Source organism: Impatiens glandulifera, chromosome 6, assembly GCF_907164915.1.
Source record: "Impatiens glandulifera chromosome 6, dImpGla2.1, whole genome shotgun sequence".
NCBI classification, from domain to species: Eukaryota; Viridiplantae; Streptophyta; class Magnoliopsida; order Ericales; family Balsaminaceae; genus Impatiens; species Impatiens glandulifera.
The window spans coordinates 22,008,596-22,072,392 of record NC_061867.1 but is presented as its reverse complement, the minus strand read 5'-3'; the positions used below and the strand labels follow the sequence as shown (position 1 = coordinate 22,072,392).

Below are 63,797 nucleotides of genomic sequence, written 5' to 3'. Positions count from 1 at the left end.
GAAATTTGACTCCTTCATGGAAGTAAATGGGTACAGTAAGACTACTTCTGATCATTGTGTTTTCATCAAAAGATACGGTGTTGATGATTATGTTATTCTTCTGCTCTATGTTGATGATATACTAATTGTTGGACAAAATATTGTGAAAATTGAGAAACTCAAAAGGGAGTTGAACAAGTCTTTTGCGATGAAGGATTTGGGTTCAGTGAATCAGATCCTAGGCATGGAAATCACAAGAGACAGAAAGAACATAATACTTTGGCTATCACAGGAGAAGTACATTGAGAAGGTACTTGGGAGGTTTGCAATGAAAAATGCAAAACCGGTTTCAGTTCCACTTGTAGGTCATTTCAAGTTGAGTTCTAAACAATGTCCTACAAGTGAGAAAGAGAAAGATGATATGAAGAATATACTTTACGCCTCCGCAGTTAGTAGTCTTATGTATTCCATGGTATGAACCAGACCGGATATAGTACACGCGGTTGGTGTTGTTAGTCGGTACCTCTCCAATCCGGGAGAAGAACACTAGTTGGCTGTTAAGTGGATTCTCAGATATCTTCGAGGCTCTTCGAAAGCACGTTTATGCTTCGGAAGTGATACTCCTATTTTGGAAGGTTTTACAGATTCTGATATGGCGGGTGATGTTGATTCAAGAAAATCTGTATCAGTTTTTTTGGTTACCTTTGCAGGCTGTTTCGTGGCAGTTAAGGTTACAAAAGTGTGTTGTTTTGTCTACTACAGAAGCTGAGTATATTGCAGCTACTGAGGCATGTAAAAAAGTGCTATGGATTAAGAAGTTCCTACAAGAGTTGGGTCAAAAGCAAGAGAAATTCACTTTATTTTGCGACAATCAAAGTGTCATTCATCTCTCAAAGAATTCAGCTTTTCATTCGAGATCCAAACACATCGACGTGAGATATCATTGGATACATGATGTGCTTGAGGCAAAAGAGATGAATTTGGAGAAGATTCATACAAGTGAGAATGGTGCCGATATGTTTACGAAGTCATTGCCTAAAGACAAGTTTGAAAATTGTCGGGAGAGAGCGGGTTTATTGGAGCCCGCGAAGTTGCGCTGACGGGGAGATTTGTTGGGTCAACTCATTTGGAAGTTGGGCCTGACAAATTAATAAAGTCCATTGGGGTATATTTAATCAAAAGAAAAAAAACAACAGATAGTTTTTGCTCTCTCTCCCTCTTCCAGCAGTTCTTCCTCCATTGAAGCAGCAAGTCATCCATTGAATTGAAGCAGCAAGTTCTTCTTCTAATTTCTTCTCCATTTGGTTAGCCATCTTAGTGATGATGATAATGTATATGAATGACAAGTTAGATGAGGTTAATTGATAATTTTGATTAGATTACCTCTAAGCTTGTATTGAACAACATTGTATACCCATTTGATATAGTGGATGATTTAAGTGGCCGAAGAGTCCCGTGGTTTTACCTAATTTGGGGTTTCCACGTAAAATCTTGGTGCCTTGCTCTCTGTTTCTTTGATTGTTAGATTGTTTGATGCTCAATTGAATTGACTGCCTATTTGATTATACAAAAAGGGAAAAAGAATTGTTAGGCCTTTGTTGTAGCTTGTCTATTTTTGGATTGCTAAATATGTGTTATTATTCGATTTCTACAACATTAAGTAAGGTTGAGAAAAGAAATATTGTTTGTCACGTGATAAGCCATATCATCATTGATGCACATATGTGTTTCTAAAGGGAAATGTACGTCTACTTTCTATTCGACATTTATGCAAAAATGATAGATTGTATTAAATGTAAGGGTTAATGTCAAAACACACAATCAAATGATTATAAACATTCCCACACCCTCTTCCTCACATTTACATTTTATACTCAACTCTTTTTTCAAGGATAAGTGAAGGAATAACGTCAAATACATTACAAAATGACATAAAGGTGAATCTAAACTACACCCGATCTCGAATTTTGTCGTTTGCTTGTACTTGTCTTCTTTTGAGCTTGCTCCGCCTCTTTCATAGCATCGCCCAAATAATTGATCCTCTTCTTGGATACCTTTACTACTTTTGTTTGGCTACATTTTTCGAAGTGTGAGACGTACATCTTGTAGTCGAACTTTCCATCTCTAGTCAAGACATTCATTTCGAAGGGAGGCATCATATTTTGGCCAAATTTCCTAAACAAAGCAAGGTGTAATATGATATAGTGGACTCAAATTCAAAGAGCATGATTAAGGGATTGTCATCCATCATGTGTGCCATCTCTGATATGCGATACCAAGGCATGGTATGTCATATAGGGATGCCATTCTTGATCGTTGGCTTCGGGTTTGTCAAGTTCAACATATCTCCTCGGGTTATGGTGTTGAACCTGAAATATATTGGTAAAGGAAGAATCATCTTGAGATTATCGAGATCAACCATATGTTGAGGACCAATTGTGCACCTCTCATTGACATAGCATTGAGTTGATTAGGCTCGTTTAAGCCCAAAAGTGTCTCAGCTAGTATAAGCCCAGATGGGTCTTTGCTTCCCTCTTCCATGTGGTACGCCGTCTCAAGTATTTTGGATGATGGTTATCCGTTGGATGGAGCTAAAAAGAAGTGGGCTAAAAGGATCGTAATTATCATGAGGTTCAACTTTGCTAACCTAGGTATAACTCCGTCTTGAACCACCAATGCGTGCCATTTCTTGAAATTGATGACACTTATCTTGACCAAGTTATCCGATGTAGTATTTGTGTAATCAAAATCCTCCTAGAGAACCTTCCTCAACGAAATGGATTCCGTTAATGGCTTAAGGTGTAAGATTTTGATCTCCTAATCATAAAAATTGCTTGGTATTCCTTCAAAGTGGGATATATTAGTCTTTCCCCAATGTGAAAGGTTCTCGTAACAAGATTCCACATTTTGTACAGGTGACTCATCAGCCTCTCATTGACCTTAGCTCCAATAAACTTAAGTGTTCTTGTCTAACCTAAATATCCCAAAGTTAAGAGGGTGATTGTCATAATCCGCAATCAAAATGGCCAACTCTCATTCGTCTAACATAGTCATACCTACAAAATAATCATGGGAGGATCTTACTCTATTTAAGAGGTTTAATGAATGTTCCTTTATAGTTAGGAAAGACTAAATATGGAGTAATCAATTATGTCTACTCTAATTATGCGGTAATCTTGACAAAATATGATCTCTCATAGGTTTTGTTGTACATTAGTGATTGTGCGATTAGTGGAAGGATATTGTTACCTAATCGCATATTAAAAAATCATAATAAATATGCACTCTTTATAAGAGTGAGGCTAATAAACTATATATATCTTTATGGGTATCTTTTGAGTTTGGAATGTGGTGATAGAGTGGTTTTTTCGGGGATATTTGTAGTCTATTTTCCTCACGGATAACGGTACTCGTGTTTGGGGCATTACACGTGGTATTAGAGCCAACCCGATAGTAGAAATAAAGTGTCATGGGGAAATACCTCTTGAATCCCGTAAGAACAAAGTGACACCTGTGTCACTTCTAGAGTCCTAACTGGGGTGAATAAGACTATGAATGAAATTGTGACGAGGACGTCACATGAATAAGTTGAGGAGATTGTGTTGTCATAAATAAAAAAAATCACAGTAATATGAACTCTTTATAAGAGTAAGACTAATAAATTATAAATATATTAATGAGTACATTTTGAGTTTGAGATGTGATAGCCTAGTGATTTTTTTGGAGGTATTTGTAGTGTATTTCCTCACAAGTAACGATACTCGGGTTCAGGGGTTACGGTTAATTTATATAGAACAATCACATTGTCTATTACAAAAGTAGAATGCATGACTATTACAAAAATTTGTAAAGAAACTATTTGGTTTAAAAGAATATTCAAGAAACTCAAAAAGAATTGGCATATTATGATAACTTTTTGATAGTTAAAGTTTTATGAAAAAATTAGTTTCATGAAAGAATTAATCACGTTGATGTGCAATATTATTATTATTTTTGTTGTAAGTGATGCAATTGTTCATAATATTTTTGCAACCAATATTGTACTCTTGATATCAATGTTTATATGATAATTGAAACGCTTCTCATTCCAAAATTTGAGCATTTATCGAACTTAGTTGATAGTTGTTGTGTAGTAAGCCATTAGGATTTTTAGAAGAGTTGGAGACGATTATGCTTGTTGTCGATATTTTTGAAATTCCGTTTTATTTTGTGATACTCGATCAGTGTTAATGTGGAAATGTTAGTCATTGTGATACATATCAATTTTGATCGGGGTCCATGCCCAGAAAAAAACTTAGATTTTAGGCTATGTTTAATCATATGACATTTTAAATATATAATCTTAATTAGGTTTCCTTAATATCATAATTCTTTAATCTCACATTTTAATATATTTTTAAAAGAATTGTGAGTGTTTTCTCCACTATCGTCGTTTTCTCCTATCTTAAATTTCACGTATATTTTATGTTATTTTTATATTTTTATTTATTATTTATTATTTATTATTATTGCATATGCACTTATAAATAGTAATATAGAACTCTATTTTATAACAACTTACATAGTTGAATACATCAACATCAATCGACACATATTTTATTAAATTACAATCTCTCATATATAAATTTGGATAATTCACATCAATCAAAGGAAATCGGAATTGGCTCGATGAGGAGCATGGTGATACGATCCTTGTTTTTCCCTTTAACATTATGTCCATGTCCATGTCCATCTCCATATTGATATATGTAATGAGCTGCTCTCGCAATGTTTGTTGTTATACCCACGTACTTCTTCCCAAAAAGGGCAATCAGGCCTTACACGAGTTGTGTTTATCTTCTTCCATGCCTCTATAACGAGCACTTTAATATATTGTTGAGTTGATTCTTTTGATGCACCAGTTTCATGCATATAAATTTGCACCGATTTGAGAATATCTTCTCGTTTCAATTCATTCTACAAACCAAAAATTAAAATCATAAAATAATCAAAGAAATATATATTAATTTGAACACTTAGATATCATTGTTTGATACCAGCTTCAACTTTATTATATATTGCAATACATTCATAAACTATTCATTTATATTAATGTAGAGTGACTTGCCTTTGAAGTTCCCAAATCATTTACCAGGCGAGAGACCATACAAGGCCATTTGATGATATCATGATAGTTTTTAACTGCTTCCAAACCCTCCTTAGTGATCAGATTAGAAGTAGAAATACAAAGAAAATATCCATGAACAACCATCATAGGAGTTGCACCAGACATCCATGCATGGTTTAAGTACTCAACAAGAGAAGGCACATACCCTCCATAAAACCACCTGGCTTCTTTCATATAACACCCACATAAATCCGTCCATGGCATTTAATACAAAATAAGAAGAAATATATGTACACAAATATAATGAGCTATGTCATTTAATTAATCTATTGAGTATACAAAAATATTATGTCCAATTGCACTTTTCTTTTTAAAAAATGAAACCATTTCATTGATGTCCAATTGCAATTATGAATCCAAAAACATGAATAACAACCTTAATTGTAGAAGTTGGGAAGAAAGGAATGTACCGCTTTGATGAGATAACGAAGGGCATTGACTCCAAAACACTTAAGAGCCTCGTAGCCTAATTCATTGACAGAATTGACATTGCCAAGGAAACATATTTTCATATAGTCTGGTAGGGTTTCGACAAGATTCACGTCCCACCTTCCAATTATAGTAACCCATAAATAACTTAGAGAACCAAGTTTTCAAATAGATAATATTTCATTAGGTCATATAATGATTATGTTACTATAGTAATAATATTGAATATGACTTCTTAAATTGAAATAATATTTGTCTATCAAAACAACAATTAGCTAAGTTAGCACATACCTACAAGTGTGCAAAATTTCAAGTTGTCTCAACTCCTTTGATCTTGAGTGTTGAGTGTTTTTCTTTCCCTCTTAATTAATAATTTTCACTTTTATCATATTTTTATTAACTTATGACACGTTTATGCGATTTTCGCGTTTACTATAGATGAATGAAAACAAATCTCACTTATTCAAAAATAACTAATATATCTAAGAATAAAATTGAGGACAAAAATTTAACCTGAAAAATGCATATGTTAACAGCTCAAGTTCATCCAAAGTGCCATAGACATCATAAATATCATCAATGGATGTGGCAAGTTGGTTCACCCTTATGGACATCCTTCTTTAGTATTGAGATTCAGGTCTTGGATCGTACACCTCTGCCAAGGACCATAAGTAACATTCCACCAATCGGTCCCTAAGGAAGGGCATTTTTTTGCCCCATCCCAAGTTCTCCCACCATCTACAATATACATGTATTTAATTGATGAGTTTTAACATTGGAAAGAAGTGCTTATGAATTTTGACATAAAATAATATGAATAATGAATGACATATGCTAGGATTTCATTGTCTATGATGCGTGGATGAGAAGGTCACTAACTCAATTGGTTAAATAAGATTATAAGGACTCTTAACCACCTCGAAACATGTTTAAGGTCTTCTTGATGTATAGCTTGCACCATGTTGAAATCCAACTTAGCAAAATTGAGGAGAGTTAGATTCACATCTTCTTTCTTTCCATATGCATCTATGAACCATCTTGCCTCGAATCTTTGCATCGCCCAATGGAGAAGAACCTCGAGAGCGTGATTAACGAGCATCACCAAATATGGATTCTTTATTTTCTTCAAGTTTTCTTCTAAGTGTTTTTGTAGAAAAGTCTCTTGCCTCATCCAATATACTCTCTTCCTCAACGGCGAGAAACGAGGCCTCATACAAGGACAACAACCCCATAGTATCATTAGACAATGACTTCTGAAAATTCCCATTTTTGTCTATAAATTTGTCAAAAACATTTGCCAAAGATGACATAGTTAGTCCACTCAATACACTTTTAACTGTCATGAGAAGTTTGGTACTAGTAATGATTAGAATAAATTCGTGCCTTATAAATGATTCCGAAATAAAATAAGACTTAAGATATTCATTACCCTCTTTAATGATCATATCTTGAGATAGATCAAAATGTATATTAATATTATTTCTCTTGTTTTCATTCTGAGAGGCCTTTTGTTTTAGTTTAGAATTAAAACAAAATGGAATAGGAAAGTCTTGTTTAAAACCGAAAGGTTACAAGTAATCAAGAACTCTTTGACCCCTCTTTCCACTTACATGTTCTCCTTGCTTCAAGTCCCAAATAGGTTAAATTTGTCAGTCATGAAACCCCCATATGGTGAGTTGGGCTACGATTAAGTACACCATTGATAATGGATATCCAGGATGGTTGACTTTACAACTTTTAAGAAACCGGGTTATAAAAGCTCTAATTTATGACTTTACATATATATATATATATATATATATATATATATGAGTTTTGTGCTCTGCCAATGAGCTAACCGCGTTTTTAAAATAAAATAAATAGATGAACCTAAGTAGTCTAGAGTTGGAGCTGAATTAGGTATGTTGAGAAATTGAGAAGTAATTTCTGAATATGATTTTGTTTATATTTATTAATATTGTAATTATGAGATATAAGGAGTTTCAAAATATTTTTTTAATATATAGAGAGAATGGAGTGATAGGGGAGAGAATTTGAGGAAGGAAATGGGGGAGGGAATGATGTGTCACTACATCACTGGTTGGAAAAAGGATAAAAGGTGAGAGAGTGAAGAGAAAGAAATTTTGTTATTTTTTTACTAATCAAATTACAATTGCGCCACATCATTCCTTTCCTCATTTCCTCCCTTTTCCCAATCATTTCTCATATTCATATATATATATATATATATATATATATATATATATATATATATATATATATATATATATATATATATATATATATATATATATATATATATATATATATATATATATATATATATTTTTTTAAATTAAACATTTAAAGTAATTTTTATTTAATATACGTACACATAACAAAAGAAAAAAAAACAATACTATTTGTCATATTGAAATGTATATATATTTTTTTTCTAAAATATTGTTATTGTCATTATCATTAAGATTGAAATCCACATATATTATAAAATAAATATTATGTAGATATATAATTTTGATTAAATATGTTAGACAAATATAATATTAAAAATATTAACTTTTAATAAATGAAATAAATATTTGCAAATTAGTATATTAAATTTTATGAAACTAAAAAATAAAATAAAAATCAATTAATATTCTTATATTAAAAAATATATTCTGATTATTATAACAATTATAAAATAAGTTATATGACCAATTAGATAAAAACAAAAAGATATTACATAATCTCAAAATCAAACAAATATAGGACTAATAAAAGACGTATTTTTGTCTGAAATGAGCTGGTTCCTAAGCAATTATTGTTGGTGGGTTCACGTTTCTGTCTTTATATGGGATAATTTCCATCATCTAAATTGTTATTTGGTCATCATTCTATATATCCTAAATGACAAATATGATGAATACTAAATATATACAATTTATATTAAAAAGAGTATGTTGATACTTACCTGAAGAAACATAAAAATCATGTTCTCTAAAGAGCCTGAATCTGATAGATGCACCATTTAAATTCACAACATCTTCGTTTAACCAATCTGTATTATTGTATATGTTATCCAAACAAGTCTTTATTTCTTCCTCAAAGTGATAAGACACTCCAAGTCTCTTGATTGCATCAATGAGCTACAATTTCTGTAATGGGGTCTCCAGCTTTGCTAGCATCATTGTTTTCACCCCTTCTTTCAACTTTGACTTCTTATTCTCACAGCCCTCTCCCTATAACATGTATATTCCAATCCATTACTATATATATGCATGATGAACTCACATAAAATAAAATAAATAAACAAGACATGAAAAGAATATATGTGTTCTCTTAATTAATAGGTTACCACATAGATGCTTTTAAGGGACTGTATGTATTCATATTCCCAAATGGTTGGACCATAGTTAGCACACCGTCTCACCACATTGCTGCAGCTGAGTCTAAGTCGGCTCGTTGAAACTTTTATTTGCGATGAAAGTCGTGGTGTGCAGCTTATCCACAACTTCTCAGTAGCATGATAGATGTTGTGTGGAGAGACAAGACAACCCATTGAAGATATATATGCTCTTGATTTGCACTCAGCACAAAGACATGAGTTTCTTTGTGTTGCCCCTTACTTATTAGGTTGCTCTATTAATAAAGAAATAAATCCTCCAATTGAAAAATTTATATATTTTAATATATAAAATAATTATATAGGCCAATAGGGACCTTGTTAAACATACTTTTTTTGGTACACAAATTTTCACTTCATGTGATTTTGTTGTTGGAATTTTTAGGGTCACTTGTATAATAAATAATTGTACATATGTCATATTTAATATAAGCCAAAATAATGTGATCTAATGTGAAATTAAGTTTATGGCTTATGGGTGTATTTATCATGAATATAAAGTGAGGATACCTAAGTGACATTTCTAATTTTATGAAGGGGCTAAATTAGAAATTGTCAAACTATAATAACTAACTTATTGTTGGTTATATGTAACGGTAATGGTCCCCATTTGAAGTAACTTCGATTCTCCTTTGCGTCCCCATCAACAGATAGAGAAATCCATTGACTTACTCATCAAATGGAAGAACCATTCCATATAAGGAAAGTTTAAGGAAAGAATCATTCAATCCATGCAAAGTTTAAAGAAAGAGAAGATTCACTATTAATGCGATTAATTAAGGTACGCTTCCGCCGCATTCAGATTTTAATTTCTCACACATTAAATTAGGATCTAATCAGGATAATTCTAACATTTGTTACTTTATACAAATATATATTTTAATAGAATTGTTTGTGCGATTCGAAATTGATTGACCCCACCATGTATTACCATTCTCTCGAATTCCGACTGGGATGAGAAACGAAAATTGTAAGCTCGACTAGTGCACTTTTAGAAAAATATTTTTAGTCGATTACTTTGCTAAGTCTCGTGGATTACCTTCATATCGAATCTCGTAAAACTAAAAGAGAGATCGAATCTCTCTAGAGTTGTTAATAGCCAATTGTACACTATACTTTGGGTTGAGGTTTTCGATGATCACGTCCACTTGCTTTTGCTCAGTATGGAGATAATCGATGCTTGACGCAATGTCGATACATCTAGTGGCATACATGGTGAAATTCTCGTGTTCGCCTTGCTTAACATATTTCAAGTCCTGTTTTGTGTTTTCTAAGCTCTAGTGCATGCTAAATCTACATATGAATTCCTCAACTAAGTTATCTACTATTTTAAATTGAGCCACATTGTTTATCAAGTACCATCTGAGGGCAACATCATCGAGATATCATGGAAAGATCTGGAGTAAAGTTACAGTTCCTAACTTCGAATGGATCATGGATGAGAGATAACCAATGATGAAGAATGACTGATCACTCTTCCAAATATACTTCTTAAGCTTAAGCAATGTAAAATCATTTGGGATTGTGGCCTTTTCAGCGGCTTCTAACCCTACTCTCCAATCACTATATGTCTTGACATTCTTTCCTTTCATTAATTTGTCGAACTCGACTTTCATCTTCACCTGTGCAGCCTCAGGCTGAATACAATTTTCTTTTTGTGGTGTGTTTGTTGAACCAACACATCTCTCCCTATAAATCAAATTTTCTTTTCCTTAAGGTTGTCCCCTTTTCCTCTTTCCCTATTTCAGTTCTTGTACCTGAGCCTATTCTTTATTTGACAAACGTTCACCATCTAAATTAGAATCGTCATAGTACGTGACTTCCTCAATGACGGGTTCGACATTAAGTATAGGTGGATTAGAAAAAGTTATGAATTTGGAGTTCGTATCGGTTTTGGTTCGTTCATAGATGTACTTGATTAGAAAAGGTGAACCCATAATTATGAGAATCTCATATGAGTGGAGGCCGAGTAGATCCTTTGACTGTAACACATTCGAACATGTCTGTTTCAAGTGCCCGAAAATGATTGAAGAAGAAAGGAAGAAGAAGATCGAGCAAGAGATAGAAAAGAAACAGAAAGAAGAACATGAAAGGTTGGAAAAGGAAAAGGCGGAGAATAAAAGACTGAAAGAGGTTACTAAAGAATCAGTATTGAGTAAGCAGAATGATCAATATAATGAAGGAAATTCAGAACAGGGTTTTGAAGAACAGGGGAAGGAAGATAGAGTGGTAAGAGATTTAGAATCAAAGACTGAGAATGAAGAGGTAACAAAGAAACTTGACCTGGAAGAAAGAATCAATACCGAAGAGGCTTTGGAAAAGGAAAACATGAGAGAAAGCAAGATAGGAGAAGTGGGTGAAAGAAATGAGAAAGATAAAGAATAAGTAGTTGAATCAGGTAAAACTGTGCAATCTCCAACTCAGTAGAAGGTTGACCAGAGATACACGAAAATCCCAAAATAGCAAGATAAGCAAATTAAGGAAAATACAATTCCTTATAGCCCCGCAATATGGGGAAAACAGAAAGGAAGAAAAGGTAAGAGAAAGGGAAGTAAAGCTAGAAATCTTTTTTTCATTAATGAACTTAATGACATGGAATATTAGAGGGTTAAATGACCCTATAAACAGAAGAGAGGTTAGAAGAATAACATAAAGGAATGAAATCACAGTATTTAAAATTCTTGAAACAAAAGTCAAATAAAGAACGTTGCCCAGGGTTGCTTCAAAAAAGAATAAGAATTTATTCATAACTCTGATAGGGTTAAAAGCAGAATCTGGGTAGGATGGGATAAACAAAGGTTGAAGTCAAGAATTTTTTTGAAAGCAAGCAAGTTATTTTGACAAAGGTTATCAATCTGGTGACAAGGGTAAAAATCTTCTTTGCGGTAGTATATGCAAGCAACTCTGGGACAGAGAGGAAGACACTTTGGAATGATTTGAGAAGAAGAATTACAGACGAAGAACCGTGGGTTATTATGGGAGATTTTAACGTTATAAGATTCAGGAATGAAATAGAGCCTGAGACAGACATAACACAAGACATGTAAGATTTCAATGAATGCATTCGAGACATAAGCTACATTGAACCATCTTCCTCAGGAAATCTATTTTCATGGTCAACTTCAAGAGGGGCGGACAACATGCAAAAGAGAAAAATTGACAGAGGCCTGGTGAATGAAAAATGGGTGGAGCTTTACCCAAGAAGCCAAATCCAGGTTTTACAACTAAGTATCTCTAATCACTGCCCTTTGAAATTCTTTTGGGAGAGGGAGAAAAAACATAAAAGACCCTTTAAGTTCTTCAACTTCTAGATGAAAGATGAAGAATTTAATGAAATTCTTAATGAAACTTGGAACATCAGAATTAATGGAACAAAGATGTTCAGAGTTTCTGAGAAACAAATATTATTGAAAGGGAAGCTGAATAAGCTAGACCGGAAAAAATTTAGTAGGATTTCTAAAAGAGTAAAGGAATCCAAAACGAAACTGGAGGAAACACAAAGTAAGGAACTAAGAGCCCCGAATCTACCTTATAACAGGGAAGAGGAAAAAGAAGCTCTTACGCGATTTAGAGACCTCTGTTCTAAAGAGGAGAGCATTGCTAAGCAAAAATCTAGAGAAAATTGGCTTTCATTAGGAGACAAGAATACTTCTTTCTTCTATAAAAAATGTTCATCAAGGAATTTCAGAAAAATCAAGTCCTAAGGCTCACAAACTCAAATAGAGATATTTTACAAGGACAAAAGGCAGTTCATGAGGAATCAATAAATTTCTACAAAGAGCTGATTGGAACAGAAACGAGTGCAATAATAGAGGACAACCGAAGATTGCTTCAACAAATTGTGCAAAAGAAAATTAGTGAAGAAAGTGGTAACCAATTGATTATAAGAGTCAATATGGAAGAAGTCAGAAAAGCGGTGTTTTTGATGAAAGGGGATAAAAGTCTAGGACCAAATGGTTTCAACGCAAACTTCTTTAAAGAAAACTGGGAAATAGTGGGTAAAGATGTAAGCGAAGGGATTTTGAAATTCTTCCAAAACAGATAAATGTTGAAACAATGGAACGTCACAATGTTGAATTTGATTCCTAAGAATTCAATTCTGGAAAAAATTCAGGACTTTCATCATATTTCATGTTGCAATGTTATTTACAAAATTATTTCAAAAATTCTTTTGCAACGTTTGAAAACAGTTATTGATAAGCTTGTAGGATTAGGGAAATCAACATTTATTCCCAAACGCTCTATTTCCCAAAACATTCTACTCATGCAGAGCTTATTGAATGGATATGACAAGAAAAACATATCGCCATGTGTGGCTTTCAAAAATTGAAATTAGAAATTTTTTTGACTCGATCAGATGGTGATCAATCCACGAATTCCTCCTTACTGCAGATTTTCCAATCATTTTCATTAATTGGATTATGAAATGTGTTTCCACTCCTCACTTTGTTGTGAGCGTGAATGGTATTTATGGAGGCTTTTTCAATGGTGAAAAGGGAGTAAGGCAGTGAGACCTTATATTTCCTTACTTATTCGTCTTAATAATGAAAATTCTTGACTGCATTTTAAAAATGCTTATGAGAAGTCATCATTTCAAATTTCACCCGTATTGCAAAGAAGAAGCAATAACTCATATATGATTTGCAGATGATCTATTTTTTGTGACTTATGCAGATGTTGAATCTGTTAGTATAATCAAATAAGCTCTAACAATCTTTTGAGTATTACAAGTTTATACATCATTGAGGACAAAAGTCAGACTTTCTATGGAGGGGTTAATGAAGAAAGGAAGGAAAACATATTCAATATTATGAGAATCAGGGAAGGTGCACTACCAGTGAAATACCTTAGAGTGCCCCTATCATCAAAACAACTCCGATATAATCACTTCAGACAACTATTAGAAAAGGTTATAAATTCTGTTTTGGATTGGACTACGAAAAAACTGTCTTATGTAGGTAGAATTGAGCTCGTTAAAAGAGTCATCTTTGGAATTATTGGCTATTGGGAACAACAGATAGTCATCCCAAAGAAAGTAATGGTTGAACTCGATAGAATCATGAGAGATTACATCTGGGGAACACAAGGCAGAGGAGGCAAAAAAGTCAAATGGGAGGATGTTTACACTCCCATAGAAGAAGGCGGACTAGGAATAAAAAGTTGTGTTGAATGGAATAAAGCCCTCACCATTAGGAGCTTATGGGAGTTGGAGCAGAAAGTAGACTCCATGTGGGTCAAATGGGTTCATGCAAGATTTATGAAATAAGAGCAGAGTATATGGACACGAAGCATCAATGAAAGAATGACATGGTCATTGAAGAAGATCCTAAAAACAAGAAAAGATGTCTTTCAAATGGTACAAACCACAATTGGAAATGGAAGAGGGGTACTATTCTGGCATGATCCTTGGCTAGATAATATTCTCATTATATTCAAAGAAGAAATGCAAGGAAGCAGAGTTAGAAGAGAAAATATCAAATACACATTTAGAGACGTCTATGAAGGTAAATGTGATTCACTTCTGAGGCATATTCCAGAAGGTGATATAATCCTAAACCTAATGAGGCAAAAACAACTCAATGAAAGAAATGATGAAATATGCTAGAAAATAGAAAGCAACGAGAAGTTCATTACCAAAAAGGCATGGAAAATGGTTAAAACAAGACCACAAGAGGTAAATTGGCATAATGTGGTATGGTCTCCAAAAATTATTCATAGTCACCAATTTATTCTCTGGCTGGTATACAGGAAAATGTTGACAACAAAAGACAGATTTCGAAAATACATAAACATTCCTGATACCAACTGTGTCCTATGTTCGGGAGTTGAGGAAAGCATAAACTATTTATTTGGGAAATGCTCTTTTGTAATACAAATATGGATAAGGTATGGTGCAAACATGAACATCATCAACTTTCCAAGAACATGGGAAGAAATCCAAGAGTGGATGAAGAATAAAGTAAAAGGAAGATCCTTCTATTTATGTATGTTGAAATGCTACTTTGAAGCAGTAATCTACAATATCTGGAAAGAAATAAATTCAAGAACTCATAGTGGAAGAAGTAGAACTATTGAAGATATTTGAGGAGATATAACTTCAATAGAAATGCACTCATTCAATCCTGGAGAGGAATCGAAAAGAATGAAGAGAATAGAAAACTCTACTAGATATGACATATTTCATTTGAGAAAGTCACAAGTAAAATCAAAGTAAAAACGCTATAGATGCTAATTGATTGTTGTTGTTGTCTATAATTCAATTATTGTTTCATTGTCAAATCTAGAAATTGTCTAAATCTGATCTTAAGTTTTTTTATTTTTTTCCTCTTTTGGGTTTTTTTTAATGAAATGGCACTAAGCTGTTTTCCAAAAAAAACATCAGGTTAAAGAAAACATAAACAAATAGTTAGCCGTGCGTTGGTTAGCGAACTTCATCTTCAACCTCTCGTTGCTACAAATCATGCGGTTTTTATATCTTTAGGATTGTCATTATTGAACAAGGAGGTCAAGCACGATAAACCCATTTTTTCAATTTAAAAATTTAAATTTAGATATTTTTAATATAAAGTTAATAAAATAAATTAAATTCAACTAAAAAAACTTTTTAATTAGGTTAGTAGCAAATCTTATTCAACCATTTAAATTAAAAAATTAAACTGTAAATGAAATGTATTAAATTAAAAATATCAAATTGAAATTTATAAATAAAATTAAAACAAAATAAAAGCTTACACTAGTCTTAAATATTTTCTAAAATGTTAGAAACTTCTTGTACAGATAACTAACACTCAAACAAAAACACATACAAAATGAAAAATTTAGAAAAAAAACTTGAAAATTAAAAATTGTCAATATGATTTTATCCTTTAGTTTCTTTCTCCCATATTTTTTTTATTGCTTTGCTATTTATAATTGTCTCAATGTTTTGTCATTTTGGAATTTATATTGGTAAATATCACTAATATTAGTTTGCCCAGTCATGTGGCTTCTTTCATTTTTTTCTCTCTTCTATTTTACTTAATCCCTGTAAAATTATAAAATAAATCAAAATTAATATATTTTTATTTTATTTAGCTTTATATGTGTACAAATAAACTAACATTAATATATATATATATATATATATATATATATATATATATATATATATATATATATATATATAAACATTTTAGCCTATTTATTTATTTTACTTACGAATATAAATTAAAATAACATTTTTAATAATAAATTAAATCATTTAAAATTCAACATATTTATCAAACTATTATATATTTTATTTATAATAATTTATTTTTATATATAATGGATACAATATTATTCTCCAAAATAATTTAATTTTCAAAACAATATTTTGGTAGATCTACATTTATTTAAAAATATAAATTTTGTAAATAATAATGAGTGTATAATCTTCTTTTTCTTCTTCTTCTTCAAAATTTAAAATTTAAGAAAATTGTCATTGAGATCATTTGGGTCATCGACAATGATTGCAATAAACTAACATTAATATATATATATATATATATATATATATATATATATTAATTAGCCTATTCATTTACTTATTTTATTTTATTAACGCATATAAAATAAAATAACATTTTAATAATAAATTAAATCATTTAAAATTCAATATACTTATCAAACCATTATTTATTTTATTTACGTTAATTTAGTTTTGTAGGTAATGGATATAATATTATTATTCTCCACATCAATTTTATTTTTTAAAACAATATTTTGGTAGACTCCACATTTATTTAAAAATATAAATTTGGGAAACAAAAATAATGTCTACACAACTTTTTCGTCATCTTCTTCGAAATCCCATAAATTTGTCATTAAAATCATTGGGTCATCCAATATCAGACCAATTGAATTCCTTGTTGAATGCTTTCTCGTTAGTTTGATCATATGGATTCCATGATTTGGTAGTAGATTCTTCTTCACTTCTGTCTTGAGAATGAAATTGTTGTTGATTAGGTATTGGAATTTTTTTTTCAACTTAAAATAATGATTTGTATGGCGGACCATCATCTGATGGTATTCACAAAAGGTGTTCTCAAATTTCCCTAAACATGTTTGATATTTTCTAGGCTCCAACGGTACTATAAGTTTCCACTTCTTCATGATTTCCAAAGCCCGGCTTGGCGTCATGCCCAATTCATCATATTCTCTTGTTTTCCTTTCTCGTGTAAATGACCACCTTTGTTCTTTACTACTTGCCCCACCCTGTGTTGTCGCTCGATTTCTCATTACCTTGGGTTCTTCCACCTATGTATCTCAATGAACTTGTTTAGAGCAATAAAGGGTTTCACTTCCTTAGCGAATGCATTATCGAGATTTTTTCTTGCCTTCATCAATTTCCTCAAGTTTTGGAAATCATTAATAGCCAACTGTACACTATACTTTGGGTTGAGGTTTTCGATGATCACGTCCACTTGCTTTTTCTAAGTACGAAGATAATCGATGCTTGACGCAATGTCGATACTCTAGAGGCATACATGGTGAACTTCTCGTGTTCACCTTGCTTGACATGTTTCAAGTCCTGTTTTGTGTTGTCTAAGATCAAGTGCATGCTAAATCTACATATGAATTTCTCAACTAAGTCATCTACTATTGTCAAATTGAGCCACATTGTTTATCAAGTACCATCTGAGGGCAACATCATCTAGATATCTTGGAAAGATGTAGAGTTAAGTTACAGTTCCTAACTTCAAAGGGATCATGGATCACTCTTCCAAATATACTTCTTAAGCTTAAGCAATGTAAAATCATTTGGGATTGTGGCCTTTTCAGCGACTTCTTACCCTACTTTCCAATCACTATATGTCTTGACATTCTTTTCTTTCATTATTTTGTCGAACTCGACTTTCATCTTCATTTGTGCCCTCAGGCTGAATAATATTTTCGCTGAATAATATTTTCTTTTTGTGGTGTGTTTGTTGAACCAACATATCTCTCCCCATAAATCAAATTTTCTTTTCCTAAAGGTTGTCCCCTTTTCCTCTTTCTCTATTTCAGTTCTTGTACCCCTGGCCTATTTTTTAGTTGAGAAACGTTCACCATCTAAATCAGAATCATCATAGTACGTGACTTCCTCGATGACGGGTTCGACATTAAGTATAGGTGAATTAGAAAAGTTATGAATTTAGAGTTCGTGTAGGTTTTGGTTCGTTCATAGATGTGCTTGAATGATCTTAAGTCGAGTTGGTGGTTAGGAGTGCCATTTTCTTGGAAATTTGGACGATCATCTCCTTAAGGTCTGTGAATTCGACCATTGTATCAACTTCGATTGCTCTTGGCTCTTCCTCCATTTCAATGCTTATGAATTTCCATGTTCTTGGATCTCTCTTTCGTGCAACCATGATTAACCCGCGAGTCAAGAAGTAAGGTTAAGAAAAGAAATCTTGTTTGTCACATGATAAGCCATATCATCATTGATGCACATATGTATTTCTAAAGGGAAATGGACATCTACTTTATATTCGACATTTATGTGAAATGACAGATCGTATTAAATGTAAGGATTAATGTCAAAACACACAATCAAAAGATTAAAAACATTCCCACACCCTCTTCCTTACATTTACATTTTGCACTCAAGTGTTTTTCAAGCATAAGTGAAGGAATAACGTTTAATACATTATCAAATTACATAAAGGTGAATCTAAACTACACTCGATCTCATCTTTTGTCATTTACTTGTACTCGTCTTCTTCTTCTGAGCTTGCTCCGCCTCTTTCATAGCATCGCCCAAATAGTTGATCCTATTCTTGGATACCTTTACTACCTTTCTTTGGCTCCATTTTTTAAAGTGAGAGAAGTACATCTTGTAGTCGAACTTCCCATCTCTGGCCAAGACATTCATTTCGAAGGGAGGCATCGTATCTTGGCCAAATTTCCTAAACAAAGACAAGGTGTAATATGATATAGTGGACTCAAATCCGAAGAGCGTGATTAAGGGATTGTCATCCATCATGTGTTCCATCTCTGATATGCAATACCAAGGCATGGTATGTCGTATAGGGATGTCATTCTTGATCGTAGACTTCGGGTTTTCATAGTTCAACATATCTCATGGGTTATGGTGTTGAACCTAAAATCTATTGGTAAAGGAGGGATCATCTTGAGCTTATCGATCAACCATATGTAGAGGACCAATTGTGCACCTCTCATCGACATAACATTGGGTAGATTAGGCTCGTTTAAGCCCAAAAGTGTCTCAGCTAGGATAAGCCTAGATGAGTCTTTGCTTCCCCCTTCCATGTGGTACCCCGTCTCAAGTACTTTGGCTGATGATTGTCTATTGGATGGAGCTAAAAAGAAGTGGGCTAAAAGGATCGTAATTGTCATGAGGTTTGACTTTGCGAACCTAGGTATAACTCCGTCTTGGACCACCAATGTGTGCCACTTCTTGAAATTGATGACATTTATCTTGACCAAGTTATCCGATGTAGTCTTTGTGTAACCAAAATTCTATTGGAGAACCTTCCTCAACGACATTGATTCCGATAATGTCTTAAGGTGTAAGATGTCCACTCTCCTAATTATAAAAATTGCTCGGAATTCTTCCAAAGTGGGACATATTTGTCTTTCCCCAATGTGAAAGGTTCTCGTAACATGATTCCATATTTGGTACATGTGACTCATTAGCCTCTCATTGACCTTAGTGCCAATAAACTTAAGTGTTCTGTTTAACCTAAACATCCCTAAGTTAAGAGGGTGCTCGTCGTAATGCGCAATCCAAATGGCCAACTCTCATTCGTCTAACATAGTCATACCTACAAAATAATCATTGGAGACCAGTTTAGTGGATCTTACACTATTTAAGAGGTTTAACGAATGTTCCCTTATAGTTAGGGAAGACTAAAGATGGAGTAATCAGTTATGTCTACTCTAATTATGTGACAATCTTGACAAAATAAGATCTCTCATAGGTTTTGTTGTACATTAGGGATCGTGCGATTAGTTGGAAGGCTATTATTACCTAATCGCACATTAGAAAATCATAGTAAATATGCACTCTTTATAAGAATGAGGCTAATAAATTATATATATCTTTATGGGTATCTTTTGAGTTTGGAATGTGGTAGTTGAGTGATTTATTTGGAGTATTTGTAGTCTATTTTCCTCATGGATAACAATACTCAAGTTTGGGGCATTACATGTGGTATCAAAGCCGACCCGATTGTAGAAACAAAGTGTCATAGGAAAACACCTCTTGAATCCCGTAAGAACAAAGTGACACATGTGTTACTTCTAGAGTCCTAACTAGGGAGACTAAGACTATGAATGAAATCGCGATGAGGACGTCACATGAATAAGTTGGGGAAATTGTGTTGTCCTACATTAAAAAAATCACAGTAAATATGAACTCTTTATAAGAGTGAGACTAATAAACTATAAATATCTTAATGAGTACATTTTGAGTTTGAGATGTGATAGCCTAGTGATTTTTTTGGAGGTATTTGTAGTGTATTTTCTCAGGAGTAACGATACTCGGATTCGGGGGTTACAGTTAAATTATATAGAACAATCACTTTGTCTATTACAAAAGCAGAATACATTACTATTACAAAAATTTTAAAGAAACTATTTGGTTTAAAAGAATATTCAAGAAACTCGAAAGAATTTGCATATTATGATAACTTTTTGATAGTTAAAGTTTTATAAAAAATTAGTTTCATCAAAGAACTATGCACGTTGATGTGTAATATCATTTGTTTTACATCATGCAGCTGCTCATTGTGTTATTTTGCGACCAATATTGTACTCTTGATATCAATGTTGATATGATAATGGAAACGCTTATCATTCCAAAATTTGAGCATTTATTGAACTTAGTTAATAGTTTTTGTGTAGTAAGCCATAAGGATTTTTAGAAGAGTTGGAGGCGATTATGCTTGTTGTCGATATTTTTGAAGTTCAATTTAATTTTTTGATATTCAATTAGTGTTAATATGGAAATGTTAGTCATTGTAATACATATAAACTTAGATTTTAGGCTATGCTTAATCATATGACATTTTTAAATGTATAATCTTAATTAGGTTTCCTTAATATCATAATTCTTTAATCTCACATATTAATATATTTCTAATTGAATTGTGAGAGTTTTCTTCTCTATCTAAGTTTTCTTTTATCTTAAATTTCACGTATATTTTATATTATTTATGTATTTTATTTATTATTATTGCACATGCACTTATAAATAGTAATATAGAACTCTATTTTATAATAACTTACATAGTTGAATACATCAACATCAATCGACACATATTTTATTTAATTACATTCTCTCATATATAAATTTGGATAATTCACATAAATCAAAGGAAATCGGAATTGGCTCAATGAGGAGAATGGTGATACGATCATTGTTTTTCCCTTTAATATTATGTCCATGTGCATCTCCATATTGATACATGTAATGAGCTGCTATCGCAATGTTTGTTGTTATATCCACATACTTCTTCCCAAAAGGGCAATCAGGACTTACACGAGTTGTGTTTATCTTCTTCCATGCCTCTATATCAAGCTCTTTAATATATTGTTGAGCTGATTCTTCTCATGCACCAGTTTCATGCATATAAATTTGCACCGATTTGAGAATATCTCCTCGTTTCAATTCATTCTACAAACCAAAAATTAAAATCATAAAAAAATCAAAGAAATATATATTAATTTGAACACTTAGATATCAGTGTTTTTGATACCACCTACAACTTTATTATATATTGCAATGCATTCATAATTAACTATTCATTTATATTAATGTAGAGTGACTTGCCTTTGAAGTTCCCAAATCATTTACCAGGCGAGAGATCATACAAGGCCATTTGATGATATCTTGATAGTTTTTAACTGCTTCCAAGCCCTCCTTAGTGATGGGATTAGTGTTGGGAATAAAGCGGAATAATCACCAAACTAGTGATAATAAACTATTCCCCACTTGATTGGATCTTTAGGAGAGAGAAATAACAAACATAAAAGGAAATATAAATGAAACAAGAACACCAAGAATTTAACGTTGAAAATATCCATGAACAACCATCATAGAAGTTGCACTAGACATACATGCATGGTTTAAGTACTCATCAAGAGAAGGCACATTCCCTCCATAAAACCACATGGCTTCTTTCATATAACACCCACATAAATCCGTCCAATGCATTAAATACAAAATAAGAAGAGAGATATGTACACAAATATAATGAGCTATGTCATTTAATTAATCTACTTAGTATAAAAAAAGTCTTATATGTCCAATTGCACTTTTCTTTTTAAAGAATGAAACAATTTCATTCATGTCCAATTGCAATTATGAATCCAAAAACATGAATAACAACCTTAGTTGTAGAAGTTGGGAAGAAAGGAATGTACCGATTTGATGAGATAAGGAAGGGCGTTAACTCCAAAACACTTAAGAACCTCATAGCCTAATTCATTGACAGAATTGACATTACCAAGGAAACATATCTTCATATAGTCTGGCAGGGTTTCAACAAGATTCACGTCCCACCTTCCAATTATAGTAACCCATAAATAACATAGAGAACCAAGTTTTCAAATAGATAATATTTCATTAGGTCATATAATGATTATGTTACTATAGTAATAGTATTGAATATGACTTCTTAAATTGAAATGATATTTGTCTATCAAAACAGCAAATAGCTAAGTTAGCACGTAGCTACAAGTGTGCAAAGTTTCAAGTTGTCTCAACTCCTTTGATATTGAGTGTTGAGTGTTTTTCTTTCCCTCTTAATTAATAAATTTTACTTTTATCATATTTTCATTAACTTATGACACATTTATGCGATTTTCGCGTTTACTATAGATGAATGAAAACAAATATCACTTAATCAAAAATAACTAATATATCTAAGAATAAAATTGAGGACAAAAATTTAACCTGAAAAATGCATTAGTTAACAGCTCTAGTTCATCCAAAGTGTCATAGACATCATAAATATCATCAATGGATGTGGCAAGTTGGTTCACCCTTGTGGACATCCTTCTATAGTATTGAGATTCAGGTCTTGGATCGTACACCTCTACCAAGGACCATAATTAACATTCCACCAATCGGTCCCTTAAGAAGGGCATTTTTTTGCCCCATCCCAAGTTCTCCCACCATCTACAATATACATGTATTTAATTGATGAGTTTTAACATTGGAAAGAAGAGCTTATGGATTTTGACATAAAATAATATGAATAATGAATGATCATATGCTAGGATTTCATTGTCTATGATGTGTGGATGATAAGGTCACTAACTCAATTGGTTAAATAAGATTATAAGGACTCTTAACCACCTCGAAACATGTTTAAGGTCTTCTTGATGTATAGCTTGCACCATGTTGAAATCCAACTTAGCAAAATCGAGGAGTGTGAGATTCACATCTTCTTTCTTTCCATATACATCTATGAACCATCTTGCCTCGAATCTTTGCATCACCCAATGGAGAGGTACCTCGAGAGCGTGATTAACGAGCATCACCAAATATGGATTCTTTATTTTCTTCAAGTTTTCTGCTAAGTGTTTTGTAGCAAAGTCTCTCGCCTCATCCAATATACTCTCTTCCTCAACTGTGAGAAACAAGGCATCATACAAGGACAACAAACCCATAGTATCATCAGACCATTTCTTTTGAAAATTCCCATTTTTGTCTATAAATTTGTCAAAAACATCTGAAAAAGATGACATTGTTAGTCCCTTTTAACTGTCATAAGAAGTTTGGTACCTAGTAAAGATTAGAATAAATTAGTGCCATATAAATGATCCCAAAATAAAATAAGACATAAAATATTCATTACCCTCTTTAATAATCATATCTTGAGAAAGATCACAATGTAAAACAAAATGGAATAGGAAAGTCTTGTCTAAAACCAAAAGGTTACAAGTAATCAAGAACTCTTTGTCCCATCTTTCCACTTACATGTTCTCCTTGCTTCGAGTCCCAAATAGGTTAAATTTCTCAGTCATGAAACCCCCATATGTTGAGTTGAGTTACGATTAAGTACACCATTGATAATGGATATCCAGGATGGTTGACTTTACAACTTTTAAGAAAACAGGTTATAAAAGCTCTAATTTATGACTACATATATATGAGTTTTGTGCTCTACCAATGAGCTAACCTCGTTTTTATTATTTTTTTCTTTCTAAATTATGCTCGAAATTTTCAGCGAAAGTATTATCTTATGGTCGGAGTGGTTCATCAAGGCAATTCACCCCACTACTCCTTATTTGGCATGCCCTAATCAATTTGTGCACATTTTGATAAGATCCCTTCCAACCCCTTTTCATTACTACTTTCATATTATTTAATATTAAACTAAAAATAGAACGAAAAATATTATTTGTTTCTCGGTTCAAAAGATATGTAGAATCAATTGAATAAATATATATTTTAAATCATAGAAATATAATAAGACATTTTAATTAAAAGAATTTGACACGATAAACAAAATTGTGGATGGTCTAGAGGCTAGACACAGGATAAGAAAAAAAAAGATGTACACTACTTGAATTGGAAAAAGAAAAGAATAAAAATTGATTATTTTATTTTTGGATAGGAGGAGGTGAGTCTGCCTTAGTGTAGGTTTTTTTCTACTCCTATGGAATGCGGTTAAGCACATAACCCGCAAACACACTTAACCAGACGCATAACTTGCCGCCTGACGGACTCGAACCCAAGACCTCATGGAGACCTGGGGATATACACCATTTGTTGTCGCTAGACTAGAAGAGGGGATTAATGTAGGGTTTAACTAAACTTGTCTCTGGACAGACTCTAATGTTATCTAATGAGTTTATAATATAATCAATTGAATAAATATATATTTTAAATCATAGAAATATAATAAGACATTTTAATTAAAAGAATTTGACATGATAAACAAAATTGTGGATGGTCTAGAGGCTAGACACAGGATAAGAAAAAAAAAAGATGTACACTACTTGAATTGGAAAAAGAAAAGAATAAAAATTGATTATTTTATTTTTGGATAGGAGGAGGTGAGTCTGCCTTAGTGTAGGTTTTTTTCTACTCCTATGGAATGCGGTTAAGCACATAACCCGCAAACACACTTAACCAGACGCAGAACTTACCGCCTGACGGACTCGAACCCAAGACCTCAAGGAGACCTAGGGATATACACCATTTGTTGTCGCTAGACTAGAAGAAGGGATTAATGTAGGGTTTAACTAAACTTGTCTCTGGACAGACTCTAATGTTATCTATATATATATATATATATATATATATATATATATATATATATATATATATATATATATATATATATATATATATATATATATATATATATATATATATATATATATATATATGTCCAACTTTTAAGTAGGTTTCTATCAGTTTCGTGAATAATGTGTGTCGATACTAACAATAAATTGTTTTAATACTAGTGTTGAGAAAGTGCTCTATCAAATAAGTAACGAACTTAATGTGCGACTTAAGAGTAAGTTTTCCCTAGATTAATTAATTGATAGCTAATACATAATATTTACCACAACCTATAATGACTATTCAAAATTCGTTGTTATGATGGTTCAACAAGGGTATTAAGTTACATTTGTAACTGCTATCGTTATTATAATTAGCTTAGGGTATGGTATCTATTTTCCTAGGTATCAACTATTATCATATACTAAATCATAAATATTTTAACTTAAGCAAAAGGTTGTTGATTTATTATTATTATTATTATTAATAAAGGTGTTGAATCATGGATGAGAATAAAGATTATATAATTTCATAAAATATTCAAAATATTATATTTGTTGGTATTCTGAATTGTTAATGTAAAGTACTTTTAAGAGTACTTTTAGGCACAGTTATGAGTTTTTTAAAAACTCATTCAAAATTAAATATCACTTCACTCTTTTTTTATCGATCATATCAATAAAATTATTCACCAAAATATTAAAATATTTTATATTTTAAATTACTATTTTTTATTTTATTTATATATATCAATTAAAAGTCTTTTTTATCAAAAATAATCATTATCTCCTCAAATTCATCCGGGATCATTTAATTTTTCTCTCTCTTAATTTTTTAAAAAAACCCACTACCTCTTACATAAAATTTTGATATTTGATAAATGTACAAATTTTTAAAATTTTGTTATATCTGTAAATGCATAAATACTGAAATAATATTAATAAATTATATATATATATATATATAATAATTATAAATTAAATTATCAATAATTAAATTTTAATTTTAAATATTAGATTCACTCCACTATGATCAACTTTTCAGCAAAATCAAATGGTTATAAATATATTAACTAATCTTATAAAATTTATTTCGTTATTCAAACAAATCTGAAACTTAACCCACAATATTTTTATCTAACCTTGACACATCTATTTTATTCTTTAAACAAACTTAATTTTAATTTTTGAAAGTGAAATCAAAATATAATTAAACATTAATATTATTTAATATATATACATCAATATTTTATTACAATATATGAATTGAACTAATTTGATTTCACTATAAAGGGCTTTATATTTTTTTCAAAATAAACACATTAAAGACATGCTTGGTACGTTTTTGTACTCAGAAATGGTAAAGGGAATGAAATGAGATGTTTGGTTAGTGGTTTTGATTCCAAGGTATTGATTTGATTCCCGGATACTCAGGAATCATCCAATCCTCTCTAAATTAGGAGGAATGAATCTCATTCCGTATCAATACATTTTCTCTCCCATTATCTCCACTCTCCTATTTTCTCTTTTATAATTATAATTATAATATATATTTTATAATTATATTATACGTTATTTTATAATTAACATAATAATAAATTTTATTTATTTATAAATAAATAATTTCAATTATTTAAATAATATTAAGAAATTATTTAAAATAAAATTTTAGTAATAATTATAATAACTAATAATAATATAATTAATTTTATATAATTAATTTTAAATATTATATATTAATAATAAAATTAAAATTAATTAATTAAAATATAAAACTAAAAATAAAATAACAATTTTATATAAAAAAATATTAAAAAATTAAATATAAAATATTTTAATAAAAATTATTATTAAAAAAATTATACCATGTTATAATATATTATTAAATAAAATATTATATTTAATTTAAAGTATATAATATTTGAAAGACTTTGTCTTATATTATTTATATTTAATAAATAATTATTTATTTATAATTAGTAAAAAATTAAAACAAACATTTTTTTTTGTTATAAGTATTTTTATTTTGAAAAAATATAATTAATATGATAAAATATTATATGTTTATATTTTATTAAATTATGTCACTTAAATATTTTATATATTTTTAACAATTATATTATAAAAATAATAATATTTTATATTTTTAATTTAATAAAATAAAATTAAAATGAATCATAATTTTAATAACAAAATTATATTTATAACTTCTCCCTTGTAAATCCAAACGTTATCAATGGTAATGAGAATGGTTAAAACTCTTAACCAAACACTACACTTCTATCAATCTCAATCCTATTCCCATTCCTTTATTTGAACCAAGCACCCCCTAAGTCTAAATATATTTTTTTCAATATAAATGGTATAATACTATTATCGTACCAAAATATTGATATACCGTAAATATTTAAAATGTTACTTATATCATATCGATTTTTGATATATCAAAATTTGCATTACAATAAAAGTTAATATATATATATATAACTCCAATTTATGATTATAATATTAACCCATCTAATTATATAAAATTATATATCATAATTATTTTCACTTTATTATTTATTATCTTTATCCTAATTAATTAAAAATTGTTCTTTTTTTTTGTTTTTAGCTATCTAAATTCTAAACTGAGTCCCTCTATGATATATATTTGTTTGCTTACAATCTATTATATTAATATTTTCGATTGACTATAATATTTCTAAGTTTATAATTAGTATAAATATTTTATTTTCTTCGCAACACAATTTTATCTTGCATAAAGCATCCCCAATCTCAGTAACAAATTACAATGGCAAGGGTAAATATATTATATATCAAAATTGATAAACTAATGTTTATGTTTATGTTTAGATAGTGGTCATTAAAGAAGATTATATATCGGTGTTAATAACTTTAAACAACCAATTTGATATATTAAATGACCATTAATGACTTTAAAACTACCGCACCAACAATATCTATTAAAGATAGTAGCTAACTGTTGGGTCAAATTATTTTGTCTAAGTGTTGAAATAGTTTGACTAGTGTGATTTTGATAATGAAATAACCTATGCGTCTAATTGTTTTTGATGCAGGTGTATTAAAGAACAATCTGATTAGACTTGGTTCTAATGAGGCTCATTAGACCGATTTGACATTAGATGCACGGAGTTAGACGTGCTGTCTAATATATTCGGAATTAGACGTGCAGTCTAACTCAACGGAGTTAGACGTAAGTCTAACCCTTCAGACAAGTCTGAAGTAGAACCGTAATTAGACGTGCAGTCTAACTCGTGGAGTTAGACGTGCAGTCTAATAGAACCTGAAAGTTAGACGTGTAGTCTAACTCCTTCAGACAAGTCTGAAGTAGAACCGAAATTAAACGTGCAGACTAACTCAGTGGAGTTAGACGTGCAGTCTAATGGTTTGTGAAAGATTAGACGTGAAGTCTAATTCGTGGAAGTTAGACGTGTAGTCTAACTCCTTCAGACTAGTATGAAGTGATTGTAATTAGACGTAAGTCTAATCCCATTAGACCAGGCGATCTAATGGATTCTGCTCTTAGACGGGGACGTTTGATTTCATTAGACGAGGTCGTCTAACTGAAATACGTCTAATGATATGCTTAAGTAGTATGTTTGAAGCTAGCACCCGCCTACCCACGTTCTATAGCTGTACTCTATTCCTACTCCACTTTCTAGTGAAGATCAGTATAATAGCTATATGCAACCAACCAACGAATGTCACGTAAGAGAATTTCCCTCATATTACTTGTTTTGCAGGTACATCTCTGATGGAATATTCGGCGCACTATCAGTTGGTGTACGACCAAGATCCCTGTGCTCTGTTGTGTACTATGGAGGCTTTCCAATGAAAGAGTGACATGTATCATTCTAAAGATTCGACCGTTAGTCTCTGTCCAGTATTTATCAAATTTCAAGGACAACGGACGAACAACCATTCGATCAACTAAGAAATACTATCTGAGAAGAACTACTGAAGAAATCAATTTTTTGAATATTCAAGTTGTGAGCTACTTTCTTGATTGTACTATGTGTGAATCAAGAGAGAGCTAGAATCAAAAACACCGTTAGCTGAGTGATATTCTTTATCTTGTAAATTGAATAGAGTGTGCTCTGTTCAATAGTGAACTAAGTGTGTGCAAACTGTATTTGATTCGAATCATATTATAGTGAATCCTTCCGGTGGTTGGAAGAAGGGGTGACGTATGAGAGTTTGCTCCGAACATCCATAAACAAAATGTTGTGCCTTTTCATTTCTGTCATCTTCACATTTTTCATCTTGAGCTTCAAACCTAAGTAAACAATTCCGCCTTAATTCTGTTTCAAGTGTTTATAAGGGTTTGCGTAGAATAGAAAGCGAATTAAATTCCTAACAAAATTTCTTTCAAACCGTTTTTCATAAGCCTTCATCAATAGCTAGACCCCGTCTCAATCGATAAAACCGATCCTATCACTAACAACAACTGTATTTAGTAAGAATATATAATGGAAAACACAATATTTTATAAAGTTAACCATAAGAATGACTTAAATCAAATCAAATTAAAATAAAAAAATAGATGAACCTATTTGAAAACACCCTCTAAGTAGTCTAGAGTTGGAGCTGAATTAGGTATATATGTTGAGAAATTGAGAAGTAATTTCTGAATATGATTTTGTTTATATTTATTAATATTGTAATTATGAGATATGTCAAAATATATTTTTAATAGTTTAATAGATATTGATTTAAATAAAAATAATGTTCAAAACAAATATGCCCAGAGCCCGACCGAAATGAAAAATAAATAAATAAATCATTTAGTATAATTTAATCACAATTTTGTTCTACAGCATTATAATTATTTTTATCAACTTTTCAAATATAAACATCAAAATTTGACTTTGAGAATTTTTAAATAAATGATAACAAATTAAAAAAACGTAAACAAAATGGGTGGGTGTTTCCGAAACCCGGACCCGTTACCCGTAGTTGAAACGTTATTTACATGTTTCAAATTCTTCACAGCCTCAATCCTCTTCTCTTTCTCTCTCTACAGATTATAGAAGAAAATACAGCACCATCTCTCTCTCCTTAGCTTCAGTTTACAGTCTCATCTTTCGCTCAAGATCCCTAGGAATCTAAAGATCCATCTTCTCTATCGAGCACGAATCTACCTTCAAATCCATCGTCGCTCAACTCAAAATCCATCGTCGATCGAATACGAATCTATCACCAACGCCATTGTTGCTCTGGGACGTATGTATATCCGTCACAATCTTGCTTACTTGTAATATTGATTTGAATTAAAAAACATGCTTCACATCAGATTTAGGGTTTTATTTGAAATTTCAGAATTTCTATTACTGCATGTCTGTTTATTTATATGATCTGTGTTATCATTAACATGTTTATATAATGCAATAAATGAATATGGATGTAGATCTGTTTCTTCAATTTCTTTCGCAGATCTTTTTTTTTTTTTTTGTAAATCCCCTAATGCTTAGAATGTCAAGTGAATTGTATAACTGGGAATAGAGAAAGTTTGTGCCTTTGGAAGAACAAGTGTGATCGTATAAAATTATTATTTGATGATCTTTGTATTCTTTTGTCAGATTGCTAAAATGTCTTGCAAGCTATCTTGATAGTAAGCAGTTCTTTTCTCAATTTATTTGATTTTCTTTATGTATTGTGTTTATTTTCTTTAAACTCTAGGGTTTAAGCAATTTGATAAAGAGGTTAGATGCCAAGATAAATTGTTACTACAAAAGATCCTAATCTAATGATGTTTGTCAGTCACTTGTCTTCTAATTATTGGCTCTTTCTAAACCTCCTTAATCTATGTATAGTATCCCCATTTGGAAATGTCTTTTTTTCTGTCAATTATTCATATTAGTATGGATTCGAATGAGATCACATTTGGAAACAAAACTTAGTCACGAAGATATTAAAAAATTCATTGACTGGATTCAGATCTAGATCCAACAACAAAGAGTGTTTCCAAATGGGCCCTAATTGTGTAGGTGGTTCTATATTTATTAATTTACCAGAAAACAAAAAAATTGCCACCTTATGTTTAATTTTCTCTTTCTGTGGGACTTCTTGAATTAAATGGTTTCTAGGTTTTGAACTAGTATCTGAAGTTGCATTACAAAAGAATGTCAAAATGGAAGGAAATGTTCATCATCATTTGTTTCATTTACATAATATCCAAGAAATCTCTACATTCTTTGTGTTATTATAACCTGTGAAGTACAGAAAACTGTTGATTACTCTAACTTCAGATGTTCTTGTTCTATAGACAGCAGATTGTTATCACACCATAACAGAGTTCTCATACATGTGCTTCTGTTCTGCAGTGCAGTAGGCCATTTTCAAGCCACACTAGTCTTCGGACCGCGCCAGGGCAGATCCACGCCGGTCGCACACTCGAACCTCGATAGCACAACTCAACACTCAGGAGTCTGACAACCTGATCACTGTCCAGTTGTCCGGTGGTTCAGCCGAATCAGCCGTCGTCCAGACTCCAGACGAGTGAGTTTCTGAGCGTCGTTCATTGTTTTCCAGATTGATTTCTGAATCTTTTATTATATTAGTCTCGTAGTCTAGTAATATGTTAGGAATAATGTTACCAATGTTAGGGTAGTAAACTTTGACGGCTTAGTAATTAGTTTAGAAATAAGGATTTAGGAATTAGGTTATACGAAAATATTGTCTTAATGTGCTGACTAATTGCTAAGAAAACCCAATTGTTTTAATATAGGTATTCTATGAAGAAGATTATGTACCAATTTTGAAAACAAATTTCCGGACGAAATTATGTAATGGAAAAGTCACTAGTGTGCTAGATTTCTAAACTATTTAATGCAAAATATCAAACTTCTCTTCTTTCGAGTCTTAGTGTGCTAGATTTCAAGTTCTGTATTGTTGAATTAGATTAAAAAAAACGAATTTCAATTTGCTTCAGAATCTCGCTGTGCAGGTCCTGTGTTTGAACTGGTTTCATTTCTGCCTGTTGTTATTAAATGCATCACACAGATGATTTAAGAATGTTAAAAATATGAAGTAGAACTGTATGCTTCTGTCTTAAGATCACCATTTTTGTTTCGATTGAAGCTATGTATTTTGTTTCTTTCATTTTTGTATGAAGTTATTGTGGAATTTGGCTGAAATTTTATGAATTAGTTCAATTGGCGGAAAATTTGTGAACTTTGTATGAAGTTATTGTAAAATTAGTTCAATTGGCTGAAAATTTGTGAACTTTGTATGAAATTATTGTGAAATTAATGTAGATGAAGTTATTGTGAAATTAGTTCAATTGGCTGAAAATTTGTGAAATTTGTATGAAATTGTTATGAAATTAGTTTATTGGCTGAAAATTTGAGAACTTTGTATGAAGTTATTGTGACCGATCGCAGATTCGCCGGTCTTCAGAAGGAGAAGGTCTCTATGAATGAGAGAAGTGATCAAACCTCCTCTAACAGCTCCAAAATGAAGAAGGATGGTGTAATATTTGAGTTCTGTGAGGTGTGCAACCTCAATCATAATCAAGACAGTCGTCACAAATACTTTCCCAGTCACGTCAATTCACTATCCTCTATCATCTCTCGATTCCATAAGAAGCTCTCCAACATCCGCTCATACCTGAAGAGTCCTGTCCCCCATGGTTCCGAGAATCGTGTTTGGTGCGTGTTCTGCAATTGCGATATTGAAGAACTCCCCAGCTTCTTTGCCTTGTAAGTACTCCTCTCTGCTTTCCGTTGATACATGGAAGTGAAATTTTGAATTCTGAATATAATGATAGATTTGATGTTGAATACCTAAAAGCATTGGCCTAGATGTTATCATTCTGGCCGAACTTGTTTCTGAATTCTTAAAATGGTTGCAAATTTAGCAAGCTTAAGATTTGAAAAACAATCATGGTATGATTTTTTTATCCGAATTCTTCTTTTCATGAGTATATGCCTTTCAATTATGGTAGAAATTGAAGTGTTACTAGTGCAACGTGAGAAAATTAAAGGGAATATTGTTGTCCCCTTTATTCAATATATTTTGTAAGTTGATCATTATTGATTAGTAGTGGCACTGCAATTCATCATCTGGCGAGTGCGAGTCATCTGAAGAACACCAAGAATTTTTTGTGGAAACATGGTGGTAAGATGGATAAGGTGGATTCATTGAGGATTTTGGAAGCAGACGTAGTAAAGGTATTCCCTATGATATTGTTTATTGTTCTTGAAATCCTTATATTTTCTTCAATATTTTATATCCATGATCTGCAACTCTTTCAGTGCATGTTATCTTGTTATGATGTGAGTTGATGTGCAACCTAGAAGGTTTCTTACTTGAACTACTTCACTTGTAAGTTACTGAAACTATATGTAAAAATCATGTGGATTGTGGAGAAATGTTGAGATATTTGACCCGATAATTTACTATAAAGTAACACCTTGTCAATAGCTCAAATAATAAAACAAACGCTTCAAACCACATAGGGAGAGTTCCTCAAAACTTGGATAAATATTGTTTAACCAAGACTATTTTAATTCAACTATACGATCAGTGTAACAAATCTCTAGGGTTTATACAAGAAGGAAGTAAGGAGATGAGAAAGAAATAGCCTGAGTTGAGAGAGGAATAGTCTTGTCTTTCAACATATATAATCCGATAAGAAATAACCTAGCTACCTTATTTATTGTAGTAAGCTAACAATATTTGACTAATTAATTATATTCTTCATCTAATGGGCTTAGTCAAACCTATCGTAGCCTAGGTCCATTACATTCAGTTTGTTTTTCACTTGCTAATTGATCATATTCCTGTGATTCTATGGTCACCTCTCTATACATGTTCTCAAACCTTCTATTCTCATGGAATCTTTGCATGTGGCATGTTCTTTTTACGAACAGTACAAATATATTTGCCCAAAACAATTGTCATATGACATCTACATATCTTAGAAATATAAGTTTTCTATGACAATTGTGGAACCAAAAACAATTACCCAAAGAGGTGATATCAATGTCCTCATTTTGGAAAAACTTATTGTTTTTGTCTGTTTGCACAGATTCAAATCAAAAATAATTTTTTAATCCCCCAACTAAATTTAGTTTTCAAACATATTGAGATACAAAAACCATAAGATTATCCAAATGGGTCCATTTTATTTTGATAAACTCTCTTGTAATGAACAACCAGAGTAGCTACAATTATCTCCATTTGTCTATGAGATTTTTTTTTTTTTCTTCAAGTTATCAACAAATAACTCATTGAGTTTCCCTCTTTGTTATTTTAGTGGGAGAAGAAGTGCAGATTACTTAAAAGTGATGGTGCAAATGAAACGACTCATGGATCTCTGAATGATATCCACAATGAATTCAACTCTAAATGTATAGATACTTTCAATCAAAATATTAATCAGTCAATTAATTCTAGTTATATGAATGGTGTTTTGCCTTTACAAAAGAATACAGATGAGAGACATCAATTTACAGGCTCAGACTTCTCTTCAGTCAGAGACAATCAGACTCTGTATATGCGCTCACAGTTTGAGACAGTTCCATGCAATGCAAACTATTTAACAGGTGTGTATGCAATGTACATCTCCTATTATAATAGTTTGAAGTAATTTGAAGAATGTAATTCTAATGTTTTTCTTTTTAATATATATCTGACTCAGGTACAAGTAATACTTATGCTAGAAAAGATTCCATCAGTATTGGAGGAGGGGTAAGCATGTTCATTGACCTTGTGCATTTCATAGTTATTTTAGAAGGTCGAAGGGTGCATTTGATAAAACTGAAAAATTTAACTGCCGAACTAGTTTAGTCTCTAAAAGTGAATTCTCAATAGTTGAAGTACTTGTTATGCAAGTTGATTTGATAAAATATGGAATTAATGTTGAGAAAAATACTAATACACTATTTTACTCTTACAACGACGTAATTTGGTTAATTTTTAAGGACTAAAGTTATCTTGTGGACACTCATACGAGATTATCAAGTTATGTAATTGATAACGTATCTGATTAAGTCATATTTTTTTGTTTAATTTGAGATGAGTTTAAATAATTAAGTGATTTTAAATAACAATTATGAGATGAACTTAATTCAAATGATAGAGTTATAAGTTGTGTTATCAAAACACATTCTTAGTTTAGAAAGTCAAAGTATGCACATGAATAGAGACATTAGTATGAGCATTATTGTAATCTTACAACTCTGATTAGTTCCTTGCATAAATATTTTTCTGCTCTCTTTCTATTGGAAACTTTTTTGATTTTCTTGATTGAGACATAGGTCCATCTAGATGGAGAAGCGGTAAATAGAGAGATTGTAAATCAAGGTGAGCACTTAGTTCATTTTCTTTTACTGTATTTGGCCCCTATTGGAAACACTGTTCTGTCTCGTTTGTGGATCCAGATGACATTACATTTGAAAATATGTAATTTCTCAATCCAAAAATAGAAAGTGTTTCAAATAGGCCTATTGTCTAATGTAAGTCTTACTAATTTACATTTTTCTCCTCAGGCTTGAATAGCCTAACTAAAATCTCCATCCCTCTACAACAACAAGATGGTCAAGGAAATGTGCACTCAGGAGCACCACCTCCTTGGTTTGATCATCTAAATGCTGGACTAAAATCTGAAAGCCGGTCAAGTGGTTCTCTTTCGAAGCAAGGAGGAAAAAGTAAATTGAACCCAAATCGAGTGGGAGCTGCTTGGGCAGAGCAACGAAAAATCGAGATGGAAATGGAGAAAAGAGGAGAGATTGTTTCCAGAGATGTGGATCCAACCTGGCTTCCTAATTTTGGAAGTGTTTGGCAATCAGGCACCCGGAAGAAATCTAGAAAGGAATTTGAGTCTGAAGAGAAGAAAAAAACAGCTAATAATAAAGTTGATGATTCTGAATCTGAGGCGTCGATTAGGATTCAGCCATATGTTAGCAAAAGAATGGTAAGCAGCTCAGATTATGAATTGTTTGAATGATTGTTGTAACCAAAGGTGGGGTTATTTGGGGTAAAATGACTAAAAAATATCTTTATTACTTAATATTTCATGAAACAAGGCCTTAAAAAGGCCAAAGACTTGATATGTCCTGTATAATATATGATGAAAGAATAGGATTCTTGTAAAAGTATCTAATCCTTAGCTTGTTTATTGTAGAGTATTTTATGGAAAGTTTCCTTAACATGTTTTTTATATTGCAGAAAAAGGACAGAGGCGAGTGATTCTTGATCGATATAAAGATGTTTTGTTCTGAAAAAGAGGTGCGGTCTCATCTACATGTAAGTTCATTAGCAATGTAATTCATTCTACAAATATTACATCTTCTTACATTCATCTCTAATATTATATCTATTTGAATGTTTTGAGAAGATAAATATGTTTTTGTAAATCGATTTACACATATGATAGATTTTGTTTTGTTTTTGCTGCAAACACACATTTAAAAAAATATGAGTCGCATGTAAAGGCATGTGTTAATAGGGAAAAGGGTTAGTACTAGGGCTAGGACTAATGACCATGCCTTAGGGTTGAATATCAGTTGGTAGTTAGCAGTGAGCAACCGGGGTTATAAATAAATAGTATAAATAGATTAGTAGTGAATAGTGAGGGTTATGCAATTCGTCAAACGATGTGGTCGAAAAGTGTAGTCTCTATCATTCTTGATGCACTAAAAGGAGTCATTGGAGGGGATGGCAACGGGTGCCCTACCCTAATTCAATTTTTCTTATTTTAATTATATTTGTTCACTTTAATTATTTTCATCTCGTAACAATTCTCTCTTTGATTGATTGGCGTTTCATTAATTATATTCCTTTTTATACTCTTTTTATTACAGATATTAAGCCCAATTATATTTCCATTTCAAAAAAAAAGTTTTATATAAATTAGCATTTGGCCTATTTGGTTACTATGCAAAATAAATATGAAAAAAGAAAAGAAAATTTCATTTAAAAAAATCAAAATCCAAAAAGCTTTTAGATTTTTAACCAATACAAACTTATTTAATTTTATCTTTTATTTTAATAATTAATAGAATTATAATAAAATACTACTTTAGAGAATATTTCATTTGAACAAAACAATTTATGTTCTTTTTACCTATACAAAAGAATAATTAACAATAACATCTTATTTACAAAATATAAATAAATTTATTTTTAGTTTGATAATATATATAATTTTCATAAAATACCTCTTTTTTATTTTTTATTTATTTATAAATAATGTGTTTTAATCCATTAAAATGTTTTACCAGATTTGATTGTATTTCTTTTTGAACTATATGACACAATAAAATGCTGTCCATTTGACTCCTTTTAGCTCATGCTGAAATTTCACATTAGATTAGCATTAAAATTTACCAAAATGATAACTTAAAATAATTTTCAACATACAATTTTTACTTAAATATGGTTATTTATTTATTTCACTAATAACTTCTAACAAGTAAGTACAAGAGCAAGATTCTAAAGCAAAATAGTAGAAATTTAGACTTTTATTTAAGAAGCTAAAGTACATGTCTATGAAAGAAGAATCATGAAACAAAAATAAACATTATATCTCTCTAGTGTATAATAAGATGTAACAACATCAGAAATTCCTCATTAACACTGAATTCCATCCACTAGATTAAGGATTTGTGTTTGTGTTCTTCCTATAAACTTGCAAGTCCTGAAAGCCTGCAAAAAGAAAATTACCAATCTAAGAACTGCCAGGAAAATTAGAGCTCGACCAACCACAAATTATAGTTACACTACTAAATCAGGAACCTCAATGTGTAATAATATACTATTAGGTGTAAGAAGACAATACAATTGAATTGAATAGAATAGATCAAGTGTTCTTGTTTTAGTATATAATTTCATTCTACAAGGGTAATATAAGAAATGCCATCACTAAATCATCAACTAATACACCAAAACATCAACAAGATCATTTTGAATTGTATTGGGCAAAACCCCCAAGATCAAACAAGTTCAAGTGAAGATCAACATTGGAAACCCAAATCAAGAATACTACAACAAGTTATCTCCAAACATTAAGCAAATGCAAAAAGAACAAAACTACATTCAATATCCATTTTGTTAGCTAACTGAAAAGTTTAATTCATTGAAAGTCTTCCAATCTTAGTGTGTTTCTAAACAAGAAACTCAACACAACACAGTTTATTAGCCATGATGAAGAGAAAACATAAGCATTATTGTAATCCTTTTCTTGAACCATTTCAGACAAAAAGAAGAACATCAAAATGCATATCCAATTATACATAATACATGAGTGAATAAGGAAACTTTGAAGCTGATCCATTTTCCATTAAACAGTTATATTGCTTTTATACAGGAAGTTGTTGAATGTGTTAAGCAAGACTTTGGAAGCATTGACATACTTGTTCATTCACTTGCCAATGGACCAGAGGTCCTATTTTCTCCCTTTACATTCTATTATTTCTTTAAAATTCAATCTCTTATTGCCAATGAATCATATACAGGTCAGTAAACCTCTACTAGAGACATCTAGAAATGGGTATCTAACAGCTATCTCGGCGTCTAGTTATGCCTTTGTATCACTACTTAGGCATTTTCTCCCGATAATAAATTCAGGCATTATTTCGTCCCAATCTCTTTTTTGTGTACACTGTCATCATCACTAATTTGGTAACTCAAATGTGTAATGCTGAAGAATTGACTCGGCTCTCTATTGCAGGTGGTTCTACAATTTCCTTAACATACATTGCTTCTGAAAGAATAATTCCAGGGTATATATATGTCATTTCGCACCTCGACACGAATCTAACTCTCCTGATAAATTCTTGAAATATGTTATTATGGATTTTTAAACTCATCTTCTTTCAGATATGGAGGAGGGATAAGTTCTGCAAAAGCTGCACTTGAGAGTGACACAAAAGTAAGTCCTCTGTTTTATCAAAACAATTTATGTTGATCATGAATAAAAAATATTTACATACACTTTTTTATGTTGATAAAATTTCTTGTCCAATCTTTTAACCTTGACAATTTTCCAAGAGATCGTGACAGAATACTAGGTTCTAAATATGTCAGCTTTTTTCATCATTTTTTTCCCAATTACTAGACTAAGACTTCTATGTATTTTGAAGGTACTCGCTTTTGAGGCAGGGCGAAAGAGCAAAATCCGGGTCAATACAATGTCTGCAGGTAATATGGCTTAAAGCCAGCAAGTTTTAAAAGTTTTCACTTTGATACTACTACAAACTGAATTTTGCATTTTGCTTAATCAGGCCCACTAAGAAGTCGTGCTGCCAAAGCTATTGGTTTCATTGAAATGATGATTGACTACTCAGTAAAGAATGCACCCTTTGCAAAAGAATTGTCTGCAGGTGGGTTTCAATCACTATGTTTACTTTGTGCATTCTATTTATTTTTTCCGCAAAGTTCTCTAACTGAACTTGGCATAACCAAGTTAAGATTGATGACCTGACAAATTATATCCCAGTTCAATCAAATGGACAAAAAAAGCAACATAGGATAGACAGATTCATCCTCCAGCCATGAGGAACCAACTCTAACTGAGTGGAAGCTCTATTTTTCCACATTTCCCTCCATTGGAATCTAAAAATTGACTAATTTTGAAAGAGTTTCAAAACAATATATGCTCGAGAAAGAATTATAGTTTTTCAGCTGTTAACATGGGATTAAATGCAACCTTACTATGCTCTCCATTAATTTGAACAGATGAAGTTGGGAATGCAGCAGCTTTCCTTGCATCACCTTTGGCTTCAGCAATAACTGGCAGTGTTCTTTACGTGGACAATGGCTTGAACGCTATGGGAGTTGGAGTCGACAGCCCGGTTTTCACCAATCTTGATATTCCAACTGGTAACTAGATTACTCACTAATACACCAATTCAGTCTAATCGGCTATTATGAAGAGATAAGAGTGACAATTGAGCATCGTTTCTTTTTTAGTTATCTGTCACGCTTTACATCTAGGTTCTGTCTCAAATGGACTATCAATTGGGAAATGCCATTCTACAATTAATAATCTTTTGGCTATTTTAAGACATTCTCTTGTGCTTGTCTTGTTCATCCTATAGAGAATTTGCTTAACAATGCATGTCTTTAAGATAGATTTTGTTATCACAAGTTCTTCATACTAAATAAGGCCTTAGATGATTATTTTTTTAGTTTGCATTTAGTTGAATAAATCAACATTAGAAAACAAACACAATTTTCATCCCAAATTTCGTTACTTTTATGATTGAACTTGGATAGGGAAAAACTTATATCCATATTAGGATGTTACAAACATATAAGCAAATATAATATAATAAAATGAAATCATTTATCAAAAGGTTGATTTTAGACATAAGTTTTACTCTTAAATCAGTTTCATACTTCATTGTCTCCCTTTTTATTAGAATTTATTGGTCTAATAAATTTTGTAGTGATTTAACACTTTAATCACTATGTTCCACTATTAAAAGAAAAATGATATGAAAGATTTTTTTCAAAGAATAAGGAGAATTAGCTTCCTAATTTTTTACAGTTTAAAAGGGTTATTCTTTATAAGAAGTTATATTTAGTTGCATATTTTTTGACCAAACTAAGAATGAATTCAATGCCATTTCATTGCCAATTTTTATCTTATATAGTAAGAATAATATGACTTTAATGGCATCAAATGCCTTTGCCTTAATGAAATTCATTGGAAAAATGAATCTATCATTAATTGGCTCAAAATGAGTTTTCTAATGAGATTATGCTAAATGAAGTTAAATGTACCAAGCATTTGTAAAGCCCAAACTAATTTCCAGCAAGAAAATAATACTCAATTAGTTACCCCTTTAAATTCACAAATAAACTCAAAACTAATCCAAACTAATGAATTTATTTTTGCCTTCTCAATATAAATATTTTGTTTGAATTTTAAAAATTAGCCCTACCCATAAATATTAGCCCAACCCATAAAGCCTTCTATGATGTTATATATGCTCCCATAAAGATTTTACACATAGACCTCAGGTTTGTCATTTAGTTTAAGGAACCAGACTAAAATAACATATGTTAAATAAAACAGAAACAAACATTGTCTGAATTGGTTAACGAACTTCATCTTCAACCCCGTTGCTGCAAATTCTGCGGTTTCCATATCATTGGTGTTGTCGTTCTTGAGCAAGAAGTTCAAGCACAACAAACCCGTTTTTTTCAATTTCACAATTTAAATTTAGATATTTTCAATATAAAATTAATAAAGTAAATTTAATTCAATTAAAAAAAATTTAAATTATATTAGTAGTGAATCTTAATCAATAAATTAAATTAAAAAAATTAAACTACAATTAAAATATATCAAACTAAAATATATTAAATTGAAATTTATAAATGAAATTAAGACAAGATTAGAGATGAGTCTTAAATCATTCCTAAACAACTAACGCTCAAACAATTGCACATACAAAATGAAAAATTTAGACAAAAGCTTGAAAATTAAAATTTGTGAATATGATTTCTTCATTTAGTTTTTTTTCGGCCTTTTTTATCTCTTATATTTATTGTCTTGGTTTGCTATTTAGAGTGATCTCAATACTTTTGCCTCACTATGAATTTTGACATACTTTTGAGGGATTTTGTTTTGGAATTTATGGTCGTAAATAACACTACTATTAGTTTGCCGGGTAACGTGGCTTCTCTCTTTTTTTTTCACTACTATTTTTCTTAATCTCTGCAAAATTATAAAATAAATCAATATTAATATATATTTATTTTATTTACCTTATTTATTTGCACAAATAAACTAACATTAATATATATATATATATGTTAGGATCTAGGTCGCCGCTGGTGGACCGGGGGTTGGACCGGTTAGCGGTTCACTCGTAGGGTGGTGGTTAATCCGGTTAGAGATTAACACCGGGGTTTCAATACTACACAACCTGTCACAAATCCTTGAACTAGGTTCAAGCGCGGAAGAGATTTGCTTTCAGGTTGAAGCGGCACACTTGTATGATAGGTAGAATCGGTCGGTTTCGGATGATGGAGATTTGAAGAATGGTGGGTCGGTTTCGGTAATCTGGAGATTCGGTATGGTTAGTATAGAGTCGGTTTGGAGCGGTGTGGTTAAGTTAATCGGTTAGACAATGAAGCCGGCAGAAAGTAAATAGCAAGACAGATTTTATGGATGTTCGGAGATAAAGCTCCTACGTCACCCCTTCCTCTCGAAACCGCGAGAAGGATATTCACTAAGGAATACAAGTACAGGCCGATCGAGACTTATTTCCTGCTCGATAACACTCTTACAATTTACACCGAAATTGTAAAACACACTTTAGTTTTCAACACTTAGGCTTTTTAGAACAGCACACTCTATCACTTGTAGTAAATGCTCTTAATATCTCAATATCACACTGTTGTCTCTTAATATCCCGCTTAAGTCACTGCATTTACTCTTCTTCAGCTACCTCCTTTTATAGGTGAAATATGCCAACGGTCATATTTCACTTCCTTGAATCTGATTGGCTGAGCAGCGGTGCAGTGATTCAGTGTTTCAGAGGTTCAGACCTGCGGTCGTTTCCTCAGACCTGATGGTCAACCTCAGACCTGGTGTTCTGTCTCAGACCTGGCGGTCTGTTCTTCCGGTGTGTAAGACAAACCTGCCGGATTTGTCTTTTACTTGATGTAGGCACTGTCTGTAGGACAGTTGTCTGTACTTGGAAGATTTCCTTTCTGTCTTATCCCGAAGTGGAAGGATCCGGTAGTACTGTCTTCTGCAGCCTACAGTCTTTCCTCAGACTTGCATAAATATGGAAGTGTTCAGTCTGTTCCTTTGGTATCGTTCTCAACAGATACCCGAATTGTCTTCTTGTACTGGTCGGTCATTTGACTTGGCCGAATGTCTTTTGGTAGTGATGTAACCGGACTTCTTTCGGTTATTCTTGTCTTGTGGATGATCGGCTGTTTGATGATTCCGGTTTTGAGCTTTGGCCGATCCTTTCTTTGTGCGGTCACGTTCCGAATATTCTTGATCGGTTTAGTAGCTTGACCGATTGGTTTTCTTTAGTCGGTTCTCTTGTTCATCCGGTCCGGTTCCTTGTTCCTACATGGGAAGTTTATTTAAGTTAGGTTTATTTGAACCGGTCTGAATTTATCTAACAATTTCTTCCTTTTTGATTATTTTATTTAAAATTATCAAAATCATGTAAGTTTGCAACCGTAGGCCGGTTGTTTTGTTTGTCTGGTTTTTGAAAAAGACTTAAAGAATTTTTTTTTTTTCGAAAAATTTTGAGAGAAAATTTTGAGAAAAGTTTTGGAAGAGTCTTTATCTTTTATCTAACAATTTCTCCCTTTTTGATTATTTTATTTAAAATTATCAAAACTAAGTAGAAATGCAAAATAAGGCCGGATTCAAAAATAACTTTATATGTTTATATATAGATGACCGGAAAAGACAAAATATATAGAAATACTAAGGCCAATAAGAAAAGAAGGATAGTCCCTATTCAGAGTCCGTGAAATCATAGACGCTCTTCTTTTTTTTCGGTTGCTGTTGCCCGGTCGGTTCGGAAGATCGTCGCCTTTTAGACCGGGACCGCAGTTGTTCTTCGACTTCGTCCTCGACTTGGTCAGCTTGCTGCGATGTACCCGTAATGACCGGTTCAGAGACCTCTTTGAGCAGCTCGGCTATCTGAACTTTCTTAGGGGCCTCCCTCTGTCTCTTTTTCGGTGCTGAAACGGAGGCGGCCGCCTTCTTCTTCTTGTTTACTTCGGAGAATTCTTCCAGCTTCCGTTTTTGCCTTTCCAATCGTGCGGCATCCTCCGCAGCTCGGGTGGCTACTTTCTCAGCAAACCCTGGGAATATGGCCTCAGCATTTTTAAGTCGTGCGGCTTCCACTTCCGCTTCGGTCAGTTGAGACGATCGCGGTGCCTCTTTATCTTTGCTAACTTCGGCGTCCAGCGCATCCTGGACCCTCTTAGCTACTTGAGCATCAGCCGCTACAGCCGCGTCGTCCGCGTTCACCTTAGCCCTTAAAATTTCGGCCATCTGTTCGGAAAGTGCCTTTACTTCGGCCACGAGACTCTCGTTTGTCTTCTCGAGTTCGGAGACCCGGTTAAGTGTCGTGTCGACCCGTTCGAAGTCTTTCTTTAAATCGGAGGTCACATCCTCCAGAGTTGCGGTTCGCTGAGCCCATTTATCGCGCTCACCGGCCTCTTCCCACAGACCGTTGCCGAGTTCTGAGAGTCGTTCTTGATGTTTTTCCAGAAGCAGCCTTGTCACGTCGGTGAACTTCAGGGCCGAATCAACTATTCTGTTGGATCTATCCTTGAATGGTTGAAGCTCGAACACGTTGTGTTCTTGTATGCGGTCATCGATCCGTTCCGATATGGATGCTTCAAGCTTTTGAAGTCGGTCCTCAACCCATTCTTTAGTAGCCCATTCTTTAGTAAGGTCTGAGGCGGTGACTTCCGGTGGTGGGGGAGGTGATTGCTCCGTGAGATTTGGATCAGCTCTTTCACTGGATTCTATCGGTGCCGCATCCTCCAAAATCGGTGCTGCATCCTCCAAAATCGGTGCCGCATCCTCCAAGATCGGTGCCACATCCTCCAAGATCGGTGCCGCATCCTCCCTTGGAGGTGTTGGACAGTTAACCGGAAACTTTTCGATTACGGGAGCAGTATAGACCGGTACTTGCATTCGGCTGCATATCGTTTCCAGCCGCTCGATTTCTTGAATTATTTCCCTTTTGCCTTTTTCAAGCCTTGTTAACACCCGCGGCGCGACGGTGTCCACCGATCCCGTCTTGTTGAGCTCTTCCTTAATTTTCCGGATGCGCTTTCTTAGTTTCCGAAGTTGGATCCTCGGTAACAGGAGACAGGTTCGGCTTTGTACCTCTTGAATTGTGTTGGATTTTGTGAGGCTCATCATCAGGTCCTCTACTTCCTCCAATCTGTCGATGCATTGCTTTTCCGTGTGGCCCGGTAGGATTTCTCTATATGGTGTACCGAACCGGTGCTCATGCCACTCCAAGTATAGCTCTTCAACGTCTTCTGCTCGCTTGTTGACGCCCTGAAGGATTTTCTGGGCTAATCTATCGGCCTCTGCTTCTTCGGCCTCCTCCCTCTCTGTGTTGCCGCCTTCATCATCGGCTTCTTTATCAACCTCTTCTCCACCCTCGGTGGTCTTAGGGTTGGTGTTCGGTGCAGCATCCTTAGGGCTCTGGACCGAGCCGTCTTCATTGAGGACCGTTCTATCATCCTCCGTCTTTTCGGTGTCTGTTCTCTCAGAAGCCCACTCCTCATCTTCTGTGTGCTGAGGTGGGTCGGAGAAGGTTATCTTTTCTTTTCCTTTGCCTCCGGTCTTTGCTTTGGCCGGAGCATCTTTCTTTGCGGCTTTCTTCTTTTGGCCACCTGTGGAGCTGGGGGCCGGCTGTGTCCTTTCAAGGAATTGCCTTGATCTGATGAGGCAGCGTTTTGCTACCGCAATGCCGGGACCGATGTTGAGATTTAAATGGAGGAATATCTTACCGAGAGGCACGGCGTATCCCCACGACCGGGTTGAGTCCGGTTTCACCATATCCATGAGGTTGCTGAACACCGATCTTGCCCAGTTGACCTCTTTACCCTCCATCAGACCGATTAGCATCTTGATTTTGTCCCTTGTGAGGTTGTTGAGGTTTCCTCCCCTTGCCAGGATCGCCCTTGTGAAGATGTCACATATCGGGATATACTCCGGCCTTAGCATTTGTTTGCTCCCGGATGTTTTGATCGGCTCATTGGTTGCCGATAGAATGTAGCAGGCCGACTCAAAGATGTCCTGGTCTATTTCTGCCGTTGCATCCTGGCCGGTTGTTGGAAGACGCAGGCTTTCGGCCACCAATTCTTCGGTGAGCTCTATTCGGGAACCACATACATTCGCGGTGATCTTGTCGTAAGCGATTGTTGCGGTTTTGAAGAACTCTTCGACCGCATCTTTGTAAATGATGTGAGGACCGCCGAGGAAATATTCCAGACCGGTTTTGATTACCCGGTCAATAACTGCTTTCGCCTCGGTCGTACCATTCAGCCGGATTTCCTCGAAATCCACCTGAGAGTAGAGTCTGAACAACGCCGAATCACGACCCATGTGAAAGAGTTTGAGAAAGTGAGAGAGAACCGCTTCAATGAGTTTTAGAGAGCTTAGAGAGAGAAAGTAGATTCGCGTGTGAATGAGGTAAAATGACCGAAAGTCCCTTTTATAGATGCGGTTTGGAAACCCAACCGTCCCATCAATAATGGGCGGGAATTTTCCCTCCAAAATGGAAGATGCGCCAAACGATGGGCGGTAAAACAAAAACGGGGGGCGGCAATTTTAGGCGGGAAATTTCCCTCCAAAATCCTTTGCTTATGTCATTGATGACGCAATAGTTCCTTTGAAACCGATTGATTGAACGGTTTCTAAGTCTAACCGGACATTTTGAGTGAACAGTTTTAAGCAGATTTCAAGTGGCCGGATGAGAACGCGGTTATAGTTTGAAGATGTTATCCGGTTACTTAGATAAATGTTCAAAGAATTAAGAAGACACGGTCATTTAAACTGAAATGATATGAAAAGTCAAGAAATAGCAGAGAAAGGAAACCGATATAAGATTCGGTACAGAGATAGGCATACAGAAATAATGTAAAGTACAGCCTATTGAAAAGACATTCTCCAGATTCGTTCTATCGCCGAATCCCTGTCTAGGATGTTTGAAGAGGAAGCCGGTGTGCCCGGTCCGAATTCTGGTCGGTTCCCAAGAATCAGCTTGCTAATATGTGGTGCATAACCGAGCCCTTTCTTGGTCAGCACCATATTCTTTAGGTTTTCCCATATGACCGTTGACCAGTTGATGGCCGATTTGCAAAGAATGTGGGTCATGATGTTGTAGGTATTCCTAGAGTACCGTTGATTAGGTGATTGACACAGAATTGACCGGGTCACGATTTCGAGCAGTAGCTGACCGTGACTATCAAGTTGGGTTTTTGTCCCAAAGTTTTCCACCGGAAAAGGGGTGGTCGACAGGTATTGCGCGGTTTCAAATCCCGCAAGGTCCTGAATAGGAGGAAAGTCAGAGAAACCTTCAGTGGGTAGACCGAATAGTGAGGCAAATTCAACCTCGTCTATCCAGAATGTATGGTCTCTGACAGTGGAGACGATGTACTTTCCCCTGATGCAGGCGCTTCGAAAGAAGGCCTTGACATCGTCTAGAAGAATAGGACAGGCCTCTTCAAGGAACGGTTGAAGACCGGTTTCAACGAGAGAGTCATACATGAATTTCTACTTAGTGGTACAGTCCCTCTCGCCCGTGCAAGAGTTGAAATCAATGCTTAGGAAGTTTCCCAGAGTTCTGCTCGGCATGATTTCGGTATTGAGAGAGACGGGATTCAAGAATATCAAATGTGATCTTGTGCTTTCGAATGTGATAAAGTGAGTAGAGGATGGCTCTTTATATAGGATTGTTTTTGGAGGGAAAATCTGAGCATTGATGGTCAGTTTTGTTTTATTAGGGAAAAGAATCTTTACCTTTTCAAAGCGCATGGGGAAGCGGCAAATTGCAAGGCCCAAGGTAGGTGTTAGTTGGGAAGTAACCGGGTTAGTTAGATATTAAATATTCAGTTGGTTGGGAATTATCTCATTAATTAAGGATGCACTTAAACATAACCTGGATTAATGAAATTGAAACCAAAAATAACAGAAACAATGCCGAAAATTGCATGAAGAACGATGAAGGAAACATGAGATCAAGAAAGACACAAGTAAAACCGAAAAAGACATAGAAGAGGCCGAAATGATCAAACTTGAATTGGATAAGAATACACCCGGTGCATACTGCAAAACGACCGGATGCAAGAAGGAGTGACTTAATGTGCGCGGCGATTGGCTTCACGGGGGGGATTGAAGTTCCTCCTCCTCCAGGCTCTCTCAAACCGATCATAAAATGAATCGGTTGTCTCTCTAGTTAGCACCTGGGCTTGGTTCAAACCCTCGCCAGGACAGGTTGGAACACCAAGTTCCACGAGAAGACTGCTTATCTGAGGAATGAGACCGACCGATCGGATGCTGACCATCCAGATGAGGACGTCGAATAGCACCCGGGACCAGTTGACCGGCGTTCTGGTGACAATGGCCGCCATCATGTTGAAATTTGTTGCGCAGTAGGTGTTGGTGACATCTCTTCCAAAGATGCCCCTACCTATTACATCATTGAGGAGCTGATATTCAGCCCTCAAGAGTGACTTAGAGCCATGATCATCAACAGGCTCATCCGACCGGGCAAGAGAAAGAGAGACCTCAGCTTTAATGTCGGCCGGTGGGTTGAGGTCTGTGATTCCTTGTTTAGGCAGACCGAAGCACCGAGAGAAGTCTTGCTCGGTGAAATCGAAGATTATACCCCCAACTTTGGATTGAATGTGGGTATCGAAGTGAGGAGTGCCCCTGAATATTCTGGCATTATAGTAAAACTCCAAAACGGATTCAGGGTAGACGGTTTGCTTATCATCCAGAAAATACTGGAGGCCAGTATCTTCCAGAGCCTTGATCATCCGATACACTTCGTAGTGTTCGGTACTAGAGCAAGATTCAAAATCGACTTGAAGAATGTTTGGGAATTGAGACATAGTTAGGTTGCCTTAGTGAGATGATGTGTTTTTATCTTGTGAATGTTTGAGTGAATAAGTGCTTCCCTTAAATACTAGTTTGGGGGCTATCCTATTGTCCAGGTAATGAATGAGATAGTCTATTGACCGCCGGTTATAAGTTATTGCATGAAATAGGTATGTTTTACAGGCTAGGCTGTCGGTCGTAGGCCTGAACTGTGAAAGATATCAAAAGATCTTCACGTCTTTTTAGGCGTGACCTGTTTTACTTTGAAAGGGTAATGTTGCAGAGCAGATATCCGTAATCCCTGATAACTATTCCTCTTCTGTTTGAAATTCAAATAAACTAGGGTAACTTGCTTCCGAACCGGTCAGATATCAGTTGTTCATCCCGATGCGGTTATTTGGTGCATGCACCAAGTAGCCGGTCGGTTTACTCTATCTGATAAACTGGGCGGTTCTTCCACAAACACCCTGAAGATTCGAAGTTCAACAGTTTAGGAAGAATTACCGGTTTTGTCTGTCTGAACCGGTTTCCCTTTAAGCATCCTTTGGAAGGATTTGGCTAATGTCGGTTAAGCCGAGAGTAAGCCTGAATTGAGAAAACTTAGCTTCCTGTAGCGGCTTTGTGAAGATATCGGCTACTTGTTGATCGGTCGGTACGTATTCCAGCCGGATATGCTTCAGCGTGACATGCTCCCGGATGAAATGATGCCTTATGTCGATGTGCTTGGTTCTGGAGTGGAGAACCGGATTGTAGGTGATCGCTATGGCACTCGTGTTGTCACAGAAAATCGGGGACTCTTCGGCTATGACACCGAAGTCCTTCAGCTGCTGTTGGATCCAGAGGAGTTGAGAACAGCAACTTCCGGCCGCCAAATATTCAGCCTCTGCAGTGGATGTGGCCACAGATGTCTGCTTCTTGCTATGCCATGAAACGAGCCGGTCACCAAGGAACTGACATGTTCCGCTGGTGCTTTTTCTGTCAATCTTACATCCTGCATAGTCTGCATCTGAATAACTTGTTAGATTGAAGGACGAGTCCTTTGGGTACCACAGACCGACATCAGGTGCGCCCTTTAGATACTTCAGTATCCTTTTTGCGGCTGTGTAATGGGATTGCTTTGGATTTGCTTGAAATCTTCCACACACACCAACTGCAAACAGGATGTCCGGTCTACTCGCTGTCAGGTACAGTAGGGAACCGATCATGCCCCGGTATGCAATCTGGTCTACCGATTGGCCCTCATCATCTCTGTCCAGTTTAATGGATGAGCTCATTGGAGTAGCCGCCGAGGAGCAGGTGTCCATCCCGAACTTCTTTAGCAGCTCCTTGGTATATTTAGGTTGACTGATGAATGTTCCTTCTTTGAGTTGTTTGACCTGAAGACCTAGGAAGAAACTTAATTCTCCCATCATACTCATTTCAAACTTGTCAGTCATCATTTTTGAAACTTATCACATAACTTAGGGTCGGTGGAACCGAAAATGATGTCATCTACATAGATTTGAACAAGTAGGATATGTTCCTTCTTTTCAAATTTAAACAATGTTTTATCCACCGAACCGATGGTGAAATCATGTTTTAATAGAAATGCGGTTAGTGTATCATACCAGGCTCTAGGTGCTTGCTTTAGACCGTATAAAGCTTTATTTAGCCGGTATACATGGTTTGGAAATGCAGCGCTTTTGAAACCGGGTGGTTGTTCAACATACACTTCTTCACGTAGATCACCGTTCAGAAATGCACTTTTAACATCCATTTGAAAAACCTTAAAGTTTTTGAAAGCAGCAAATGCAAGAAAAATCCTAATGGCTTCAATTCTGGCTACAGGAGTAAATGATTCTTCAAAATCAATGCCTTCTTCCTGTTTGTAACCTTGAGCCACTAATCTGGCTTTGTTCCTCGTGACCAAACCGTCCTCATTGAGTTTGTTTCTGAATACCCATCTTGTTTCTATGACCGATTGATCTTTCGGTCTAGGAACTAAGTACCAGACTTTACTACTCTCGAACTGGTTTAGCTCTTCTTGCATTCCCAAGATCCAATCCAGATCTGACAATGCTTCATCTATTCTTTTCGGTTCAATCTGGGATATAAAGGCTGAGTTAAAATATCCTTCCAGAAGTTGACTCCTAGTTCGAACAGGTTCTGAAGGGTCACCTATAATTTTCTCAGGAGGATGTTTACTGTTTCTTCTGAGATTCGGTTCAGGAGTGTCTACCAAAGTACCGTTAACTTGACCAAGCTAGACATGTCGGTAGGCTGAACGAGATTGTCAGACCGACCGACTTCCTCGGATTGGACCGAAGTGTCAGCTTCCTGTTGTGAAACAGCTTGATCCGGCTGGGTATCAATATTACCCATTTGGTCATGGACAAACCGCCTGAAGACCGGAGTCTCATCTTCACTATCAGAATGAATATCGTTATTTTCCAGTCTGTTGTGTAGATCAAAGCATGAAGCAGTGTTGCTTTCAACCGATTCATCGAAAACAACGTGAATTGTTTCCTCCATGGTTGCAGTTCTATTATTATATACTCTATATGCTTTACTTACTGCCAAGTACCCTAGCATGATGCCGGTATCGGTTTTTGCATCAAAAGCGGTGAGTGGGGTTTTACCATTTATATGAATATAACATTTACAACCGAAAATTCTGAGGTATTTAAGTTTAGGAACTCTGTTAAAATAAACCTCATACGGTGTTTTGTTGTGAAATCTGTTTATCAAAGACCGGTTTTGTGTATAGCATGCAGTGTTGATAGCCTCAGCCCAAAATTTCTGAGCAATGCCGGAATCGTCTATCATGGACCGTGCGGCTTCCTTGAGAGTCCGGTTTCTTCTCTCGGCCAGGCCATTTTGTTGAGGAGTTCTAGCACTAGACAACTCGTGTCTAATGCCGAATTCGTCAAGATATGCAGTTAATGTACTATTGGTAAATTCGGTACCTCGATCATTTCGAATGCTATTAATACGAGTTGATTTTTCATTTTGCAAACGCTTAAGAAGTGTGATCAGGTTTGATACAGTTTCACGTTTAGATGGTAGAAATATTACCCATGTATATCTAGAATAATCATCAATAACTACCATGGTGTAGAGCATACCTCCTAGGCTGATGACCTGAATCGGTCCAAATAAATCCATGTGTAGAAGATCTAAGCAACGGCTAGATTGAATGTTTCCTTTACTCTTAAAAGATGACCTAGTTTGTTTACCCATTTGGCATGCTGAACAAACCTTATCCTGGTTAAATACTATATCAGGAATACCTTCAACTAGCTTTTTACCGCGAATGTAGTTTAAGGTTTTCATGTTTAGATGGTTGAGTCTCTTATGCCACAGCCAGGTTTGATCAGTCTTAGCTATCATGCATATATGATGTTCTACTCTAGTTTTCCAGTCTACCTTGTAAATGTTACCTATCCTATTTCCGGTTAGTAGTACGATGCCTTGAGAATTCTTAACTAAGCATGCATGTTTAAGGAATTCTACCGTGTATCCGGCATCACACATCTGACTAATGCTAAGTAGATTAAAACGTAGGTTTTCAACTAGAAGTACATTATCAATGGTTAGGTTACCATGGACAATCTTACCCTTGCCCACAATTTTACCTTTTGAGTTGTCACCGAAGGTAATTAGAGCACCGGTTACTAATCTGATGTCGGTTAGCAAATTGCTGTTTCCGGTCATGTGCCTAAAGCAACCGCTGTCCAAGAACCATTCGGAGTTTCCTAGCCGTTTCTTTGGATCCTGCAAAATGTACATATTTACAACTATTTGGTACCCACGTTTACTTGGGTCCACAAGCGATTAGTCTCTTAGGTATCCAAACCTTGATGAACCGGACAGTCTTCTTTGCTAGGGTTTTAACTGTCCTTTTGACACTTGGTTTTGTGTATTTCGGTTTTCCTTCAAATGTCCTAAATGATGATGGTCTTTGGTTCGGTGATCTATGGTTTGACCTGCGCGGTTCAGGGAAGTTTTTCTTATATCTGAGGATTTCGGCTTTTCTTTTCACAGGGTCAAGCCATGAATCGGTTGGACCAACATAATCGTATTTTAGCTTTTCTTCCCTATAGTATGCGGTCTCCTCTTCTTCAGCGGTACAGGTGCTCTTAAGAAATTTTATAAAGGGAAGGTTTCCTTTTGTAAGCCTTGCTTTCTCTATGGGTTTTCGGTCTTTAGAGCTATTCTCTGTGTATCCTAGGCCACGCTTACAACGAGGATGCCTATAGTGTTTATTCATATTCTTTACTATATCGCTAGATCTCTTATAGGCGGCCATCTTATATTGAAGTCGGGCATTTTCTTCCTTGGTTAGTTCTCTAGTCGGTTCACTAGGTTGTTTGGTCTTAGGATCTAACTCAGTTTCTAGAGTATGGGTATCATCAGATTGTATGACCTCCGGTTCGGTTATGATGGGTACCTCTGATTCTGTCGGAATGGGTATTGTGGGATCGGTTCTGATGTTGAGGTGCTTAGGTAGCATGGTCAATAGGTTCTTATATTCTTCTACCATGTCATTCAATGCATTGTATAACTCATCCTTAGTAAATTCTTCACAAGGAGAGTCAAATACCTGTTCCTCATTTGCCATGAGACATGTGAGTTCATCGTCACTATCACTGCGAGCCCATAGACTTCCTCCATCGTCGGCTATCAGTGCTTTCGGTACCTCACTTCCTTCACCGGCTTGTTGATAACTGTTTCTGTCATTTTGATAGTCCGGTTTCTGGGTATCCTCCTCGGTTTCCTGCACTCCCACTTAAAGTGTCCCAAACAGTTACAGTTGTAGCATCTTACATTGGATTTGTCACCATAGTAGTTGTTCGTAGGTTGGCTTCTTTTCATGAACCTTCCAAATTTCTGTGCAAGCATTGCCATGGCATCTTCAGTGAACTGTTCGGCGGTTCTGATCGGTACGGGTGCAGGGGCCGGTGCCGGTGCAGGTGTAGGAGCAGGTGCAGCCGGTTCTGTAGATGTGATTAGTGCTCTGGTTGATGTTGAGGCCGAGACTTCCTCTTTAGTTCTGGATCTCATCTCGAACTCATATGCCTTAAGATCTTCGAATACATCGTATAATTTCATCTTACGTAGGCTCTTTGATTCCCTCATGACCATCGTTTTTATGTCCCAAGCACTTGGAAGAGATCTCAAAATCTTCATAATGACCTCTTTGTTGTCATACTTCTTGCCCAGAGTTGCTAACTCATCTAACACACCAGTGAACCGGTCACTGTATTCCTTCATAGTTTCTCCTGGTTTCATCTTGATGCTCTCAAACTTCTGTGTGGCTACCATTATCTTGTTCTCCTTTGTTCTTTCATTTCCCTCAAAGATCTGGATAACCGTGTTCCATGTCTCCTTCGCGGTTTGGCAGTCTCTGATCTTGCAGTATGTGTTTCTGTCCACGCTGTTGGAGATCCGGTTTCTAGCATGGTTGTCCAGATTGTTCCTTCTCCTATCTTCAGCCGTCCATTCCTTTCTATCTTTGTCAATAATTATCGGTCCTTCGGTCAGAATGGATTCCATTTCATCATCCAAGGTGACTAGGTGCAGGTGCATGCGTGCCTTCCAGTTGGCAAAGTCATCACCTTCTAGCATTGGAGGCCTATCCTGATACATGCTTGCTTGAGTATTGAAACTAACTGCTCTGATACCAATTGTTAGGATCTAGGTCGCCGCTGGTGGACCGGGGGTTGGACCGGTTAGCGGTTCACTCGTAGGGTGGTGGTTAATCCGGTTAGAGATTAACACCGGGGTTTCAATACTACACAACCTGTCACAAATCCTTGAACTAGGTTCAAGCGCGGAAGAGATTTGCTTTCAGGTTGAAGCGGCACACTTGTATGATAGGTAGAATCGGTCGGTTTCGGATGATGGAGATTTGAAGAATGGTGGGTCGGTTTCGGTAATCTGGAGATTCGGTATGGTTAGTATAGAGTCGGTTTGGAGCGGTGTGGTTAAGTTAATCGGTTAGACAATGAAGCCGGCAGAAAGTAAATAGCAAGACTGGATGTTCGGAGATAAAGCTCCTACGTCACCCCTTCCTCTCGAAACCGCGAGAAGGATATTCACTAAGGAATACAAGTACAGGCCGATCGAGACTTATTTCCTGCTCGATAACACTCTTACAATTTACACCGAAATTGTAAAACACACTTTAGTTTTCAACACTTAGGCTTTTTAGAACAGCACACTCTATCACTTGTAGTAAATGCTCTTAATATCTCAATATCACACTGTTGTCTCTTAATATCCCGCTTAAGTCACTGCATTTACTCTTCTTCAGCTACCTCCTTTTATAGGTGAAATATGCCAACGGTCATATTTCACTTCCTTGAATCTGATTGGCTGAGCTGCGTTGCAGTGATTCAGTGTTTCAGAGGTTCAGACCTGCGGTCGTTTCCTCAGACCTGATGGTCAACCTCAGACCTGGTGTTCTGTCTCAGACCTGGCGGTCTGTTCTTCCGGTGTGTAAGACAAACCTGCCGGATTTGTCTTTGACTTGATGTAGGCACTGTCTGTTGGACAGTTGTCTGTACTTGGAAGATTTCCTTTCTGTCTTATCCCGAAGTGGAAGGATCCGGTAGTACTGTCTTCTGCAGCCTACAGTCTTTCCTCAGACTTGCATGAATATGGAAGTGTTCAGTCTGTTCCTTTGGTATCGTTCTCAACAGATACCCGAATTGTCTTCTTGTACTGGCCGGTCATTTGACTTGGCCGAATGTCTTTTGGTAGTGATGTAACCGGACTTCTTCCGGTTATTCTTGTCTTGTGGATGATCGGCTGTTTGATGATTCCGGTTTTGAGCTTTGGCCGATCCTTTCTTTGTGCGGTCACGTTCCGAATATTCTTGATCGGTTTAGTAGCTTGACCGATTGGTTTTCTTTAGTCGGTTCTCTTGTTCATCCGGTCCGGTTCCTTAATCCTGCATGGGAAGTTTATTTAAGTTAGGTTTATTTGAACCGGTCTGAATTTATCTAACAATATATATATATATATATATATATATATATATATATAAACATTTTAGCCTATTTTTTTTTTAAATTTTACTTACACATATAAGTTAAAATAATATTTTTAATAATAAATTAAATCATTGAGTACTAATAATATAATATAATATTGATATAATATAATATATTAATGATATTATCACAATTTATAATATTGTGATAATATCTTACATAAATATAATTTTATATTCTAACATCCTTCTTCAAACTCAAGATGGAAAACGCTTGAACAGCTTGAGGTTGAAGACAAGATGATGAAATGTTGATGTTGTATTCTTCAAGCTTCAAAAACTCGTAAGTTTCATCCAGTTAAAGGATGGTAGTGTGTTGACGGATAAACCAACGAAGAGGTAGAATCCCATGAGAATAGAATGCTGGGGTGAAACAACAACTAAATGAACTCCGAAGTTACTCGCGAGTCTCGAAATCCATCCAACGATGGAATGGCAGTGTGTTGCATTAAGAAACCAACGAAGAAGATAAAATCCCATGGAAATAGAATGTTGGGGTGAAACAACACTTGTAAAACCCATTCTAACGAAAAAATGACAGTGTGTTGACTAAATAACCAGTAAAGGAGCACATATGATTGGATTAACACCAAAAAAATATGACATTAACTACTGGGATAAAGCAACAACTGAAAACAAACTTAAAGAATATGATTGTCAAAGAACATCAACAAAATTATTTGAAAGAAAAAACAAATATTATTAAAAAAATATAATAATAATAATAATGATTAGAGCCCTCCATCAATGGCTAAGGTAACCATTGATGGACGTAGCGGAAGACTAAATTTGTAGCTCAAGAACAAATGTTTGGCTCTGATACCATGTTAGAATAAAGAGAAGAAGATTGTATTGAATGTTATATATTGAATTACATAAGTTATGTCTATTATATGGACATTATATTGAGTTTATAAGAAAACTAATAAAATAATATAATATTATATTGATATAATATAATATACTAACAATTTATAATATTGTGATAATATCTTACATATATATTATTTTATATTCTAACATACTTCTTAAGCTCAAGCAATGTAAAATCATTTGGGATTGTGGCCTTTTGACGCTTCTAATCCTACTTTCTAATCGCCATATGTCTTGACATTTTTCATTTCATTATTTTGTGGAAATTGACTTTCATCTTCACATGTGTAGCCTAAAGCTGAATAATATTTTCTTTTTGCAGTGTAAGAGGTCTGTTTGTTGAACCAACTTATCTCTCTCCATAAATCGAGTTTTCTTTTCCTTCAGGTTGTCCCCTTTTCCTCTTCCCCTATTTCAGTTCTTGTAATCGGGCATCTTCTTTAGTTGACAAACGTTCACCATCTAAATCAGAATCATAATAGTACGTGACTTCCTCGATGACGGGGTTGACATTAGGTTTAGGTGGATTAGAAAAGTTATGAATTGGAGTTCGTGTAAGTGTGGAGAGAGGGTTTTGGTTCGTTCATAGATGTGCTTGCATGATCTTAAGCTGAGTTGGTGGTTAGGAGCTCCATTTGCTTGGACATTTGGGCAATCATCTCCTAAGGTATATGAATTCGACTCTTGTAACAACTTCATTTTCTCTTGGTTGTTCCTCTATTTCAATGCTTGTAAATCACCCTGTTCTTAGATTACTCTTTCGTGCAATCATGGTTAACCTGCGAGTCAAGAAGTAAGGTTAAGAAAAGGAATATTGTTTGTCACGTGATAAGCCATATCATCATTGATGCACATATGTGTTTCTAAAGGGAAATGGACGTTTACTTTCTATTCGACATTTATGCGAAAATGATAGATTGTATTAAATGTAAGGGTTAATGTCAAAACACACAATCAAATGATTATAAACATTCCCACACTCTCTTCCTCACATTTACATTTTGCACTCAACTGTTTTTCAAGGATAAGTGAAGGAATAACGTCCAATACATTTCAAAATGGCATAAAGGTGAATCTAAACTACACTCGATCTCGTCTTTTGTCGTTTGCTTGTACTCGTCTTCTTTTTAGCTTGCTCCGCCTCTTTCATAGCATCGCCCAAATAATTGATCCTCTACTTGGATACCTTTACTACTTTTGTTTGGCTCCATTTTTCGAAGTGAGAGACGTACATCTTGTAGTCGAACTTTCCATCTCTAGTCAAGACATTCATTTCGAAGGGAGGCATCGTATCTTGACCAAATTTCCTAAACAAAGGCAATGTGTAATATGATATAGTGGACTCAAATTCGAAGAGGGTGATTAAGGGATTGTCATCCATCATGTGTTCCATTTCTGATATGCGATACCAAGGCATGGTATGTCATATAGGGATGTCATTATTGATTGTAGGCTTCGGGTTTGCCAAGTTCAACATATCTCCTTGGGTTATGGTGTTGAACATGAAATCTATTAGTAAAGGAGGGATCATCTTGAGCTTATCGAGATCAACCATATGTTGAGGACCAATTGTGCACCTCTCATTGACATATCATTGGGTTGATTAGGCTCGTTTAAGCCCAAAAGTGTCTCATCTAGGATAAGCCCAGACGGGTCTTTGCTTCCCCCTTCCATGTGGTACGCCGTCTCAAGTCCTTTAGCTGATGGTTGTCCGTTGGATGGAGCTAAAAAGAAGTGGGCTAAAAGGATCGTAATTGTCATGAGGTTCGACTTTGCGAACCTAGGTATAACTCCGTCTTGGACCACCATTGCGTGCCATTTCTTGAAATTGATGACACTTATTTTGACCAAGTTATCCGATGTAGTCTTTGTGTAACCAAAATCCTCCTAGAAAACCTTCCTCAACGAAATGGATTCCGATAATGGCTTAAGGTGTAAGATTTATGCTCTCCTAATCATAAAAATTGCTTGGAATTCCTCCAAAGTGAGACATATTTGTCTTTCCCCAATGTGAAAGGTTCTCGTAACAAGATTCCACATTTTGTACATGTGACGTGACTCATTAGTCTCTCATTACCTTAGCTCCAATAAACTTAAGTGTTCTGTCTAACCTAAATATCCCAAAGTTAAGAGGGTGATCGTCATAATCTGCAATCCAAATGGCCAACTCTCATCCGTCTAACATAGTCATACCTACAAAATAATCATTGGAGACCAGGTTAATGGATCTTACTCTATTTAAGAGGTTTAACGAATGTTCCCTTATAGTTAGGAAAGATTAAATATGGAGTAATCAATTATGTCTACTCTAATTATACGGAAATCTTGACAAAATAAGATCTCTCATAGGTTTTGTTGTATATTAGCAATTGTGCGATTAGTTGGAAGGCTATTGTTACCTAATCGCACATTAGAAAATCATAATAAATATGCACTCTTTATAAGAGTGAGGGTAATAAACTATATATATCTTTATGGGTATCTTTTGAGTTTGTAGTCTATTTTCTTCACTGATAACGGTACTCGAGTTTGGGGCATTACACGTGGTATTAGAGCCAACCCGATAGTAGAAACAAAGTTTCATGGGAAACACCTCTTGAATCTCGTAAGAACAAAGTGACACTTGTGTCACTTCTAGAGTCCTAACTGGGGAGAATAAGACTATGAATGAAATTGCGACGAGGACGTCACATGAATAAGTTGGGGAGATTGTGTTGTCCTAAATAAAAAAATCACAGTAATATAAACTCCTTATAAGAGTAAGACTAATGAACTATAAATATCTTAATGAGTACATTTTGAGTTTGAGATGTGATAGCCTAGTGATTTGTTTGGAGGTATTTGTAGTGTATTTTCTCACGAGTAACTATACTCGGATTCAGGGATTACGGTTAATCTACATAGAACAATCACATTGTCTATTACAAAAGCAGAATGCATGACTATTACAAAAATTTGTAAAAAAACTATTTGGTTTACAAGAATATTCAAGAAACTCAAAAAGAATTGGCATATTATGATAACTTTTGATGGTTAAAGTTTAATGAAAAATTAGTTTCATGAAAGAATTAATCACGTTGATGTGCAGTATCATTTTTTTTATATGTGATGCAATTGTTTATTGTAATATTTTTGCGACCAATATTGTACTCTTGATATCAATGTTGATATGATAATGGAAACGCTTCTCATTTCAAAATTTGAGCATTTATCGAACTTAGTTGATAGCTGTTATGTAGTAAGCCATAAGGATTTTTAGAAGAGTTGGAGACGATTATGCTTGTTGTCGATATTTTTGAAATTCCGTTTTATTTTGTGATACTCGATCATTGTTAATGTGGAAATGTTAGTCATTGTGATACATATCAATTTTGATCAAGGTCCATGCCCAGGCTTCAGTAGGATAAAAAAACTTAGATTTTAGGCTACATTTTTTTAATGTATAATCTTAATTAGGTTTCCTAATATCATAATTCTTTAATCTCACATTTTAATATATTTCTAATAGAATTGTGAGAGTTTTCTCCTTTATCTTAGTTTTCACGTATATTTTATATTATTTACTTATTTTATTTATTATTATTGCATATGCACTCATAAATAGTAATACAGAACTCTATTTTATAACAACTTACATAGTTGAATACATCAACATCAATCGACACATATTTTATTAAATTACATTCTCTCATATATAAATTTGGATAATTCACATCAATTAAAGGAAATCGGAATTGGCTCGATGAGGAGCATGGTGATACGATCCTTGTTTTTCCCTTTAATATTATGTCCATGTGCATCTCCATATTGATACATGTAATGAGCTGCCCTCGCAATGTTTGTTGTTATATCCACATACTTCTTCCCAAAAGGGCAATCAGGCTTTACACGAGTTGTGTTTATTTTCTTCCATGTCTCTATAACGAGCTCTTTAATATATTGCTGAGCTGATTCTTCTGATGCACCAGTTTCATGTATATAAATTTGCACCGATTTGAGAATATCTCCTCGTTTCAATTCATTCTACAAACCAAAAATTAAAATCATAAAATAATCAAAGAAATATATATTATTTTGAACACTTAGATATCAGTGTTTGATACCAGCTACAACTTTATTATATATTGCAATGCATTCATAAACTATTCATTTATATTAATGTAGAGTGACTTGCCTTTGAAGTTCCTAAATCATTTACCAGACGAGAGATCATACAAGGCCATTTGATGATATCATGATAGTTTTTAACTGCTTCCAAGCCCTCCTTAGTGATGGGATTAGAAGCAGAAATACAAAGAAAATATCCATGAACAACCATCATAGGAGTTGCACCAGACATCCATGCATGGTTTAAGTATTCATCAAGAGAAGGCACATGCCCTCCATAAAACCACCTGGCTTCTTTCATATAACACCCACATAAATCCGTCCACTGCATTTAATACAAAATAAGAAGAAAGATATGTATGTACACAAATATATTGAGCTATATCATTTAATTAATCTACTGAGTATAAAAAAAATCTTATGTCTAATTGCACTTTTATTTTAAAGAAGGAAACCATTTCATTGATGTCCAATTGCAACTATGAATCCAAAAACATGAATCACAACCTTAATTGTAGAAGTTGGGAAGAAAGGAATGTACCGCTTTGATGAGATAGGGAAGGGCATTGACTCCAAAACACTTAAGAGCCTCATAGCCTAATTCATTGACAGAATTGACATTGCCAAGGAAACATATCTTCATATAGTCTGGCAGGGTTTCAACAAGATTCACGTCCCACCTTCCAATTATAGTAACACATAAATAACATAGAGAACCAAGTTTTCAAATAGATAATATTTCATTAGGTCATATAATGATTATGTTACTATAGTAATAGTATTGAATATGACTTCTTAAATTGAAATGATATTTGTCTATCAAAACAACAAATAGCTAAGTTAGCACGTACCTACAAGTGTGCAAAGTTTCAAGTTGTCTCAACTCGTTTGATCTTGAGTGTTGAGTGTTTTTCTTTCCCTCTTAATTAATAATTTTCACTTTTATCATATTTTCATTAACTTATGACACGTTCATGCGATTTTCGCGTTTACTATAGATGAATGAAAAAAATCTCACTTATTCAAAAATAACTAATATATCTAAGAATAAAATTGAGGACAAAAATTTAACCTGAAAAATGCATCAGTTAACAGCTCAAGTTCATCCAAAGTGCCATAGACGTCATAAATATCATCAATGGATGTGGCAAGTTGGTTCACCCTTGTGGACATCCTTCTATAGTATTGAAATTCAGGTCTTGGATCGTACACCTCTGCCAAGGACCATAAGTAACATTCCACCAATCGGTCCCTAAGGAAGGGCATTTTTTTGCCCCATCCCAAGTTCTCCCACCATCTACAATATACATGTATTTAATTGATGAGTTTTAACATTGGAAAGAATTGCTTATGGATTTTGACATAAAATAATATGAATAATGAATGATCATATGCTAGGATTTTATTGTCTATGATGTGTGGATGAGAAGGTCACTAACTCAATTGGTTAAATAAGATTATAAGGACTCTTAACCACCTTGAAACATGTTTAAGGTCTTCTTGATGTATGGCTTGTACCATGTTGAAATCCAACATAGCAAATTTGAGGAGTGTGAGATTCAAATCTTCTTTCTTTCCATATGCATCTATGAACCATCTTGCCTCGAATCTTTGCATCGCCCAATGGAGAGGAACCTCGAGAGCGTGATTCACGAGCATCGCCAAATATGGATTCTTTATTTTCTTCAAGTTTTCTTCTAAGTGTTTTGTAGAAAAGTCTCTCGCCTCATCCAATATACTCTCTTCCTCAACTGCGAGAAACGAGGCCTCATACAAGGACAACAACCCCATAGTATCATTACACAATGACTTCTGAAAATTCCCATTTTTGTCTATAAATTTGTCAAAAACATCTGCAAAGATGACATAGTTAGTCCACTGAATACACTTTTAACTGTCATAAGAAGTTTGGTACTTCTAATGATTAGAATAAATTAGTGCCTTTAATGATCACTAGCATGTATCATGTGCATTTGCACGAATAATAATATAAAAAATTGTGAAAAAAATCAGTAAAAATGTGATAGTATTTTTTTATTTTATTTTTAACCGTTTTAAGTTTATGAGCGGGTCAACCAACAATCAGACTCAAGTATCCATTTACTCTAATATTGCAGAACGATCTCTAAAACAATTGATACAATTTGATTACTCAACTCAATTAGTTTGACCTCTAGAGTCCACTTCTTCCTCATATTACGAATGATAGAAACAATTTAAAGACTATCATTAAAGTAACCCATGAGAGACTTACTATATCTATATGAATTATATCCACTATCTCTATAAATATGACAGAATTCTTCCATTATTGCTCACTAATAATAGTGAAATCTATAACGTAGAGTCAATTAAAAACTATTGATGAACCACCATGTTCATCAAATTTGGTGTTAAATTTAAAATAAAAAGTGTTATTAGCCTAATTGGTTAAATGTTGCATTTGTTTTGTTAGGTTGCAAGTTCAAACTATACATATAACATTTTTAATTTTATTTTTAACTCTTTTAAGTTTATGGGCGGGTCAACCCAAAATCCGACCCAAGTATCAATTTAATCTCACATATATATCCAAATTAACAACAACTCTCGACCCGGCAATCCGGACACTTAAAAATTTAAGTATCATTATAGATATATATCAAGTTTTAAGTAGGTGTCTATAAGTTTCATGAATAATAAGTGATGCCAAAACTAACAACAAATTATTTAACATTAGTGTTGAGGGAGTGCTTTACAAAAAATAATGGAGTTTAATGTGCGATTTAAGTGGAAGTTTTTCATAGATTAACAGAGTGCTAGCTAATACATAATATTTACGGCAACCAATGACTATTCAAAATTCGTTGCTATGATTATGGATCAATAATAGTATTAAGCTACATTCGTAACTGCTATCATTATGGATATAAATATAATTAGTTTAGGATATGGTATCTATTTTGCCTAGGTATCAACGATATTAATTATA

The 63,797-nt window shown here is 34.3% G+C and overlaps 3 protein-coding genes and 1 pseudogene across 3 annotated transcripts; 1 reads left to right on the top strand and 3 right to left on the bottom strand.

The window, feature by feature from the left end:
• Nucleotides 1-4,689: 4,689 nt before the first annotated feature.
• Nucleotides 4,690-5,350, bottom strand: LOC124943356 (terpineol synthase, chloroplastic-like). Its single transcript, XM_047483871.1, has 2 exons — nt 5,087-5,350; nt 4,690-4,935 (listed from the first exon to the last, which is right to left on the bottom strand). The coding sequence occupies exons 1-2, from the start codon at nt 5,348-5,350 to the stop codon at nt 4,690-4,692; spliced, it is 510 nt and encodes a 169-aa protein (XP_047339827.1).
• Nucleotides 5,351-19,031: 13,681 nt separating this feature from the next.
• Nucleotides 19,032-23,678, bottom strand: LOC124943355 (annotated as a pseudogene).
• Nucleotides 23,679-31,603: 7,925 nt separating this feature from the next.
• LOC124941370 (enoyl-[acyl-carrier-protein] reductase [NADH], chloroplastic-like) lies at nt 31,604-40,327 on the top strand. The gene is made up of 11 exons (XM_047481681.1): nt 31,604-31,745; nt 32,630-32,947; nt 33,292-33,418; nt 34,507-34,657; nt 38,564-38,634; nt 38,708-38,819; nt 38,923-38,974; nt 39,072-39,123; nt 39,335-39,392; nt 39,476-39,574; nt 39,930-40,327. Exons 2-11 carry the CDS (start codon nt 32,661-32,663, stop codon nt 40,079-40,081), a joined length of 1,161 nt encoding a protein of 386 aa, XP_047337637.1. The 5' UTR covers nt 31,604-31,745; nt 32,630-32,660; the 3' UTR covers nt 40,082-40,327.
• A 20,106-nt stretch (nt 40,328-60,433) lies between these two features.
• On the bottom strand, nt 60,434-62,617 carry LOC124943354 ((-)-alpha-terpineol synthase-like). Its single transcript, XM_047483870.1, has 5 exons — nt 62,304-62,617; nt 61,899-62,123; nt 61,368-61,506; nt 60,894-61,151; nt 60,434-60,742 (listed from the first exon to the last, which is right to left on the bottom strand). Exons 1-5 carry the CDS (start codon nt 62,615-62,617, stop codon nt 60,434-60,436), a joined length of 1,245 nt encoding a protein of 414 aa, XP_047339826.1.
• Between the last annotated feature and the right edge of the window lie 1,180 nt (nt 62,618-63,797).

Coding starts and splice junctions, on each gene's coding strand:
- LOC124943356 (XM_047483871.1), bottom strand. CDS start 5,350: ATGCCATGGACGGATTTATGTGGGTGTTATATGAAAGAAGCCAGGTGG. Junction 4,936..5,086: donor ATGATTTGGGAACTTCAAAG/GCAAGTCACTCT, acceptor TTTGGTTTGTAG/AATGAATTGAAACGAGAAGA.
- LOC124943354 (XM_047483870.1), bottom strand. CDS start 62,617: ATGGGGTTGTTGTCCTTGTATGAGGCCTCGTTTCTCGCAGTTGAGGAA. Junction 62,124..62,303: donor GACCTTAAACATGTTTCAAG/GTGGTTAAGAGT, acceptor TGTATATTGTAG/ATGGTGGGAGAACTTGGGAT. Junction 61,507..61,898: donor TTAACTGATGCATTTTTCAG/GTTAAATTTTTG, acceptor TATAATTGGAAG/GTGGGACGTGAATCTTGTTG.
- LOC124941370 (XM_047481681.1), top strand. CDS start 32,661: ATGAATGAGAGAAGTGATCAAACCTCCTCTAACAGCTCCAAAATGAAG. Junction 38,635..38,707: donor CACTTGCCAATGGACCAGAG/GTCCTATTTTCT, acceptor AATCATATACAG/GTCAGTAAACCTCTACTAGA. Junction 39,124..39,334: donor CACTTGAGAGTGACACAAAA/GTAAGTCCTCTG, acceptor TGTATTTTGAAG/GTACTCGCTTTTGAGGCAGG.